The sequence below is a fragment of the Tetrao urogallus genome (genome assembly GCF_951394365.1).
Source record: "Tetrao urogallus genome assembly, chromosome: 3".
In the NCBI taxonomy this organism is placed as follows: domain Eukaryota; kingdom Metazoa; phylum Chordata; class Aves; order Galliformes; family Phasianidae; genus Tetrao; species Tetrao urogallus.
In genome coordinates, this window is record NC_136815.1 from 45,511,166 (window position 1) to 45,583,254 (window position 72,089).

At 38.6% G+C, this 72,089-nt stretch overlaps 1 protein-coding gene across 1 annotated transcript; it reads right to left on the reverse strand.

The window, feature by feature from the left end:
* Window positions 1-4,523: 4,523 nt before the first annotated feature.
* Window positions 4,524-35,771, reverse strand: RBBP8 (RB binding protein 8, endonuclease; the record flags this gene model as incomplete). Its single annotated transcript, XM_079533253.1, has 18 exons — window positions 4,524-4,621; window positions 7,106-7,247; window positions 11,405-11,501; window positions 12,503-12,572; window positions 13,209-13,379; window positions 14,412-14,526; window positions 15,245-15,342; window positions 16,492-16,618; window positions 16,700-17,585; window positions 18,233-18,360; window positions 19,016-19,113; window positions 20,222-20,320; window positions 21,921-22,090; window positions 24,589-24,664; window positions 25,615-25,727; window positions 27,253-27,348; window positions 30,570-30,612; window positions 35,660-35,771. 18 exons carry the CDS (start codon window positions 35,769-35,771, stop codon window positions 4,524-4,526), a joined length of 2,739 nt encoding a protein of 912 aa, XP_079389379.1.
* Between the last annotated feature and the right edge of the window lie 36,318 nt (window positions 35,772-72,089).

Genomic DNA, 72,089 nt, shown 5'->3' on the forward strand with positions numbered 1-72,089 from the left:
ACAGGTTGTGTGTGCATGTAACTGAGGTAAGCTGGGATTAGAAATTGCTATTAGAAAGTACTGCAAATAGCTGAAGCAGCATTTCTAAAATTAGATTTCAGTCAGCTTTTTTTGGTAAACAAGTTGCTCAAGTTTCTGGCATTTAGGAATTCCTCTCTTTGAAAGGGAAAGCATAGTGTATCTCAACTATTGTTTGTATTCTTGTTTCTAGATGCTGAAATATGTGGGTTGTTTTTGTGTGTGTGTGTGTGTGTGTTTTAAGGGCAACTGATGTCTTAAAATACCAGCTAACCAAAGTGGAAATAGTAGTTTTTACATCCTTCTTGAAGTAAACACAGTTCCTTACTGTCCTCTAGTGGAGTAGTACAATCTTCACAAACACCAATGGACTTTCAAAGAAAAAAAGTTGTTAATAAAATATTCATTTGATTGTATGTGGTGCACTCTTCTGTACCCCAAACCTCTGCAAACTTCGTTTTGTACTGAAACGCAAATGCTCTTTGAAGTAAATAAAGCTTATTGAACAGCCATCTAAACATGGGTACACTTCAGCAAGCTTTACTCCTTTATGTCTGCAGACACAGAAAACGTATCGTGCTTTTACTGACACAACTCTTAAGCTATAGCAAGGCTGGCAGATACAGACCGAAAGATAGAGCACACCACATTTTCAAAGGGGACTGGCACCTCAGGTGGTAAGAGGCTCTAGTAAATACACTGGAATTTTAGCAGTATCAACAGTGCAATTTGAACCTAAGTATAGCCATGCTGATGGATACATACCAAGGTAGATACTTCCCCGAGGATACTCTCTTAGTTTCCTGTAACCCAAGCTCAAAGAATGCCTGAGGCAACAGTATTATCTTTAGCGCACACCATCCTTGATGACTCCGTCCCACCTTTCTCTTTTTAACCTGCCCAAACTGTGTGTATCCATAATACACTGCAGCAGTTCCATAGTACCCAACATTCAATTGGCTATGCAGGGAAATGCTCCTTCCCACTTGTAATGAAACCTTTTACCTGATGCCCCTTAAGAACAACCTTCCCTATTACACCTCTTGACTTCGCTGGCATCTATTACATCCCTTTTTTGGTGTCTCCCCTTCAGATACGTTGCAAATTCTATCCTCTCCCTTTCTTTTCTAGTTACACTGTTGTCCCCGACAGCAAATTGTCACCTTTCTACTTGGCCTTCCAGCCCTTCTCAAACACTTACAGTTAGGCTGAGCATAACAGATCCCAGCAGAATTCCATTATAACTTCCTATCGCCGTGGTGACTTCACAGAATCACAGAATTGTAGGGGTTGGAAGGGACCTCCAGAAATCATCGAGTCCAACCCCCCTGCCAAAGCAGGTTCCCTACAGCAGGTCGCACAGGTAGGCATCCAGGCAGGTCTTGAACATCTCCAGAGAAGGAGACTCCACCACCTCCCTGGGCAGCCTGTTCCAGTGCTCCGTCACCTCACTGTAAAGAAGTTCTTGCGCATGTTTGTGCGGAACTTCCTATGCTGCAGTTTCCAGCCGTTTCCCCTTGTCCTGTCTCCACTCACCACTGAAAACAGTCTGGCCTCGCCATTCTGCCCCCCACACCTTAGATATTTATAGACCTGGATCAGGTCCCCTCTCAGTCTTCTTTTCTCAAGGCTGAACAGACCCAGTTCACTCAGCCTTTCTTCATCGGAGAGATGCCCCAGGCCCTTCACCATCTTTGTGGCCCTCCGCTGGACTCTTTCCAAGAGTCCACCAGGACACCCAGGTCACTCTCTGCAGAGCTCCCCTCCAGCAGGTCATCCCCCAACCTGTACTGGTGCATGCAATTATTCCTCCCCAGATGTAAGACTCTACACTTGCTTTTGTTAAACCTCATCCGGGTTTTTTTTTGCCCAGCTCTCCAGCCTGTCCAGGTCTTGCTGAATGGCAGCACAGCCTTCAGGCGTGTCAGCCAAAAGACTTGATATACCTTCAAACAGGGACAATCTATGAGGTAAGTTCCCCTTTTAGATCGTGACAAATTGGATCTGCTAGGAGCTGAACCTTGTTTTGATACTTTCAATGACTCTAAAAGATAAGTAGAATGACTCATCTTTCAAAGACAGTTGACTCTACGTTTATCCCTAGTTCTCATTAGGTTGTGGTGGTTGTTTTTTTTTCCCCTCAAGTTCAGTATTTCCACTAATCCATAAAACTAATCAGGTGGCCGTTCCACTGATCTCCTTGGAGTCTTTTAAAAAATCCAATAGCAGAATTGTCACTGTATACTCCCCAAATAGCAGAATTGCTTACAACTGACAAGTTCCGTGTTACAATTAGGGGGTCAGCAGTTTCCTCTGACTTTCAAGTCTGTGCGAGTACCCCCAGTCCTGGCAGCCTGCTGACACTCACTGCATCGCTCTCTTCTACTCCTCACTTCACCACAGCTCCTCTAACTCTTCCTGCAAAGACATTTCCTTTAGCACTTCCATGAAGAACATTGGTGCAGAAGATTTTTTCCTTGTCAACTCGAGTGTTCATACTGTAGTTTGATCATTTAACAACACACTGAAGGCTTGCTCCTTGACACTCCTTAAAAACAAAATTTATAGTTAAGAAACTACTTTCTCATGCAGCCTACTTTACAATCAATTTTACACTGGCTGTGTTAGTCTCTACGTTTGTTGTTGATATAACTTTTTTGTGAAGGCTTTCTCTAGTTAAAAGCAGCCTCCTACCTTTCTTTGTCAAAGACCTTTTTTTATTCCTTTAAATATAAAAAGACTGATAAACATTTATTCAGAAAACAAAATCATTGTTCTAAAACATTTTTCAAGATATCTGGAAAATTCCTAATTTTGGCTGCACCTACCAATTTTCTTTGGAGCATTCAAATTTTTCAGAATGTTAGATTCACCTTGCATGGATTCTTCAACAACCACTATGTTGTGTAAACCTCTACCGTCATCACACGTTAGGATACATGGGGATAACTACAGATTTTCATTATTATTTGGCTTTCTGCCTTTGCCATGCAGTAAGATCTCCCTTTGTGATGCTAAGGCAAAAGTTAATCAGCTAAGCAGGGTAGGTAATTGGTGACAGTGCCTGGAGACACATTATTCTTCTTGAATATGAAGAGGCTTACAGTGTCAACTTAAAAGATTTTTGTGCTCGTTACTGCAAGAGTTAGTCTAATTTTCTTTTAGTTTTGTTTTTATGCATATGCCATAACCTCCCCACCAGCAGAATTTACAGTCACTCCTGTATAACTACACCTGGAATAACATGGTTCTATCTGCCAAGTACTTAAACATGTATTTTCTTTACATACACACAAACACACACATCTACATAGACAAACTGCACAAATGGAAGATGCACATATTTACACACTGTACTTTATATAATACGTGTCTATACATATATATGTATACACACTTTATATACCTATTAAAAAATCTCCACTTTCTATTCTTTTATTTTGGTTTAAGTCATTTAAGTGATTGCTTATTTTATGATCTCCTCTTAAAGAGATTTCCCATTGGTTAAGCCTGTTGCTGGCTCTAAACTGCTTGAAAGTTTATATTCTATCCTAAAACGCTATGCAATTCTTAAGTATCCCATTCTTAAGTGATCTTTTGCCTGTCCACCTAGGTAAAAGTATTATCTGGCCTCCTTCATTCTGTTCTTACCCTCCAAGCATAAGTATGGAATTAACTATACTCCCCATTACAAAGAATTAATTTAAAATGCCTCTGGAGAATCCTTCATAATCTAGTGGATAGCAGTGATCATTGCCTCGGAGAACTCAATGCATAGCTGTTATACAAATTTAGAAGTATGGATGTTTATCTCCTTATCAACAAATGAGACACTGTAATTAAAAAAAAAAAAAAAAAAAAAAAAAAAAAAAAAGATAACCTGGATATTCTGATTTAAGCAGTAAAGAAATGCAGCACTATATATTTAACACCATCATTTTAAGGAAGAAAAAGATTGCACAGGTTTTTAGAGCTCCAAAACTATTAACAGTAGATACCTCTTCAATTTAATACGCTTTTATTACAAGTAGGTAAAACTTATTTCTAGAAGAAAAAGTTTATATATAAAAATCCAGTGCAAAATGGAAGCACCCTACAAAATCTGCATCTCTGTTCCCACTGACAGGCACTTAGACGCTGCAAGAAGAACTGTGATCTCAGTGACTTCAAAGAAGTTACTCAACAACAAAAAGATTAGATGGGATTTGCTGAAGTTGTAGCAGTTGACTTCAAAGAAAAGAAAAAAAGACTCATTGTTTGACAGGTGCAAAAAAAAAAAAAAATACAAAATGTATTAAACACAATATGAAACAAACATACATTAAATAGTTTGGTTTCCTGGTAGATACTTCAGATTTTCAAATGAATTTTTATAAAATTTACATATTTAACGAAATGATTTATCATTGTGAAAAACAGGTCTCTATTTCAAGTTTATATTAACTATAAATATCTAAGGACAGGAAAGGCGCTCTTCAGGTTGGTATGCTTTACTTCCCCATCATTTATGTCTTCTGCTCTTTGCCTTTTGGAGAGAACATTACAGCATAAGGCTGCCGTCTTTTTGGACGTTGGCAGGGCGCGACATCCTCTTTAATATACCCTTAAAAGAATAAGAACAAGTCTGAAGTGATAAATATAATACAACAACATGCATAGCTTCAGCTTCCGTTTTTGCTTACCCTCAAAAAAAATCCTCTGACTATTTCCCCCCTCCCTCCCCTGTAACAAAAGTTACAGATCCCAAGGTGCTGTACCGATAATGAAAACACTCAATTGCGTTCTGGTGGGTGACCACACAGTAATGCAGGACTGACAGGTAAGGCTGAAGAGAAGAACGAAGGCTATGAACTGTTCATCTAAATACAAAACTGCATTTCTCATCATCTGTTCTGCAGAAGATTTTACAGAGGAGTAACAAAGTACTTGTTAGTACTGCAAGTTCAGTTGTCTGACAAAATTAACTTCTTAAAATGTATTCCGGTCATATACAGGAAAAATTTAGGCACATGTGTTTTGTGAATTTAGAGTACATCCCTCTGTCTTGAGAGCATTCCCTTTTATTAAAGAGCAACTGGAAAAAAGCCAAACCTACAGATCAAACACACTTTGACAGCTTTCTGATAAGGAAAGTGCATAGGAAATTTCTGTAACACGCTCAACTTTGCTAGCAATGACAATAAGCAGGCACTTCATGCAAACCAGTTACAGCATCTGGCTTGTGTCAAACCTTTATTGTTTATCAGCAGTAACATCTGTTGAGGTGAGAGTAGTAGATTCCTACTTCATAGTTGGAAAATGCTTTCTATACAGTCCTCAGTTATTTTAAAAATCCAATTGGTTCAAGATACCAGGAAGAAATAGAAAATACATCCTACACACTTGCACAACTTCTGATAACTACAGTTGTTCATCATCACTGGAACCCTTCCCAGTGTTCCTGCTGCACTGTCACTTTTACAAAGGAAGGACAGATCCGAAGTCTGCCTTTCACATGCTGTTGAGGACCATTAAGAACTGACCAGCTCTTGCTCTAGCAGATTCTAGTAGATTCTAAATGAGTAGTAACAGACAACCTCTGTAACAGGACATCTTGTTATAACACAGGATACCTGTGTTATGAAATGGACATTGCTTAGTCTGGATCAGTTTTCTCCTCAGTTGGAACAGGTAAAAGGCAACCAAGTTTGAAAGAGGAAGGACAATGATTTGTTCATCTTAAGAAGATAATCATCTCAAACCATGTAAGAATTCTCACCACTGTAGAGCCTATCTCATAAACTAAGGTATAGAAGGAATGATTTTAGTCACAGCCAAGCCATAGCTAGCTGGATACAGAAGGGAGGAAAGAGATAACTCACAAAGGAAGTGATGATTCAGCAGTGTTACCGTGGTATAGGCTAGCTGCACTGAAGGATTCACCATCCCATACATAGTAACAGAGACAAATTTATGGGAAAAGGACGGAACATTTTCCTGAAGTCTAATGGCTGGCAAATTTGGTAACTAGCTTAACGTCTCACAGCAGATCTTTAAGAAGGGGGAACCTTCAAAGGAAACTTCAAAGAACTTCAAAGGGAAATCTCACATTTGACACCCATGATGTGCAGGGAAACTTACAGTTCTGAATGTTATGCTTGAAATGCACACATTCCTTACAAATTCAGCTTCAAATTTATATGAACTCAGCTCAGTACATCTTGATTAAGCAGCATGATTTGCACTAATAAAGTTATCTTAAGGATCTGGAAATCAATGCTATTTGTTCTGACAGATTAAGAACGATTTGGTAACCACCACTCAAGAACATGTTCATACCCCTAGCTGTTTTCCTACACCTGCTCTGAAACTGCTGAGAACAGACAAAATCAGTTGAGATTAACATTTTGAGTCACTTAATTCATATTAGTTGCAAAGAGTTCATACAGGACTCCTTATCTCATAGTTTCACCATTGTGAAGAAATATACATACAGTACAGCACAAACTTAGGTTTTAAAGTCCTTTGCAAAAACTAGTTCTTGTTCTCATATCAACATTCAGGATTTACAGAAGTTATTCAGAAAGAACAATCTTCTGTGTGAAGACAAGTCAGAAAAAGAGCTTTTGAGTTTCATCGGTAAACAGGGAATGCGTATTAAGAACTACCTAAACACATCTGACCCTCAACTTCTCCATTTTTGTTTCGTTATAAGGAACTCCCAAGATACAGACAAAGGAGATCAGTGGTGCTGCCTGTCTGTCCTCAGCGAGTACAATCTCTCAGCCTTTGCCTCTGAAAACGCTGAGTTCTTGCTTTGGTTGAAAGACAAGTAGGGTTTCAACCAAATTCTATGACAACACCATTTACTTCAGCCTTCTCTATCTAGTTTATGACAAAGTTTCCCTATATTTAATTCTTCCTAGTAGTATAGCAGCTGTTAAAAAAAGGCAATATTCATTCAAAATAACAATTGCTATTAAGTAAAAGGATCTCAGAAAGGCTAGGTGAAGAAGGCTGCCTAACAGACTAGAAACAAAGCACTTTTTAATGTCCATTTTTTTTCTAAAATAGTTTCCTGGACTTATGAGCCATTTTTTGCACTAACCTCTTTCCATACAAGTTTGAGTGGAAGGAAATCCAACCTCCCAGAAATTTTCAGGTGTATTTGGTGGAATATAACGAAATCTGTGTCTTGAACAGGCAGCTAGCTTCTTTTCTCTCTCCTCTTCTGGAATATCTGCATAATACTGTATGTGAGATAAAAAAAAAAAAATTCTAGTTAACAGATTTATTATGTATAGAGGTACTGCTTTACACAGCGACATTGTCAATGAGTGTTTATTAACACAGTTATCTAGAAGTAATGGTGCGGGTAGCCAAGAGTAAAGATTGGTCATCCAAACGACAAATATCTGGCTGTTATCCTAGAAGTTTACAGAATTTACAGATTAAGCATAGCCTTACAGTGGCACATTTGTTAGCTTTATATCTTTTAGCATACCACAGGTAAAAGGTTTAGCAATGTGTATAATTACTTATGTCAACAGTTTTACTGGCTGATTTTGTGAAACTGGCACAGGTGTCAAGGTAGATATGAGTTTCCTAGTAAACAAAAGTTTCAATTTGCAAATAAAAAAAAGAAGTAAACATTGTGCTACAAAATTCATGCTTCAAAATTATTTCCAGAATCTAAATTTAAAGCTTACAGCAACCTCAAGTCAAAATCCTTCCTGCTTTATTATCTTCAAACTAGGAGCACATAAATAGAGGGCTGGAGCACCTCTCCTATGAGGAAAGGTTGAGAGAGCTGGGCTTGTTTAGCTTGGAGAAGGCTGTGGGGAGACCTCATTGGCCTTCCAATACTTGAAGGGAGCATAGAAACAGGAGAGGGAACGGCTGTTTACGAGGGTGGACAGTGATAGGACAAAGGGGGAATGGTTTTAAATTGAGACAGGGGAGATTTAGGTTAAATAGGAGGAAGTTTTTCCACAGAGAGGGGTGACACACTGGAACAGGTTGCCCAAGGAGGTTGTGGATGCCCCATCCCTGGAGGCATTCAAGGCCAGGCTGGATGTGGCTCTGGGCAGCCTGGTCTGCTGGTTGGTGACCCTGCACATAGCAGGGGGTTGAAACTGGATGATCACTGTGGTCCTTTTCAACCCAGGCCATTCTGTGAAAGAGCTCGTTTAACACACTAATTGACCACTGAGACTCTAGAAACTACTTAACAGTTATACTTTGCTTAAAGTAATTAGTACATTAACTAACTACTTTTTATTTAAATTAATAAATACATCTGTCAACTGTGCTAGGGACTGCACTGTGAAAAGTACACACATCCTCCAAGCTTCTTTGCTGCATGTTCCCTTAAGTATAATGAAAACAAACATTAACTTTCTAGTGCTTTGACTTGTGATTGTAGTTTAACATCTTCTAAAACAGCAACTGGGCACTTAGCTATCACAAGGTACTACAGCATTTCCAAAGCTGAAAGCATTATATGATTTAAGTGGAAACACTAAGTTTGGACTGCGCAAGAAGCCTGCTCCTCATGAAAGTGGTAAAACAATTTCATCAAAATTATAATTCAAAAAATGCAGAATTAAAACCTCACTAAGTCAGCTGGAAAGTAATCTAGAGTGGGAAACGGGAAAAGAACAGAGTATTTCTGTCAATAGAGATTACTTTACTTCCTGTCTTCATCTAATGGCAGCATTTCAAAAAAATCGACTTATTTAGAACAGTAAAGTACACAGATAAATTCCTTTTTTCCTAATAGATAGCAGGCAAAGCATAAAGTACACATAAAAATCTGCCTGTTTCCAAACTGCTAACAGCAGAACTCCTTTCAGTGCCTGAATCTGGAGAAATTTAGTCTGCTGCTGTCTTTTCCACGGTTCCCTTCAAAGCAAAAAGCCTATTGTCAAGGCCAGAACTCGAGTGGGTATCAACAATTCAGGGACTGAGTCAGATCAAGTGGTCTTCAGGGACACAGCTGAGAAAATGTCTCTCGTTGCACTACAGATGTAGAGACTAATGAAAGAAGAGGAACGGCATCTAGTACGTATATCAGTAATCGCTAATAAAAGTTAAGGAATGATGTGGAGTTAGTGTCCACAAAATTAATTATAAAAATTCTAGAGTATCTGTGTGATTATTAGCTGAGTCTTTTTTAAGGAGAAGTGGTACATATTATGTTTGCCCTTTAAACAGTTGGAATTTTAGAAAGTAGCCTACTGAAAATCTGCAATGTACTGCATTTTGGCGGAGGGGCTAAACAGATCATGACTGGTGGGGAGTATTTATGTATCAAACGATGACAAATACCGTGCAGTTCTGGAGGAACAGAGAACTAAAAAAAAACCAAATCAATCAAGCTAATCAATCCAAAGAAATTAAAAGTAACTTCCTTATTTTAGCTTGTTTAGAAATGTTTTGAGTTGGTCAAGACTGAAAAAGTGACACATGGCTGCTATTAAGAAAAAATAACTCAGCTGTCTTCTAGATGGACATATTCACAGCATCCTCAACCCCCACAGAACACTACAGCAAGGTTTTCCTGCGTGGGAAAAGATACACCTGCAGTACATTCATTGTAAAATAACTGTTTACAGAATTTTTATTTGCAGTCTTAAGAGAACAAATCTTTCAAATGCTCTTCCTGTTAGTTCAGCACAGTTGCTTAGTCAGTTCTGTAATCTAAACGTATATAAAAACACCTGACTCTGATTAGTGAAGTGTAGTGAGACTGAATCACACTAACAAGCATTTTATTTTACGAACTCTTTCTCTGATCTCATTGCAAAGTCATCATAACAGAAGACATCTTACCATATTTTACACTGTGAGATGGGTGAGATCCTTGAAAAAGTCCTATGACCAAGTCCTATGACCATAAAGGACTTAAACTTCAGTTTGCCAGAGCACGTGCAGAAGTCAGATCTCTCACATCAGCTTGCAATGAACAGGCAACCCCTCTGACACTGCTTGCAGCACTTAGCCAGAAACTATTTACTGATTTCAATCCACTCCTTAAGCATTTCCTCAGACTTAAGAAATGTTTCAAAATCTTCTGACTAATAAGCCAAGACTTTTAAAGTATTACTTATGCTTTGTCTAATACTCCTTTTTTTTTTTTCATAGGCATTTCATTGAAAGGTAGCTTTATCATGAGTATTGCAATGCTGTAGCCAAGCATTCCACACATTCTAAAATATTCATCTTGAATGGCCTGGACTTTAAAAAGAATATATACATATTTTTAAAAGTTTAATGTGGAGACTTAATACTGTAAAAATCAAAGCTGTTAAGTTTCCAGAATTACCACTCTAATTAAGTTGTCAGGAAGTAACAAGAACTGGATTGACTGATCCATAGCTTATAGATGCAGGAAACTGAAAGTTAGCATGTAGCTCCTGGGCCAAGAAATAGACTGAAGGTTTTGGTTTTTCTTTCCTTCCCCTCAAACTATCTGAATTAAGCACCTTTTTGAAAGTGGTATTTACAGGTGATGTAAAAATTACTTTAATGAGTTTTATGAAGGATATTTTTCAGGAACATGTTTTCGACCAAAATATAGTCCAATAAATTTCTTTAGCTAAGTAGATGCAATTTAGCTACAGAATGCCCAGCAGCAGAATCTATGAACAGCACTGGTTCCATACCAATACATATTTGTGTGGAAATGATGTGAAAAGACTTCTGAGATAATCCATCATCATTCAGCCATTACTCAACACTCCTGGCACATTTACTTATTAGATCATTGCCTAATTAACTCAGCCTACTCAGAATCAAATTAAATATGTCCTTACTATGCATATAACTATGTCAATATTTTATCTTTCTTCAACTTATATGTAAGCAGTTCAGTAATTTTAAAGGAAGGAAAAACTTGTAGCCCAAAATCCCATACTTTTCTCCTGGTCATATAAATTTTTGTGTACATTTACACATACATTTACATTAGTGCATTTGTTGGTGTAACAATCTGAAAATACAGATGCCTCAGAAAAAAAAAAAGAAGACACAGAGGTACAACAGGAAACAAAACACACTTATTCAAGTACCCATGAATAACAGTAGAGTGTAGAACTAAAATTCAGAAGCTTACAATTCTTTCATTAGCTAACACTTCTTTTATTAACAAAAACCATACTGGAATCATACTGCCAGAGGCTTTTACCTTCATACATAGAAGGTAAAGGCATAGAAAAAAGAAAAAAAGTTACATGTGGTTACTATAGATCTAAAAAAAAAAAAAAAGTAACTTGTGAACAGCTTTGGTGAACAACTCTTGGCTCCTGTATATACTGAAGATGATGTGACCAGACTCCATTTCAACAGCACTTCAGAATGTAGATAGTAGAAGAGTCAGAAGACCAAAACTACCAATGCTACTTACGATTTCACATTCCTTACAAGTATGGCCAGGCAATTTTCTTCTTTCTTCTTTCTTTCGAATCACCTCAATATGAGGAAAGTCTAACACAGTATTCTTTCTGAAAAGCAAAAGTGTTTTCATATGATAGAACATTTATTTCCTCTACATGTCTGAGTATTTTCTTTTTTGTAAGGATACAATAATGGATAGCTTCAAAAAAAGAAGTCACAGCATCGACAAAACCCAAACATACTGCATTTCAAATTCAAATATGATTACTGTCGTAATTGAAACAGTTTCAGAGTTTTAAAAATACAATAAAATCCTTTAAAAAAAAAAACCCCACACATATGCATGTCACGTGTTTATGGCTTTTCATCATAGGAAAGTGACTTGATCTGAATTACTCAAAAATATGAGTTCTGAAGAACACATTCTGGGACTCAGAAGTTCCCACACTGATATGTGCAGGAGGAATGTCATGCTGCCATTTAAACACTAAGATTTTTTTCAACTAACATGCTCTTTTTTGAAACCACTAAACAAATTTTCATCTACAAAGCAAACAGGCCAATGTAAAAAAAGACAGTAATTATTTAAGCGAAGAGCTTGATATCATTACGAAAGGAAGACCCAGACTATCAATGATGATCAGGCAGAAAGGCAACAAAGGAAGCCCTAAGGCACACAGTTATTTCGCATTCCTCATTTATTGCCTAGAGGAAGGGAAAAAAACCATGAAAGATAACAACTTTTTTCTTATTTATATAAGCGACCCATCGGCTCTTTGACGATAAACTCATGCATGGCTACATGCCCGTAAGAAACTGCACGGATTACAAAATACTTCATTCAACAGGATTATAAAAAGCAGAAACATTCATTCCTTACTTTGCAACAAATGTGACTGATGTACCTTAATGTGTGTTTTTTTCCTCCCTCGACTTCAGCTTTTATCTAATTCACAGTATCTTTTTACCTGCGCATTTTCAGATGCTAATAAGTTGCAAATGAACAGGTTTGCTTTATGGCAGAACAAGTTCTCTTCAAGGAGGAAATACCCTCAGAATACCCGTGTTAAACAACTACTTTTATTGCTATTTATACTAAGCAAATTACCTTTCATCGCTTTTGAAATATGGCTCCACAAAAGCTTTCTGTTTGGCTTTATCTTGTTTATCCTCATGTTCTGTAAACACACAGAACAAAAAGTCACATGTCACATAAGGTTAAAAGACTGCATGAGAAACGTCTCTAAAATGATTAGTAGGCTATTAGATACAAAAAAGCCACGTTCATGCTGCTCTGAGGTAGAAGATACAAATAGAAAGTAAAAATAATACAGAATTGGTTGATCAGTGATTGCAAAGCATTAGGAGGGAAGAAGAAAAAGAGCAGTGAGATAAGATGAGCAGAATAGGAATGGAAAGGTTACTTAAAATACAAAGTATTGAGAAATCTCAATATAACTGGGGAACACAGAAAGCAAGTAAATCACAGTCCTAACCTATAGCCAAAAACTGGTGTGTTTTCCTTAGGAGTGACTCTGTTGTACAGCTTCTATGTCAACTTCCATTACAGGTCCATATTTGTATGCATGTAATATAAATGAACCAACAGAACAATTTTCATATCTGTTTATATTATGTCATTACAATGAATGAATCATCCCATGAACTTATGAACAATGAACTCACAGTTTATTTGGCATATTTGTTCCTATGGAACAGACCCTGACTCCAACTTTTGCAGTCTGACCAGACTAACAAAGAAAGAAGAGAATAAAATAAATAAAAATATATATATATACATATATATATCTCACTCTTTGGTTTCTTGCTTGCTACTGCTATTCCTTTGTCCTGCTCTTCACCATGTACAGTTTCTTTTTCATCGCATGCAGAAAGACTATCTTCTGGTAGGCATGATTCATATTCTCCATCAGCTGTCCGATCAAACATTTCTGTTATGGTATCATTCATTTTTTTTTCTCTTCCTATTACAGCGAAAACAAACAAACAAACAACAACAACAAACACTCAAGCAATGACCATTCCAAATCTCTCTCAACAATTTAAGTAAAGAAGGCGTGCTTTGACTGAATGTATATTATGAACTGACATCTACTTCCAGCTCCAGTACTGACTAATTCATTAACAGTACGTTTATTCTTTCTGCAACTAATCCAGTGACCTTTAGAATGTGAACAACACTCATATTTTTCATAAAGACATCTTGTTTCTATTTCAAAACTTCAATTAACTCCTGAATCACTTTGATATCCCTTTAAACTTCAACAGTGTGTGCATGAGATTTCGGTTGTTGCAATAATGGACTCTTTCAAGCAGAAGGAAATGCTTTTCTTTGTTTGGGAAACAAACTACAGAAACGTGATCAAGCTGCAAAATCTTGAAACAAAAATAAAGCAACAATAGCAAACATCCCCAAGCAAGCAAAAAAACGAGAACTAAAACAACAACAGAAAATGACCACCACCACGCTCAAAGCAAAAGCCAGAATGCAATCACTGTTAGAAGTCGTGGCCCTGCAACCACAGTTCACCACATATCATATGTTAGATGTGATATAAACACATCTGGATTCATTTTAACTACACTAGTTCTAATTATATGCTATTAAAAATGAGATTGGTCTTCCATAGGAACTCTGATATGATTACCTATCAGCCTTTCAAAGCACCTAGTTGCAAGTGTGCTCATTACAGGCTAGAGCATGGAAAAAAAGTATTCAACTTCTTAAGCACTGTAAAAGCACAGTTCTGGCTTTGTCTTGCAACAAACCTTGTTTAAACCATGTAAGTTTAAATAAAGAAACAACCACCATCCATTGTACTAGTAGACAGGCTGATCTTTATAACCACAAAAAATAAATGTGTTTTTTGCTGCAAGCCAGTTTATGTTATCTAATCACATATGGGAAAAAACTATCCTTTGTTTTCTCCTCCCCCCCAAAAAAAATAAATAATAATAAAAAAAATAAATCCAAAGAGGGTAAAAAGAAGTCTTACTTGGACTGCTTTCCTGGCTTAGCTCTGGATTTTTCATTTTCAGTAGCACACTTTCACTAACGTATGTATAATCCATATCAACAGCTTCCCCTCCAATTCTTGACTGAGAATCATCCTGAATAAAAAAGGAAATTTGACAATCACACTCAGAAACAATTGGTGTAATCAATATTACTATTATCTAAAACCATTTTGTCACTGTTCCTGGAAAATCTCTGGACATTTATCTGGTGAATTACATTATTTGCTAGACAAGAAATTCCTTAAAGTTTTCATGTTAAAATTCCACAAAGAGAAAAAAATTAATCATACAGAAATTCAAAAGCAGTCAGTCTCAATTCAAAACACATTAAGATAGATCTTATTTGAGAGAAAGCCAACAAATTTCAGGAAAATTCTCATAGGCAATTTCTAATTTCTAGTGGGCAACCTGTACTCAAGTGTAAGAGGGATAATTGTCATGATCTGCACATCTTCCATTACTTAAAGAAAGATGTCTTCATGAAGGCTTTCACAGGAAAAAATGAGATTTGAAGCATTTTTGTTTTTAGCAAAATCCCAAGATACCATCAAGTCCATCCGTTTCATCCTGAATACCCACATGGCAAAGTTGATCAAATACAACAAGACAGCTGAAATGTTACAGGATAACTGAACTATGCTGTGAATGAACAAACATTATATAGGAATGGGAAAAAGCATTAAGTGAGTGAAATTGATTTTAGTTAGCAAGTAGGTTTGGTCTGCCTGGAATAAAGTTCATGAGATGACTTCTAAAGGCTTTTTTCCCAACGCTATGGAACACGCCAACCTGTTGTAACGTGATGGCTCACCTTCGTATCAATCACAGTTACGTCCATTTTGTACTGCGCAAGGTCAGCTCCTGGGTCTATGCTCCACTGAAGGTTTTCTAAAGGTTTTTCTTTCAGGTCTGGATACAGAGAATATGGCAAAAAAAAGACAAATTAGAATCAAATTCTGTAAGTAGCATCCGATATATACAATTTAAGTTCAATTTCTGTTCATCTTTGGTTTTAAGGATTGACTTTTCTCAAAAATACAATAAACGTAAATCATGAATTTGTGAATCTGTAAAGAAAACATTTCAAGGTTTGCTATTTTGGTGGGGTTTGTTTTTGTTGTTTTTTTTTGTTTGTTTGTTTGTTTTTTGCTATATTCAGGCAGCACACCATGCCTACACATTTCTACAAGGTATTTAATACATAAATAATCTTGCTGATAAAAATCTCTGTACTATTCAAATCAAGTAATGTTAAAATTGTATAGGAGACATCAGATTAATAAGAATACAGCAGTTAATTCGTCGGACACACGAGTACAGTAGTGTCTGGTCATTGTTCTAGGGATGGCTCCCAATGCAGCTGTGAACTAGAAGTTTAGATTTCAAGCTACATGCAACACCAAACACTTTTTTTTTTTTAAACTTATAATGTAAACTTTTAAGGATTTCTACATCAAGTATGCAGTGCAACAACATAGCTAAGGAATATAGGTAATATTACAATCCCAGTTATAAAAATAAAAAAGAAATTAAGACTGGGATCACCTACAGGAAAGAATATACAACTTCCAAGGAAAGTATTTCATGGAATCTGCTTCTCTAATAGATTGTAAGGCATTAACAAAATGGCTTATTTTTTACACCTGAAAACAGTTTTCAAGCATTTGATGTAGACAGTGAAACAAAATTTTAGGAAGCTTGAGTTTAAACTGTCTGTAATTCATGTGCTGCAGTAAGGCATTGTGCAGAAAAATATCCTAAATAAACGAGATATAAGACCATTCATTATTTATTGAGTTTACAGCTGAATGCCAATGATACATTCATTATATAGAGGCAAAAGAATACAGGGAGATACTACTAAAGGAAAGCCTAATGAAATACAGCAGATTATAACTGAAAATCTAAATGTGATCTAGAGAAGCATAGAACAGAAAGAGACTAAATATAAAGCAGAAAAGCGATAATGTGGGAGAAGACAGGATATAAAGAATTCTACTCATCTGTAGCATAAACTCCGAGGATACAGTACTAAAATGAACAATTTCTTTCAGTTACCTTGCTCATTTGGCAGTACTTTATTTTTTGATAGTCTACAAGGGTTTGGTTGAAGTACAGACGCTGGTTCAGACTCTCCATGCCCTGTCCTTGTTTTCTTTCTGTTTGGTACATGGTCACTGGCAACCTAACAACATATTGCAATTTTATTGTTTCCCACGACTTAAATTTGGCATTTCAAGAGAAGAAAAACTGAGAAAAAACATACCTTCACATCATTAAAAAGTTGCTCTGTGTCTACAGTACTTGGCAATGGTGTTATTTTCAAGGGAGGGACTTCTTCTTTCATTTGGATCTGTTTTTTTGTATCTGCAAATGTTTTTGCCAGCACTGCCTCTTGTACATAGGGCTCCCCTTGCATCTCTCTGCCAAATAAGCTCCTCTCGTTGTTGGCATTCTGAACTGACGATGAACCCTCATGAATGGGCTTCCCTAGTTGCAGAAAAACGTCATACAGAGTCACCTGCTTCAGTTTATTCTTACAGGTCTCCTCACTTCCTTGTTTTTTCTCTTGACAACGAACTCCACAGACGCGGTCAGACAGATCCAAGGGCTTATCACCCGTGTGTTCCCCATTAACGTGCTGAATATCTGATCGAAAGGGTGCAGAGTTCTCTTTGTTGAAGGATGCATTTTCACAGCTAATTACATGCTCATCTTCAGCTATCTTTCTCTTAGCACCCCGTCCCTCTGGCTGCTTCTGGTGTATGAGAAGGAAATCGCTCTTGATCACCTCATTTTTAGCTGCACAGGTGTTTCCAACAGAAGTTACAACCTCATTACTATTCTTTTTCAAAACCATTTGCCTGTTGCTAGAGACCTGGCTGATAACTGAATTGATTTCAGTTCCAAGATTCAGTGGTGCGACAAAAGCAACATCTTCAGATTTTGACCTAATTTTATGAGATCTGGAACCGGAAGGATTGTTAAAGAGGTTGATTTTGACATTAGGCTTCGAATCAGAATCTAAAATACAAGATGCATGACTTGTACTTGAGGTGTTCCGCGTATTGCTAGAAGCTCCAAAAACAGGAGAAACTACTTGAGAATCCCAGTCAACACGTGGTGGAGTGTTTTGAGATGGACCTGAAAGGCTGAATACAGTGAGAGATTAAATCATTTTTTGGTGTCTGGGAAAAGAAAGTGGGAAAAAAACCTAAACAATTCCCATCAATGATCTGCAAGAAGCTGTCAGAATATTAACTAAAATGAACTAAAAACCAGAAAAAAAATAAGATCAGGGAAACTTATGGTCTGGGAAGTAAGGAATCTCTCCTACTGAAGGACTGCCTACCTTTAAGTGCTGTGAAATGGTAGAAAGTGGGAAGGGTTGAGAAAATAATCTATGTAGGCTCTTGAAAAGATTCTATAACCATGACTACAGAATCTCAAAGCTTCTGCAAATGAAGGAAAAGCGTGCAAGTTTTGTTTTCAGTTTCTCATGGGCTTTCTGTTTCTTTTTTTGTTTGTTTTGGTTTTTTTGGAACTGCTCTGGTTTTCACTTGTGATCAATAAAACATATAAAAAGTCATTTAGGAAAGGACTGCATACATCAAAAACTCATGCATCACAACTCTGAAAGGGAAGTAAAAGTCCACAGCTTTGCATTTTATCAGCTCCTTTTCTTCTAGTGGTGACTTACATCAAAGAAAACAATAATATGAAAATAGTTTTATTTCTGTGTCTGTACCTTTAATGGAAGACACTGTTTAAAACATTATTTTAATGAGTGGAAACAAACCCTAAACTGTTGTCTTCATTTCTTGATTCAGAAGCTGAATGTTTTTTCGCATCTTCAGAATGTATGCCCTCTGGAGCCTGGTTCATAGCAGCATGAGTGTGGGAAGAACTCAGTACGCTCTGGGACTCCTTGCAAGTCATGAAGTAAAACAAAGAATGAAAATGTTAAAAGCTGTTAAAGTTTATAAGCATGCTAGAATTACATATAAATACTCCAAAGCCCCATTCAAATATGACCATTCACTCTGAAAAGTAACAAACTAGAAGAAAGATGAACTTTTCACCAGCAGCTTTTAAAAAAAATCTTACAGAAACTTCCTTCAGAAGTCTTCCTCCTTACAGAAAATTCCTTCAAGACACATGCATATAAACACAGGTACTATTTCTATTTAAAGGAAAAAAATACTATCAACTGTACTTACAAAGCAAAAACATCAAATGCATCAAGAACCTCATCACCAAGTAAGCTTTTTCAGTGTGTTACGACACGATTACTGCACAAGCAGATCCTGAGGTTTATGCCACTACCTTAGTCAAACTAGAAATACGTGTTCATAGCAAGAACTATGGCCCTCCTGCCTCCACTGTGTGCAGACAAGTCAGCTCAGTTATCTCCCCTCTTGCTATAGAAATCCTTTTTTACATCAGAAAAAGTAAGCTAGAGTGAGCTTACTGTAACTTTAAATAAGTTCTGAGGAATTTTAATGCCAAATTAAAAAACACTGCTTTCCAAAACATTTGGCAAAAAAGTTGATCATGTGAGAAATCTGTGAGTAACACTTACGGATTCATCCTGAACAGCAAGTCCAATTGTTTCTGCAACAACCGCAGCCAAGTTAAAAGATGGCTTTGGAACAGGATAACCTCCCATCCTTGGTTTATCTTTATGAATATAAAGAAATTCACTTACTAAATTATATATATAAATATAGTATCTTAGTCTACTTATACAAGGGATACAAACTCCAAACTACAACAAAATAATACCACAAACTGAAATCTACTTATTATGGAAATAGTATCAGATCAGATCAGACCTGTATCAGATAGAATCACATATGGAAGCAATGAGTGGAGCGAAGGGAAAGAAGAACTTCTGATGAGAGGAAACTGCTGTACTATCACAGACACATATGATTCCTGTGTAAAATTCCCCAGAATTAAAATACAAATCTATGCAGAAGTTATATTTCAAACTCCCAATCCATGGCATGAGCAACCTGAGAACAACACACAGAACAGGAAGAGTGAATATTTGCAGAAAAATGATTGTGTTGTTTATTTCCTAGGTGACACTTCTATTATTCTTGTATTCTTATTATGAAAGCCAAGAAGTGAGTTTCCCCTCTTTCAGGGGCATAATGTTATTCCATTTACTAAACTGAGACAAAGTGATACTATGATGGGAAAGTAAAAGAACCACAATCCATAATCCTGACCTGCAACGAGTAATTCCAACACTGACTCTCACAATCATTTATATTTAAATACTTTAGAGGAAAAAAATCAGGGGCACAAAATTCTTGTCAAAGAATTGTTTAGGGAGAAAGATTTAAGATTTAAAGACTTATAATCAATGCACAAGTACAAAAGGATAATTAATAGAAGCACTTATAAATGTTACATACTCACTTCAGAATAAATACAGTGCTTTGAGTCTTTTATTTCATGTTACAGTTGAAAAAACAGACGTAACTCAATTAAGCAAGTTGACCAAAACAAATCAGCAGTAAGAGCTGGACTGAGGTTCTTTTCATTTCTTGACTCAAAGCCCTTCTGCTATGCTACCAGATCACATTATTCACTGGCATCGAGGTAGGCACTTCAGAAGTAGTTCCGTGATTAAATGTGGTTTCCTTTTTCTGGATCCTTTGTTTAAAGAGAAGGATCACAAACTGAACCTTGGTTGTTTCTAACTCCTCAGCTGTAGTAAGATTTCCCTTGTTTCAATTAGAATTGGAATTAGAACTAAAACTATTAATGCACTTACTTGGTACAGGGGACAGTTGTGGATCACAGGTGTCTGCCACTAGTATCTCCTCTTCATGATGACTGCTTGCTTGTGTGGAATACAGAGGAATTTGAAACTCTAGGAAAAGTTGTATAAACATCATCATGTGACGAAACTACATAGCCTAGTGTCACAGACATGTGCAGACAGAACCAATGTCCTAGTCCTAACACCTAATATGAATTTTGGTGTGTTAGTAGATCCATTCACCTAAGGGCATCTGATTATTTTTAATATTTCATGTTAATTCTCTGTCTCTCAGATATACCTCCTGCTAGTCAGCCATAAAATAATGCTGACACAAAACTATATCACTTTCTACACTGATTGCATAAGCAGTAGGCATCCAATCAATATTTCATTTCTTCATGCAGCACTGAAAGTATTAAAGAGTAAATTGTCAAAGAGAATTAATTTCTGCACCAGCTAAGTTAATGAAAAAGCAAAAAAAAACCTGTGATTTGAATAATGGCCAACCTTCTGTGTGCCATGTAGCCCTGGACACCAATTGCTTTTCTTAACTATTAACCAAGACAGGCATTTACATAATTTCTTTTACATATATATAGATAGATAAGAATCTTATATATATATATATAGATAGATAAGAATCTTATATATATCTATAGATAGATAAGAATCTTTTATATATATATAGATAGATAGATAAGATAGATATATATAAATATATAAAACTTTGCTTTAATCTGATAGCTCAAGTTTTTTATTCAGAAAATTGAGAGAAGCATGTTTAGAAAAGGTTAGCTGCTCACAACACCAAAATCAGATGCTTAAAATAAAGGGCATGAATAACCAACTCACCCTATTCCCCCATATTTGTTCTGCTTTTATTCTTAGAAAGCTTTTAGGCAAGACTTATATTTAGATCCAATCACACATGTTTTTAAAATACTTTCAAAAATTATTATTATTTCAGAAGATAAATTAATGCATTAAAAGCACCTGGATTGTTTATTATATTTCCTGCGTATCATTAGAATACTAACCAAAAGTTCCTTACCACAAAAACATCTATTATGGTTAAAACACATTAGAGCTATCTGTGTGATATTACAGAAGCAACTCTGGAAGCCAAATTTGCAAAGCATCTCCAGACTTTGACACACACATGCAAAAAAGCAAAGATTGTATTGGGGCTTAAAAAAAAAAAAAAAAAAAAAAAAAAAAAAAAAAAAAGACTGTATAGCTACTAGAATTAAGATATCTATGGGGTTTAGAAATACTACTTTAAGCGCAGAACAATTGCAGAAAGTGGCTAAATAATTGTTTCACTCTCCACTAGATGGTGATAGAGCTGTACACACAAGTCAAACTCTTTTGGTCAGCCTGGAGTTACAGCAGATTTTTGGGTCAGGAACCTGTTGCATTATTAGGAGGTTAAGACAATCTTTGAGCTGTGATACAGCAGTTGCTGCTAAAGCTATTTTTCCACTCAACATATTCATATATATATACACATTCATATATTATTGAATAGATTGGAAAAAAAAAAACTACAAACCAAAAAAAAAGGCAGAAGAACAGCTGAGACTTTTTTGTTGTTGCTTTTGTTTTCACTCTTTGCAATCAAACTTACGTTTTTTAGTCTTCAATCCTTTAAATTTTTGAAACATAGTTTAAAAAAAAAAAAACCCAACCAAACAATACCATCTCTTACCACTGCTGCTCTTTGTCAGTTCCAAATCTGGCTGCGTATGCTCTGTGTATCGGATATGCCTATTCTCTTTTTTCCTCCTCATACGATTTACCATAGAAAATGAAGAAGTAACAACTGGAGAATCTGGAATGACGCCTTCTTCTACATCCATTGCTTGTTGCTTTTGCTCCCTGGAGACCAAATTAGGTGGTCAAATAAATCTTTGAGTTCACAAAATGCAGAGTTTTAGCATGCAGGACAATCACGTGGTTTAAGAAAACAAGAATTTAGCAGATACAGACATCTCAATAATACCACTGTAAAATAAATACACATATACTACTACTACCACCAAGCTTTTTAATAACAAATTCATAATTGCCCCAAGAAGTTGCCCATAATAAATCCAAGAAGAGCTTACAACCCCAGCTCTTCACATCAGAAGTGAGCATCCTACTATTGTACCACAGAAGATGTTTTCCTTGGGAGGGGAGGAAGGGGGCAGAAAACACCAGCCAACAAAAAACACCAAACAAGAATTGTGTCATTTGTGACCCATCCTCTGAAGTATATTCTTTAATGAAACATGCTTGAATGGATGGACTAACGCACTCTTCCTGGGTGGAATTTCATGCATACTCTTAAAGAGAGCACTTCCAACGTAGAATGAAGCTTTCAGACAACTTCAAACTGTAATGAACAGTGTTATACCAAAAGCAACCCCTCTCCAGACCATTTGATGTTACCTCTTATTCACCTCACAGAAGCTTTCACAGAGTAGCACAAAAAGCAATGCAAATCACTCATAAAGAGCAGTGTAAACAATACGAAACATGAGTTACCTAACATTATTTTCTCTCACAGTCATCTCTAACAATATATTTTAGAGTCAGTATACAAAAATTTGCTTAACAAATAACTAGAACTTTCTTTCCAAGAACTCTTATCTAGCCATGTAAAGAAAGCAAAAACAAAGTTTATTCCAATTCCTTTAACTTTAATTGAGTTTGTTTAGTAGCTAATGAGGGCACTGCTCCCCGTAATACAGTGGTGGTAGTAGAAAATGGAAGAAGCAGTGAAAGATAAACATAAGGAAATCTAACCCTGCCCGCTTGGTCATCTTTAGTAGCACTCTTCCTTATGACTCTCAGGGGAAAACATGGGCAAAAAGATAATTTCTAAACTATAAAGAGGAAAACGTAAGGTTTTGATCTAGAGGAGGAAGAGGAAATAGACAGATATTTCTGTTTGCATCAAAATGAATCGTGGTAGCTCACATAAAATAAGTTTATAATATGAGGGAAAACTATCGGAATCTGTCTGGCTTCAGAGGAGAATTTTTTCCAAAGCTTTGCTTTTTACCATGACTAACTGTGAACATTTAACAACAAACATCGATTCATCCATTCTCTTCTTTGACATCTCAATGAATACTATTGTATGATTCTGTAATTCTTCTTTTCTAGCACATTCACTGAGAAAAATCCTGTAACTGGAATGCTGTGCCATCTACTAGGAATATCTTAAATCAGAACATACAGAAAAACAATGTACTCATCTAGTCACATCACAAATTTATGTCAGCTGATGGAGCACTCATTACATTTACTGGCACAGCCCTGTATTAACAATTGGCCTACTATAAATATTTTCCCCATATCTTAGCTCTGTGCAAGTCAAAATGTAGTTCCTAAATGCCATCACAAAAAAAAAGCTGCTGCAAGAGACATCAAACATTCTCGAAAATGAATTATACAGTAGAAAACAAACAGAAATGTGCTACTAGTAGGTCTTGAAAATGGATACTTCTAAGTGTGATGAATTAAGTTATTCTGAAGAGATGAAATAAACAAGGTGCAGAGATGGGAGACAAACTGAAAAATACAAAAGGAATAGAACCACAGGCCTTTTGATATGAGCTCTGAGTTGTTTGAGTCCTATAACAAAATTACTTTGAGATGAAGATAAGAAAAAAAAATTAGGTGCAGAAAATGCCTTACACATCAAGCCTACACAACCCATCCCATTCCCATCAGCCAACACGGCTTCTTCACAGACAGCAAAAATTGAGCTAAATTTTGGATGATGTCAGACAGTGGCTATACAAGAAAGGAATTACTACCTCTGCCTTGCACAGTGTACCATATTGCTTCATCATATGGTACTTTCTTGGTATCATACCAGACTGCAGATTAACAGTTAATTTATAGCTCTTTTTTTAATCAGCAGCTTCCTTTTTAAAATTGTAAGGTTATCAGAAGTTTGTTTCAAAACTTTACTGAAATATTCTAGAACTCTGACTATTAGAAAAAAGATGTTTCCGTAAGGTGTTTCCTAGGAGGAAACTATATAGAATTTATACAGGAATAAATGTACAAGAGGCAAGACTTCACAATGCATAGTGCATGGAATTATGCAATCATGAAGTCAAACTGAATTTCTACAGCATTTACCCACCTTTTCCATTCAAAAGCCCTGGAGTACAGAGTATATACATGTATGTATGTATATGTAAGCTCTGTAATACGAAGATGTCTGTTTTATGTTGTTCATGTAAAATGGCATTTTCTACTGCCTTTTCACAGTCTATTAAGAACACCCTCAAGTTTAAAAGACTTACAAGTCAGCATTTATATTCCCAGACACTACTATCAAGATTCAGTAAAGACTAGAGACTCTCAAAACTTACTTCAATTCCTTCTGCAGTTGCTGGAACTGTTCAGATATCTTTTTATTTTCATCCTGCAAGCTGTTTTTCTCGTTCACTGCAATTAATAGAGAACAACAAAATCAACTCACACCCGCTATCGTTGTGTTATATGTGATTTTGACAGGTCTTCTAAGGAAACCGAATCAATTCTTAAATCTTAATACCACACACCCTCTATGCCTTACCAAAATGAATTTTCAAGCTAGCCATTAGAAGTGTTATAAAGTGATTGTTAGAAAAGGCAAAGGTGCCGCAATTACTACATCACCACATTACAGAATCACAGAATGGCCAGGGTTGGAAGGGACCTCAAGGCTCATGAATCTCCAGCCCCTCTGCCACATGCAGGACCACCAACTTCCCCATTTAATACTAGACCAGGCTGCCCGGGGTCCCACGCAATCTGGCCTTGAACACCTCCAGGGACGGGGCATCCACAACCTCTCTGGGCAGCCTGTTCCAGCACCTCACCACTCTCATAGTAAAGAGCTTAAAGAACACATTAGTTCCACAGAATCATTAATTACTCTCATCTGTGTGCACACAAGTGAGCCAGTGTTGTAAAGACGAATTAACTGCTCTCTCAGATCCATGGACAAAAATGCCACAGGACACAAGCTTGGCTCAGGCAACTTTTGAACTTGCTACTTTCTGATCACTAGTTACTTCTGAAGTCAAGGCTGCCTTTGGAAACCATGTTATCTGTCATTTTATGCTTTGACTCCAGGAACAAACAAAAGCAGTCAGGTTAGCTCCACTACCTCATGCTGTAAGATTTTCTACATCAATACAATTGCAGCATTAGCACTTCAATCTACGTGAAGGTGATTCAAATGACAAGTAATTGCCATGTGTTCATATTTTCAGACTGCTGAATCTCCTGACAGAACTCCTTGAACTTACAAATACACACCACAAGTACATTCTACAAAGTTACAGGAATTCACGTAGTACCAGTTTATAAAACACATCGCTTTTGTTTGCAGACATGTGGATAAAACTCACTAAGCTCGGTGATGAGTTTAAGATTCTGCTGTCGGATGTTCTCAAACTCCAGCTGTTTCTTTCTCATATGTTCTTCAGTTACAGCGCAACGATCACATAATCCTGCTCTTAGCCTTCAGTAAAATTAAGAGAATAAAACTTTATGAAAATAATGCCACACATAAAGCAGCTATCCACACTTAACTGAATGAACAGCAAAACTACCAAACTGGTAAAATAAAAAGGTCAAATACACAGCTCCACCTGTAACAAAAATAAATATGAAAACCTTTAACTTGACACCAAATACTTAGAAGTGGAACTAAAAAGGTTCCGTGAGGCATTGCCTCCATGTTCTCTGATTGTCTAGATTAGTTGTTTGAAGCTCATCTATGATCAGAAAAAGACACAATTTTTAATACACTTTATCTGACATATTCATTTATGCTGGGAAACGTGTGCTCGGTTTACAGATGATAACTACAAGTATTTTATTTCTGGTATACAACAACAATCTAAGCAAAAGACAGATTATTTTGATTGCTAAATAAGATACCAGTTGGTTAAGAGTTGTGCTTTGCTGCTGTTAGCAGATGAAAAAAAAAAAAAAAGAAGTTAAATTTCCAATTCTGCAGTTTAATATTGGAAGTAAAAGCTTGATTTATAAGTATTTCCAATATTCCACAATATTAAAAAAGTAAAATACTGAAGATGCCTCTTCATACTAGCTTTTGTCATCTTCCTGAATTAAACTATTTTAAATATTATTTATTTTTTTGTTTGTTTTCCAGTATATATTTCATCTCCAAGGGATTAGAGAACTCTGCTCTCCACACAAATCTCTCTCTACTTAGGTGTCGTGAAGGTTTAATACCTGCCTGGCTACAAGTTTATGCCTAATGCATTTTACAGAGAATCAGAGTTGAAAGCAAGTTTTGAGTACTGCAGCTCTAAGATTTGATGTAACATGGGAATGTGAGAAAATAATTTCATATGAAATGATCTGTTCACAGAAAACTTCTGAGAGTCTTTTAGCAACAAATTTAAACACACACTCACCAGAACAGATACATACATATATATACATATACATACATACATACATACATATATATATATATATTTTTTTTTTAAGAGGATGAAAAAAGCACTGTAATCTCACATCTATTGGTTTTGGTTTGCTGTAACAACAAACTGTTGCTGCAGCAACAGAAGCGGAAAAGCGAAAGACAAAACAGATCAAAAGGTGATCAGAGTGGCTGAATCAGAGTGGCAAGAGACAGAACAACTGATGAAGTTTACACAGAACAGGCCTGCAAAACTGAAAGATTTCTTAATGAATCAGTCCATTTGTTTCAAAATACATTACAGAGCTTACCCTAGGGTTTTGTATTTGTATTATTCTATGACTGACAGAAAATTTAACTCAAAAAATGTTTAACTCAAAAACTTGTTAAACTTCAATTTGCCTTTACCAAGCTAAGCATGTAGAAAATAATCTGATTCGCTCATAAGAATTTGAATTCTATGCTTCTTTAAAACACACTACCAGGCCTGCATTAGAAAAGGACTGGCTTACAAACAAGCAACACCGCAAAATAAACAGAGCTACTCTGAAACAAACCCCCGAACTATAACTAAAAAAATACACTAGTTCACCTGTCTTCTAGAACCTTGATTGTGTCATGAAGTGCCTTTTGCTGCTCTCTGAGCTGTTGGTTCTTGGTGTAAAACTCTTCAAGCCTCTCCGCATCCCTAAAATCAAAAGAAAATAGGAAGTTACTTCCAACTTTAAGTTACAGCTTTTACTTTTTCAATAGAGAATTACCTCTGGTATATTTTTCATATTATTGGGTAAGGCAATAAATGCCCAGTAAGAAAAACTAAGCTGAAGATAAACAAAGTGTTTCCAATGAATGGTAATTTAGTTTAGCCTGAGTTTGAAGAGGAGTCAGCTAGTTTCTAATCCTATCACTGCAGTTGAACTTCTGTTGTTATACCTGTTTTTGGCACAAGACAGAATTCAATTAACAACAGTGAAGACACAAAATCTAATAGCATTCAAGTAATGAGGTCAAGGAACGAAAGCTTGAGCACTTCCTACATCAGTGTCTTGTTGAGAAGCTAAATGGGGACTTTCACAACCAGGTCATTTTGCTTTCTGTTTGTTTTTGTTGTTGCTGTTGTTTTGGTTTTTTTTTGTTTTTTTTTTTTTTTTTTAAGCAGTTCAAACTTGTAGCACAGCAAGCCACATTAGGTTAGTAAATCTTCAAATCTGTTAAAGGTTGAATTCCTAAGGCAGCAAATCCAGTCTGTACAACATCGATCTCCAGAACACAAATGGGAAATGAACTCTCTTCCCAAACACTTCAGAAACGGAAGAGCTTGGGGAAAAAAAAAGATTCTCTCTCTACAGAACAGAACTGTTAAAATAAGAAAGAATACTTCCTCCTCAAAAGAGCTAAGGAAAACCAGTAAATTCCCAACTTTAGCTCCCCTTGACTTTTATTATCCGACCATAGCATCTCCAGGATTCAAACGAAGTATGAGCACTTGGCATAATTTTTCTATAAGCTTTCAGGAGAAGTGAAGCAGGTAAATGTATGCAACATGACAATTTCTAACTTCTGAGAACTCATTCCTAGCTCTTCTTTTTAACACTGAATCTTCTGAGTATTGCAAGAAAACAGGTGTTTGTTCTCAGCACCTCGAGATGAATTATTTAAGAAAGCCATGAAATGGGCTGAGCCAAAAAGATGACAAGAACAAACACAACAGGTAAAGAAAATATATTTACTGACTTGTTCATACAATTCTTTTACACAGATACACTTTTAAATCAGCACTTCCTTTAGGATACATTAATCAAACACATTAGCATACTGCTGGTCACATGATTACTACAGAAATAAAAGAAATTAACCATAATGAGTCATAAAGTGAATGGGACAGCAGGAGCCTCTGAAGCATATAGTCCAGACATATGTTATTAAGTCTGAAACTTTTAAAGGAGCTCTTTTATGTGTGCACTACTATACAGACTTTATTGTCCTTTTCAACTGCATATACCATAAAATGGTTAAATGATAACAGTAAGATGGACTCCTGGACTTGTACTTTGATATAGAGAAGGCAAAGGTCTGTTACTTCAGTTCATTAACCAAGCTGGGCCATGGAAAATGAAACATCTGCAGAAAGCAGACTATTCTTCTGATGCCTGTGACAAAAAATACCCGATATTTTTCAGTTTATGAAACTTACAGAAATCTGTAAAAATACTCAGTAATAACTAATACTCAACCTCTTCCACTGAAATCCTACAAGATGTCACAGTAAGATATTGAAACGACAGGAGGAACAAGGCTTTTTGTCTTTCATTCCAGTCCAGTCGATAAACTTAACAGACATTTTTGGCTATGAGGCACTCATAATGAATGGCCCCTCACCCAGCATTTACGAGTCAGCAGACCAACACTGAGGTGGGGTGCAATATAAGGCACTCATTGTCAGCCGATTACGAAGTCTGAAACTTTAAACCACAGGTATTCAGATGCATCAAGGAGAACAAGATCTCCTACATAAGAGTATTGTATCTACAATGCGGCAATCGGATTCCAACAAACAATAATTAAAGCATTCGATGCACGTTCAGTCATACTGCTGATAACAGTCAGCATCTTGAGAAGTAATTGATCAATTTCAGATTTTCAGGATGTGGAAGCAACTGATGATATACCAGATCAAATTAACAATAACAACAAGAGACCATTTCAGCCTTTCAGATTAGAAACAAAACAATGACTTCAACTTGTGAACTGGGACATAATAACAAGTTATTAAGCTCTTCTCCCTTTAGGAAAGCACACATAGCCTGTAAGCATAAAACATAACAGCAAATACGTGCTAACTGAAAGGAATCTAATAACTGCAAGAGCTCATCCATATGTAGTAACATAAATAGATTTATTGTGATACTGCAGAAAAGTTGACCAACCTTGATCCTGAGGAGCAGGTGCACATGTGGGGGAACTGGCAGTTAGCAATGTGAGTATTCTTGGGAAGGTAAGCACTGCTGTGGGTTTGGGATATTGCTGTGCAAATGCAGGAGATGTCTCATAGTGCTGGAATAGGATGAATGCTGTTCTGGGAGTGCTTGTTAACCCTTCCTTTTGTGATCCTGTCCTGCACTGTTCTTTCAGCTGCCACCTCTATCTCCTAGCAGCTTCTCTGCAGCATTTATAAGCCCACTCACTGGTCAAACATCACAGATTTTTGTCTAGCTATCTACTGGAAGTTATCTAGGGAAGGGAACAACACAGGCATAACACAACCAAGGCCAATTTCTTCCAAAAGCTAAATGAGAGGAAGCAAGAACACTTTTTCTGGAAGTAAGGCATAGATATAATTACTGAAGAACAGTAATAATGGCAGACAACAAACTGAATGTGTCCAGTAGCAGAATAAACAAGCATGGAAAAGGTAGCATTATTTCACATTGCCATAATTTTGCTTCAAAAAACAGCCAGGAAAATATAAATATGTATTAATATATATTAAATATTAACATATATTAAATAGATATCTAGTTTAAAAAAAGTCTAAAACAAAAAAACAAAAAAAAACAACATTTCTTGTCTTGCCACTTCTCTTTCACAGATCCTACCTAAATTTTCAAATATCTTCCTAATTAGAAATGTTAATAAACTCAGTGGGCACTCTAGAAACAGGAAAATTTTAGCAGTCTCTGTTCAAGGAAAACAAATGCAGTTTTCAGGTGCTATAAAGGTTCTGTTGAGGTCCTATAAAGAGTAACATACATTTTTATACGACTTTAACTGAATTATTAAAGTGAGCAGAATTTTCTGTGTCTGAAAGAAGCCTCCCCAATACCTTAATTGAACCTTACAGGAATAACAGGTCATTATTTGTACTTAGACCCTCCTTTAACAAGTTCGATCATCAGTATGACTACTTACAAACATCTTTCCTTTTTCAGCTTGGATATTTTCAGTTGTAAGCCTGAAAAGTGGAAAGAAAAAAAATATTACACATTATACAACACTCTCAGAGGGTAAGTCTTGTTTTGCCAATGACATATGTACAAGAGAGAAAGTAGTGACTAATTTGGAGAGAAAAGGGGCAATTCTTGGCTATGTTCTGCAATATGCTGGAAACAAATAAAGCTATTACAATTTCCAGGCAATGGGGACTTCTTAAACACTCAGGTTTGCACATAACAGCACCCTTTTGGAAAAAGAAGGGAAAAAAAAAACCTAAAACAACAAACCACAAAACCACATACGTGTGAATACCAACTACAGTCAATGTATTTTCAACGCCTCTGCACACATGACACAAAATACATGCTGTGCATATATATATATATATATATATATATATATGCATGATACCACACTTGAAATCTAGCCTGCAATCAATGACTCAAAGAATGTACTACACTAGATATACGTAAGGGAAGCTTACTAAAAATATGTTTCAGAGCTTTAAAGTACCAAAGGACAGTGCACTCTATTAGAGGTATTGCCCAGCTTAAGAGAGATGCAGTGACATTTGTGATACTATCCATACGCAAGCTGGCCATTCCCGTTTTGAATAAATAGCTATTAGCAATCAGACCCTAGCTATTTAACATTTTCTTAATTATATATGCCATAGTAAATTTAGGAAAACATCAGAAGGCTATGAACAATTTGAGTTTGAGCACCAGGTTTCTTGTGAACTTTCTTGCAAACGCATTAGTCTTCTGGGAAGATGTAATGGCACCAGAATACTTCTAGAACCTCTGGCAATTTTAAATTTAAATCAAGTAACATATCCAATGCGTTCTTACCGTAGGAAAAGCAGGTTAAAGCTGCTAGTAGACTTCTTTTTTCTCCCTTTCACCTTACCACACTTGACTGGGATCAACTCAAAGAGAAAACTACTTGCTTGAGAATGTTCACTTTTCAGGACACTTAAAACACAATGGCCAGGCCAGCCAAAAGCTTGATGAACCCACAATGACACTACTGAGACATGGAGATCAAGAAATACTTACTGCTTAAAACAAACAAAAAAGTATTAAGAAATATGGCAAGATCTCTTTTATTTCTAGGTGGCCAACACCTGTGAGATGTTAGGTTCTGTCAAGCATATCAGCGCAGAAAGAGGGTTTGGGTGTTTTTTTTTGTTTTTTTTTTAAAAAAAAAAAGTAGTTGCTCTTCATTAAGTCAATTAGGCATCTGCAATTAGAACCCCTATAAAGGGTGCTTTAATGCTGCTCCACACCCATCGGAAGGAATGAAGCTGCACAACAATGCATCTCCTGTATGAACAGGTAGTGCGTTCAGCAAGTATTCAGGATTGTAACACTGGCAATCTGAGCCACAAATTGAAGAGGCAGCACTCAAAAGGCTCAGTACTGTGCTGCAGGTAACACAATCTCACCTCTCACCTGAATGCAAGAGGAACTAAAGTAGCTCCTTCGAGGTTGTGTTCTTTCTTAATTCAAATGATTGCAATGAGAAGGCAGGAAACCAGCTTGTTACATTACTCCGAGAACAGAGAATTACTACATTTGTTGTAATCTCTTAATTTTGCTTTTCCAGAGTGTTGGACACTTTAACCAAGATAATTAAGACAGCTTTCCTTTATCTGTTAAGCAACACAAACAAACTTTCACATTTCCTTATTTAATCATCCACTAAGCATATAGTAGATGTAGTAGTAAAAGCATATAGTAGATAGTAGTAAAAAAACCACGCTATCTACATTCCAAATTCAATTTTCTCTTACACAACGCTCCCATGAAAGACAAGCTACAGACTATAGGAAGTTCACGTTACCTAAAGCTCATTAGTGCTTTAGCAAATGACACTCTTTCTACTAAGATGATGGGAGACTTTCTTTAAACTGTTATTAAAAAGATTAAATACACAACACTGTCTTTAAAAAAGTTGCAGGTTGACTAAATGATGTACCTGCAAGGTTTCAATTAGCAGACATGACAAATACTGTTCTAGAGAATTTTCAAATGCAATAATTCTATCTTCTTAAAATTACAGTGCTTTGGAAGCCTCCAGAATCTGACTTCTAGGAATGGGTTGGACAAGCTTCTGTCAGCATGGACACAGATAAAATCCTACCTTCAGGGTATAGAAATTGACTGGATGACCTCCTGTATTCCCTTCTGGCTCTGTTTTCTATGATTATTTACTTTTGAAGAGCCTTTAGCCATCTCCTTACCGATGGCAATCAATTAGATTGCTTTCCTCATAGTTCTCCCACCTTCAAGGACTACAGTTTTTCCCCCCTATACCTCCATTAGGAGTTTCAGATAAGGAAAAATTGAAAAGAATTAAGCTACATCTTGTACGCATAACTCCTCACATTTGTATGAGAAAAGAGAAAAGATAAAGCTTATACTACAAAGAACAATATCTGAATTCATCCACAGGAACCATGCTGATAAGACATGAGCAGAAAGCATCCATATGATTATTCTGAGCTAGATTTAAGTGTTAGACATCTGCAAAACTTAATCACCATAGGCACTGGAATGGGCTGCCCAGGGAGGTGGTGGAGTCACCGACCCTGGAGGCGTTCAAGGAACATTTGGATTTTGTGTTGAGGGACATGGTTTAGTGAGAGCTATTGTGATGGGTGGATGCTTGGACTGGGTGATCCTGTGGGTCTTTTCCAACCTTGGTGATTCTATGATAACACACCATTACCACGCTGCTTTCTAATTTGCATGAGCTATGCTAGTGTTTCACAGGTTCTACAGGTAGGAATAAAAGCAAGCACAGCTTTAATAACCATTATTCCAAGATGCTGAGCCTGCTCGAAGTCCACGGAAGTCAATCAACTCTGACCATGCCGGGTATCTTCAGGAACTGGGTTGTAGGAGTTCTACTGTTGGCCATGATGATTTGGAGAGAAAATGCTAGATATTTTGTCTGGAGAGCCAAAGTTTGGATTTTTTTTTTTTTTTTTTATAATAAAAATCCACTTTCTAAGGAAAAGGTTGCAATACAAGGTCTGTTTAGCTAGCATGGTAGAAAAGAGAAACATACACTCTTTACAACACAGCAACACAAAGACTCAGCACAACCCATTTAAGAATGTATGAGTTTGAAGTATTCTATTTGTATACTGCTAAATATTCTCTGTATAATATACCTCATCCCTTCAGGCTCTTATGTACAAAAATTCTGCATTCCATGGATTTGTAACAATAAAAAAAACTACTACACAATAGTATCCTGCGCTCTGTGCACACAACACACTTCTTCTCCAACTTTCATTTAATCCAACATCTACCATCTTTAAAAGAAATTTTTGCTGACATTCAGATTGGAAACTCATGAGTCAATTTTAATTCTTATTTATAGACTTCAGAAACAAGCAAAGTCCAGGCAAGCCTGTGTTTGATGTTTCTAAAATATCTTCCAGTAACATTTTCTATAAGAGGATCCCCACCTTTTGAAAAAATTAACTCTCCTTAAGGCATGTCTTTGATGTTATCATGGAAGACCTAATTTTACCTAACACAGTGCGGGACACACTGACAAAGGGCTGGGCATGAAAAAGTCTGCCTAGTGGCAAAATTATCTGGCCCCACCCAACATACATTCTAAAGAGCATCTTTATATGCATAAAGAAAACCAAAATGCTAAATCACGTGCTGCACATCCCAAGAAACTAGAGAAGGGGTCACTCAACATCACCCTCCACATTAGAGCTTTTCGGTTTTCTAGTTTTTGTTGTTCAGACATGCCATAGATTGCCAGATCCCATTCTGTCAGTAATTCTGCTTTTATCTGTAGCTTACATCACACCCACTCCAAAAAGATTTTTTTTTTTAAAGTAAAATCTCAAGAACATAGTAATTTTTTTTTTGTGATTCAGGATACAGTATAAAATTATATTTAATATGGCTATTTTTTAATGGAACAAAAAGCTACTAGCTGGCATCTCTCTCCTTTAGGTTACCAAGTTGTTAGATTTCTTCTTTCCTGCAATTACTAACACAAAGTATGAAGGACCAGCCTTACACATCGTTGAGTTCTGAGGTATGAAACATCTCAAAGTTATAGAGCAATCCTCACAGTTTTTAAAATTCACAAGAAATTATTTGACTGGACCAAAACAGTCAGACCTACATCAGGTCTGAGGCTTGGGAAAATGACTGAGGCTACTGAAATGGTCTGACTATAAAGATCCACTTGTACAACTAAAGCTCATAATTCACAAAAAAGCTCAACTGCTATTATTCCAGCCTAATGAAAACACTATTTTATGCATAGCAATGTTCTCGTTGAATATGCAAGTACTGTTCTAATTCCATTCAGAAAAATGGATTGTGTGACTTCAGATAACCAGATTCAACTTCCAACAAAGTATTTTTAGCACGTTATGAATACTACTTGTGAAACAATATTACAATTATAAATATACAGTGCGATAATTCATCTTTGAGCGTTGCTAATTTTCCATACCACTGAAGGATGGAAAGGCACTAACAGTCAAACCATAGTAAAATTAGTATCACACAGGTCACAAAACACATTATTTATAAAAATGTTGCCTGCTCTTACATTGAGAAATTGCAGGACACTGAAAATTTAATACTTTCCACTTCACTAATTGTAATCTGCAGTGGGATTTGGCACACGTCAGATGAAATTATGCAGATATTTGTTCAGTTATCATTTTGATGTACTTGACATGATTAAAAAAAAAACAAAAACAAAAACAATAACTTGATTTGGTAACTTTAAATCATAACATTAAAGCTAAGCCTCCACTTGAGTATTTCTTAAGCAAAAAGAGATCCCACATAACATTGCATCTTATCTGATCTACCAAATCATTTATAGCTGTTGGCAGTTTAAATGTGATTCTTTTAAATCAGGCTTAGGTGGTCAGTCTGTAGCGATCATTTGTAATCACCCAGTCCATCATCTTACATAACAAGACGTTAAGAATGCACTGAGTTCCACACACGTTCAAACCTCCCCAGTGGTACCAGATAAAAATCTGCTTTCACAGCAAGCTGTTTTACCTTGCACTTCTTTATCATGACATTCTTTCAGTTTGGACCACAGTTCCTTGAAGAAATCTCCAGCAGGTTCTGCAGAACTGGGGCTCCCACAAGTTCCCCCAGACGCATTCATCTTGTTTTTTCTGCTCTCAACTTCTTGATTTGTTTGCAGAACTGGCGCACTCTCACACTAAGTTTTAAACAGCATAGTTATGGAGCTGTTTCTGAAGACAGGTGTATGCCTGTAATGACAGATCGACAACACTTATGTTTGCATTTATCAGAGCATAACATACAGCCATGGATGAAAGACAAAGCTCACACATATTCTTGTCAAGTTGCACTTATTCATTGACAGTCACACTCTAAGCATGGAAGATGCAAATACTGTGCTGCAGCTAATTATAAAATTGTTCCTTCTACCCCCCCGCCCCTTAAACAGTTATCAAATTAAAAATAGATTAAGATGTTTGTGTGTTTTTATTCCTCCTCTGCATAAAACTACAGCTGTCTTCTAAAAGCAATCCACACTTCTAAAGTTTTGCTGTCAGTAAAACTGTTTGTCAGACATTTTATCAGACATACATTTGTGTACATGCATTCTTTACATACGTAGGATTCAAATGACACTCTTCTGCAAAAAGAAGCCTGGATCTCCTTGAAATCTTCCTGATTCTACTATGAAAGTATTCCTATGCCATGATACAAAGGTACTAGATCAATCTCAGAATTCATGAATCCCCCAAACACCCGTAGTTCAGGATAACCATCAGACTGCTTTGTCTTAAAAAAACAGGCTGCCTATACAGATAGAATTTTACTTGTAATTCTTCTTCTTTCTTAGCAGAGATAATTCCCTCAGGTGATCTACAGAGGAAGCATGGTACACAGATCTAATCAGTGCACTGGGTGTCCAATACAGACACACTCATGTAATCACTCTCCTTCAGTTCCCCATGAATATGTCTTCTGGCTTAACTGCTCACTGTGATAACCTGGTGGTCAGCAATCCAGCCTAGGAGCTGGAAGCCTTGGATGCTGTTTCTTTTCTCAAAGCTCTGTGTATAGGGTTAAGTAAGTCACTTTCGTTTCCGTTTGCACATCCTTAACTTGGAATAATGTAATAAATGGAGCACAGCAATTCTCAAACCATATGTTTTCTACAGTGCACTGACACAGAGATGCAGTAACAGCAGGTAACAGAACATTCAGCAATGGTTAGACATTGCCAGATTTGCTTCAATACGCCACATCTTAAAAAGTGCAGTAGCCCATTTCGGTGCATGATTTCAAACCGGCTCACGTTCTCATGCTGAGAATAGAACATAAGATTACCTTTCCAAGTCAGCAATGCCTACAGCTCTTCAGCTCAAGTTGGACGGCACTCTGCTCGCATCTCCGTGGCTGAAACGCTCTGCTTTGCGTGCTGCCATCGTACAGTGCTTCCCTATGGAACCGATGGCCTAGTGACATTGGGAATGGCTCGTACACTCTTATTTCCCTACCTCCAGCCGCACATACTTCAGGAAACATTCCCTTCCGGACCGCGCTCCCCTCCTCCTGTTGCCCCTCACAGGTACCGGGCTGACGGAACGTGCACCTCTCCCGGAGCTCTTCCTCACCCCCTGACCCAGCAGTACGGCACCAGCGCTGCGCCCTCACCCCACGAGCGGAGCTCCCCGCTCCTCCCGGCCATGACCATCGCCTGACAACCGGCCAGCGTCCCACCGCGAGCGCGGTCTCTTAGCAAGGCCAAGCCCCGGCGGCGGGGGGCTTCCCACTGCCGGCCGCGCTGCAGCGCAGCGCCCGGTACCAGAGGGCGGTGAGGCGGAGGGCGCGCGCCGTTACCTGGTTGGCTCCCGGCTGCTCCGCAAGAAACGGCGGGAAAAGCGAAAGCTCAGAGCGAGTGCCTTTCCCTGCGTTTGGGGAGGGGCCGGGGGCAGGTCTCGCGATGGTTCCGCGCCGCTCTCGCGAGAGCGGAGCTGCGAGGGGCCGGGGGCACTGTCGGGAGTCTGAGGGGGTGGGTTGTTGGTGAGGGGCGCGGTTAGGCGTAGCCGGCAGGGAACGTTATAGGAAGCCGAGGGAGTGTCGGGATTTGTCGTCTGTTGGCTGTTGGGATTTGCGCATCGAGCGTATTTGCAGTGCTTTTTATCCCGTTCTTGATCTCGGCAGATTGCTGTGTTTGCTGCCTTGGCATGTGGCAGAGCAGTCCAAGGCATGCTTTAATGCATCATGTGGCTGTGAAAACCTGTAGGCTCATGTAATTGTCATGGCTTTAGGCAGCAGAGGCTGGCTGATCTATGTGATACATTGCGTGTCACTTGAGATTTTTACCAATTTTATTTATTTATTTATTTTACTCAAATTGCAGGTGAATGTTCTGTGGTTCTTCAGAACCAACTCTGCCCTCTGCCATGAAGTAATCCCCTCGATCTTTGATTCATAATTCTTAGTCATGAAATAGAAAACAAAACACTGATTTTCTGTACTATTATTGTGCCTTTATGTGATTCCACATCGCCATTTTGGTGTATATAGAAACGCTTACATACACAGATTAGTGACATCCTTACCCTGGTGATCTGTTTGGAAGGGCCAGTGCTGCAAGCACATGCTTCCCAGTCTATTAATTCGTAGAATCATAGAGGATCCCATGTTGGAAGGGACCCACAAGAGTCATGGAGTCCAACTCCTGACTCCACAGACCACCCAAAAATCAGAGCCTGTATCTAAGAGCATTTCCAGTTGTTTCTTGAACTCCAGCAGACTGAGGCTATGACTGCTGCCCTGGGGAGCTTGTTCCATGCCCATTGCCCTCTCATGAAAAACCTTGCCCTAATATCCAACCTTACATCTAACCTAGTTACAGTATTAGTTGTTCAGGTGTTCAGTAGATGTTAGTAGCAGTTTCACCTTACTCTTGTTACATTACTCAGACCACTCAAATCTCCAGGAAGTATCATATCCAGAAAGAGCTACAGCGTAAGTAAAATAGAATCTGAGATACCATTTTAACATTTCTGAGATATCTTGAAATACTGTCAGACAGGAGTTCTAGGTGATTACATAGACTCAAATCTGTTTTCATCTCTTGAGAATATTCTGTTTCCCAACAACTGTATACCTTGAGTTTTGAAGTATTTCAAAAATCTTATTATTAACTCTTCCACTAATTCCTCAGCATTGTTTAACCACTTATTTTCCACGCAACTTAAAATAAATCTAGTGTTCAGTAACTCAGCAGCACATTATCAATTTGGTATATTGTAATTTCAGTACATTCATCTTACGGAAGAAACTACCATCATAGGTTGCCTTAGATGCTCTGGTATTCTTAAATAATCACTGTAAATACTGTCTTAGTAGCAGCTTTGTATTCTGCTTTTGAAGCTTCTCTAATCTGAAAGTTAGTGATGTAGGAAAGTAATCTTTTCCTTACAGTTAAAAGAAACAGGTGTCTTAGATACATATGAAGACCTGATAAGTAGCAATAAAATTGTCCTCTTCCTTATTCGTTGGGTGCTTTACCATAAATCTTTCTTTCTGTTTATAGAAAGCACTCCAGAAAATAGTGTCATCAATTTTATTTCCCAATAAACTCTTTGAGCAGCTTATTTTCATATTTGTTCATGCTGAATGAACTTTACAGCAATACAATTCCATTGACTTCTACAGTGCTATCCTTATCTGCATAACAATAAGCGATAATGGATTAAGACCAGCAATTGAACTTTACATTTATCTCCCTTCCAGATTTATTTGATTTTATGTATTTCATAATCATGTATTTGATCATGAATTACTGCACAGATCCCTGGCTCATTAAACATACTAGAAAACTACTGAAGAGTCATATATTGCATTTATACTGGATGTCTTAAGCTAGTTAGTCTGACTGGAACTCATCTCATTCATCTCCTAAGAGTAAACACCACACCTAGACAATAAAACTGTTGAGAAAAGACTTCAGTGTTCTGCTTGATCAGTGGCAAAACTTTTTGTAGTGTTTTGGCTCATGTTCAGATTTCAAAATAATATGGCACAATAAACTAGGTGACAGAATACTTATCCATGAGCAATTCTGAAGAAGAGAACCTAATTTAATCCCTGCACATCAACCAGTGATGGAAATTCTATTGTAAGAGTACTGCAATGTTGTAGCACAGATAAAATAACAATCAAGAAAAGCCTTTATGACCCCTCTCTTTTTTGATGAGGCTGTGTCAGTGTCTCTAACCATTCAGATAACGCTGCATTCAGATAAGACCTAGCCCACTGCATATGCATACAAAATAGGGTTAAAAGAGATTAGCTGATAACTTACATTTTTCTGTTTCTATAAATTTAGATGCAAAGATTAAAACCAGCTTTGAATTGTAATGGGAACTCTAATTGAGATATTTAATTGCTTTGAATACAACAATAAATATATCACTCTTTTCCTGTATGTATAGATATACATGCACACTGGTGAAGTCCTTATTTATTTACATAAGATTTAGCAGATTGCACATATACATCCATGGCCAGTGTACTCCCAACCTCCATGACTTGCAGATCTGCACAGAGGGATAAATATGTTGCTAAACATCCAGGCATGTTCATTTCATGAACTTTATGTTGCAGTTGCCAATACAGACATCAAAGGAGCCTAGCTGCATATGCAGTGAATAGGAGCATGTGGCAGTTCAGCTGTTACCTAAACCCCCAAACAGGGTTTGTCTAGGAGTGCAGGGACTGGCGGTCCTCTGAGTGGTATGATTTCTTACATCTGGGAATGCACACAGTGCATACCATTACTGTCTGGCACTGGTATTATTTGCTTTTTCTGCCACTCCATCACCCCCCACTAGTTGAATGTGATTCTTCTCAAGCTGCTTGCGTAGCCACTTTTGAAATGGAGCCAAGATCAAATTCCCTGATGCCAGTAACAATGTTCACTTTAAGGGACTCTTCTTTGAAGTGCTTTCACTGCTCATCTGCAGTCAGAAACAGCCTGAATTTGTTCAGCTGAAACTCTCAGGTCTTTTAAAGAGTTTTGATGGAGAAAAAAGCCACACCAGGACCTGAGGGGTTCTGTTTCAGGATCACAGTGCAGTGTTCCTGGCCTGTACTCAGACTCTAAAGAGAGCACCTGTTTGAGTGAGTTGCATGCAGAAATGTTTTGCTCTTACTGATGTTTGTCAGGTTGTCATGAGTAGTCTTGGATAGTTTTGCATATATATTTCAGCCCTGGAGAACTATTTCAGCTTGGAAGGCTGAAGTAAAAATGTACAGGTCCGTGTACAGAATCATGCCATCTATCTTCTGCTGTAGTGAATGACAAGAATTCAGGACAGGAAAGCAATCAAAAAAGAAACAACAAATCGGAAACTTTTTACTTACCTTTTGGGGGAAAAAAATTCCAAACAGTAGGCCCTGCCTTCCTTGCCCCTCTTCTGCCCCTTTGTCCCCCCCCAAAACAAAGCAACTAAGGAAAACCCAAATGAAGCAGAACACAGACTGCAGAGAGACAAGATGGCAAGCCATATTTTGTAAAGCTGATTGATTGGGTCTGAATTTTAAAAAATGTACTGTGTTCCAACACTCTAACTTTAGAAATCAAACCTTTCTTGTAGCATTTTATAGGTTCTACAGAGAGTCTCTGCTCAAACCATGCAGTTCAGCCAGTTCCATTTTTTTCCATTGGAGAACAGTTTATTCCTTAGAAAATTTCCTTCTGCATTTAATAAGAAAATCAACAATGATGATAAAATTTAAACTTTTTTTTTTAAATGTTTTTATGTTTTGTTGGAGTGCAAAATTTTAGGGAATTTCTGTGTCCTTTTCTGTACGTATACCCACACTTTGAAGAATAATTTTAACACAGATACAATGTGACTAATGAGAAGACCATTTAATCTGCTATTCATTGGGATTTTTTAGCTGCTTAGGAGCTTTTTTTAATAGTATTTTACGGAAGGATAATAATGTTCATTTTTTTCATCAACCTGGAAATAGCAGGCAGTAAATACCTCCATAACTGAAGCTTCCTGTTGTGTGACTGCTATAACTTCTTTCTTAGTCCTGTACAGATCTTTTGGGATCTAGTGGCTTATGTCCACTGGATTTATTTTCATTTTTAACATCATGAAAGAAAACTTGTAATAATTTCATTTGAAGACACACTAAATTAAGAATCCCAAGGAGACGGAAGCAACTATGTAAGGGTTTTCAAAAATGCAATTACATGGATGGTGAGAATATTCACATTTACTTAAGGTAAAGAGTTATTTTGTCCTAACAGGCATGACAAAACCTGTCTTCATTCCTTTCTGTTCAGCTCAGCAAGTACTTTTGTGCTCCAGTAGTTAATCAGTTACCAGATTCCACAGCTTTTGTTTTCACACTGTTTAATTTCTCTTATTTGACACCATACTTGTGAATGGACTCACTTGCTGATACAGGTACAACCTTCAGGTCTGCCTACTCTTTATGCCTAGGACTACTTTTTGTTACTGTTGCCACCACCGTTACCCGGTAAGTTCTAAACAGGAAAGCTTCTGATAAGCATGCAGAAAGGAAGCGGTAAGAATGACAAGTACATTTCCTATTTTACCAGGAAGCCAATTTCTGAACATGTAAATCTAATTTTAATTAACTCACCTCATAAAACTGAACAATTAAAAAAAAAAAAAAATCCCAACAAGAACCAGTAGCAGCACATCTTGCTATCAGCTATGCCTCATCACGACAAGAGTTAGTATGAGAAAGGGATTACAAAAACACTGTATTAAAGAAGAGACCAAGAGGCAACACTCAAATGACATGCTCAATGTACTAAGTCACTGGCAGTGAAGTTTCTCTCTCAATCCATGCTTAGTTCCTTAAACTGTCTCCAGTAAATACTCCTGCAGACAGATGTTGAGCTACGCACAAGAAGGGTCAAAAAGCTGCTCTCCCCAAAATCCTGTCACCAAGCACCACAGAGGCTGGCAGTACCAGACACATTAAGGAGATAGCCATTAGACCATTTCAAGCATCAGATAATTTTTTTCTTAAGGTTATCTTAAATTAATTTTAAATAAAGGCTTTCAAAACTCACCCTTCTCTTTGAATTGTGCAAAGTTCTGCTCTTGATCAGGGTGATAAATGTTTACTATTGACTTCCCCTCCAGCTATAAACCTCAAGCGTAAGTAAGATGAGGAAGCCACCGTGGACCACACTAGAGAGTGCCGAGAGGAGATCTGCTGCTCCTAGGATATATACAATGTGCAATGGATAACCTAATATGCCTTTCATTTAACTGGCTGGGCAGGTTTCTGCATTCTGGAGAGTGTGGAATCATACCAGAATTTGTTGGCATAACAGGCCCGTCGGACCGGTTCTCGGGGCGCCAGGAACCAGCACAACCAGTTCACATCAAAGGCCGCCCAACATGCTGCAGCTCAGCACTGGGGAGGCTTCGTGCCTCACGCCTCCGTCAGCTCCCGGCGTGCTGCTCAGAGGGAATGATGTAGCCTCCAGCAAAATAATTTACAGAGGGGTGAGGGAGTGATACATTCATGATAAGTGTAGCAAGATTGTGGTGTTATACATTTTCTTTTGTTTTATGTGCTGATGCACTGGGCTAGAGGTCTTGCTCAGCATAACTGCAAAAGGAAATGGGACAGAAAATACCTTTTTTATAGTACTGACACCAAATCTCAAGTGTGAAAAGACAGAAATTAGGCTCCAATTCAGCCATGCTTTATAGAATCACGGAGTTGTTTGAATTGGAAGGGACCTTTAAAGGTCATCTAGTCCCCTGCAGTGAACAAGGACACCTACAGCTGAATCAGGTTGCTCAGAGCCCCTCCAACCTGACCTTGAATGTCTCCAGGGATGGGGCAACCACCACCTCTCTGGGCAACCTGTTCCATTGCTTCACTATCCTTATTGTGAAAAACTTTTCCCTTGCATCCAGTCTAAATCTTCCCTGTTCTAGTTTGAAACCATTTCCCCTTATCCTACCACCACAGACCTTGCTGAAGGGTTTGTCCCCTTCTTTGTTCTAGCCCCCCTTAGAGTACTGCTCTGAGTGCTTAAGCATACCTACAGATATGTGTAGAACTCTGCATAGCTTTGCTATATGTGAGAGACAGGAGCCTAGGAGCCTGCTTGTGAAATGTGCACCTCATGCCTTCTATGGAACACTGGGTTGGTATAAGCTGCTCTGAATTACCACAGATGATATTTCAAGGTGAAACAGATTGTAGAATGCCAAGGGACATGCTTCCATAACCATGAGGAACTACAGGTGAGGCAACACCCTTCTCTGAAGGATACAGAAGCTGCCCTACTACAACTGCACACAGGCTGTAAGCAGCAGCTGTGCTGCTTCATATTCATGGCTGGGAGGCAAGAATACTTCATATTAGTCCTGCGTACTGCATATTTATTCAAGCTGTAGGCAGAGAGCAGGATATGCCCCAACAGAATCCTGCATCTGTGTCAACTTATTACATTCTTTCAACTACAAATATAGACCGTAATTTTCAGATCTACTTCTATGATTGTCTGAGATCTTGACTAAGTAGGAGTTCAGCACTTCTGGAAATGTGATCATGGATGCCTATGATCAGCCTCCTAAATTCAGCTTAGGCAGATTCCTTTATCTTTTATTTAAGTACTTAAATTTAAACACTCGATCTTGAAAAAAATTGTCTCTATTTAATGTTGTTGAAGACTCTAAGTCCTGAAACCTGTGTTTGTTCATAAAATTATCCCGCAGTGGCATCAGTTATCCTTTTTTAGGTCATCATTTCTAAACTTTAATAATAGATAACTAGTAAGTAGTCAGAATAGGAAATTACCATCAACATCTACCACAGTTGTGCACCATGTTTTTTCATCACTGATCAGAATAGGTAAAAGAAATAATGCTGATATTTGCATATACGCTATTCAGACTATTGCACTACTGTTTCACTACAGTTACCTTTCTTATAAGACCACATTTTCTGAGAGAAAGGCTTAATGCTGCAGAAAGCAACTGGATTACTAACTGAGCTGAAATGACAGATGTACACTGTTTGTGCTTGCAGTTTGCACCACCTTAGGGTATGATTTCATACGGCTAAGCAAGGCTGGGCTTGGTCAGTATTTGAGAGGTGATTTACAGGAAAGTCCATGGCAGGAAGTGGTTTTGGTGATTCAGAGGGCTGTACTGAGTAATTGGGCATCATTGCCAAACATGATGGATATACAGGTTCTGTATATGCAATAGTTTTGGTGTCACATGAAAACGAAGTTTTATAGACTCCAAGCCCTTTTCATAGCCACTACATTTGGAACTGTAATTTCCCATCTAGTGTGAAAATACCATGTGTGGAAACAGTGCCTTCAATTTGTTTTAGTGTGCGTCACATAATTGGATAAACTGCCTAAGTGATTAACATAGGTAAATTACAACCCAAAATAGCTGTTAGACTATACAGGATAGAGAAGGCTCTGCTTGTAGAGAAGACTGAAGAAAAGCTTCAAAGTTGGCCTGCTCCTTCCAGCTATGTCAGCTGATCTCATAAATGATGCCATCTGACGTTTTCCATGTAGCGTCCTGAGTTCATCATGGCAACAACAGAACTGAGGAAACAACATTCTGACCATTCTTAGATGGGTACAATGAACACCAGCTTTCTTGGTACCTTTTCTCCATCTTAAACCTGGATCTGTTATCTGTAGTCGATCTCTTATTCAGCCTTTAAAGCACATTGGGCTTGCTATTTAACTGCTCACTGGAGTCTGAAGATAGAGGGACAAAAGAGATCTTTATTATCTACTCTTTGATGCCTTGAACAAGAGTTAGACACCTTTTTACCTCTCCAGCCCCTTGCTCACCTGAAATGAAGCTACCATATACACACTTTACACACTCAGTAGGATCTTCTCATCTAAGGTTGCTGGCAGGGGTGAGGCCTTAAATTAGACTTTCACATACTTTTCCACAAGTTGTAAAAATTTAATTGTTCAGAATTAAAAAAAACCAGAAAGTTACTGGAGACAAAGATTATTGCATATCTCAATACAGTTTTGGGTAAGCATAACTTGACTGTTCTCAACATTCTAACTCCTGTACTAAAAATACATATACCACAGAAATAGTTACCATGCTATCAGACTTGCTTAGAGCTGTTTGAGAGATTTCTGTTCTTCCTGAAGAAGTCACTATGTTTATCTGAAGTACTGATATTCAAATACTTTCTCATTTCTAATACATTTTGCAACGAGTCCTTAAAAATCAGTGCTTTCAAATCAAACCTATTATTAAATGCTTTTCCAATGAAGAACAAATTTATATATCTTGAACATCTTCAGCTTCAACTAAGAAAAGTCACATAATGCTTATTTGTAAATAGTTCCACTTACACAACGATCACATGAAGTCTTCTTCAAGAGAAGAGTCTCAGAGAGGTGCAATTCTGAAAAGTAGGCAATCTAAATGGTGCAGGCTTGAACTTGTTCTTATAGTAAAGGTATGCACAAACATTCATGTCTACAAGTATTCATTACAGAAAGTTTACAACATACCTCCCGGTAGCTATCAAAAGCTGCTCAGGGCTTTCACAAACAAATTCAGATAACACATATGCCCCCACACCCTATTAGAGTTAGGTAATATTTCTCTTCTTGGCTGTAAGGACAGCAAGACTTCTGGTACCTGAGGAGCAACCTGAAAGAAACACCAAGACCTCTCTTGGATGGGGCAGGCAGGCAGAAGGTAACTTCTGACCTGGGAGTTAGCCAGAGCGAACGTCTCTGAGTGAGCCAAAGGATGAAACCAAAAGTGGATTTAGATGCCTTTCTGAGCAAGAAGAGTTTTGGAATTTGTTAGTACTGATTTGCTAACGAGAACAATTTCTCACCTCAGTTGAGGCAGCAGAGCTGTACGCTGGCAGTATGTAAAAAAATTACAAGAGAACTTTCACTGTTCTCCATAGAGGAATATAATGATACAAGAGAGGAAAAAGACTCAAAATGTTACTCTTCTACTTGTCAGTTTGCATCTTTCTCCCCGATTCTGAAGATTGTCATTAACAAATGATCTATTTCAGTAATTCAGTAAACTATCTCAGTAATTTGAAAAACTTTGGATGCATAGAGAGCTTCCTACAGACTACAGTGCTACAGGAATGTTTTGAGGGGAATGTTGTAAGAGCAGGATTAGTTCTTAGGAAATTCCAGCATTCCCTTCTGCTCTCAGAGGGGAAGAGAGAACACAAGTAGCAGAAGCACCTCAGACCATTAGGCTGGATTTGCTGCTCTGGAATGAGATCACACAAATGGCTGGAAGAGGTCATCCATCCCGACATTGTCCTTTCCACATGTTGTCCTTTCCAGCACTCAGAGGGATTGGTTATTGTATCTTTTGGGGAAAAAAAGAAAAAAAAAAGACACCCCCCCCCCCCCCCCCCAAAAAAAAAAAAAAAAAAAAAAAAAAGACTTTTACAGACTAAGGACTAAGGTATTAGTGTCACACATAATTGTTTTTTCATTTTGTTTATTGTCTTAAATATTATTACTAAGCATTGTAGCTTATCCTTTTATAGGATACTTTTAGGAATACTTTGTCCTTTTTTTTTGCTTTTTTTGTTAGGAAAAGAATCTTTACAGAAGAGTTAATATTTGCTATAAATATGATCAATGTCCAGACAGCAGGACACAAAAGTGGCATTGCTGGTATTTCTGTTTATGTTTTTAATCTGATGAATGAATATTTTTTTGTTGATATTTTTCTACTTTTTCAGACTGCATTGCATTAAGTTATAGCCCTCCTATGGGTGATGTGAAAGCATGGGATAACAAGGACCTCTGAGTTAGCTTCTCCCCTGCTGAAAGTTGATATTTTATTTTTGCATTTCATTTTCTACATCTTTACTTTTTTGAGTACAAGAACTGCCTTCCTGCCTTAAAGTGATTGAGCTTGTGCTTACAGCCTCTTCTGCAGTCCTTTGTCAGACCTTGGGAAGTCCAATTCCCAGCTACTCATTTATCTGCTCTTTTACTAACGCACCACATACTTTGAACAAGGAGCTACAGTTTTCTATTGCAGGAATCTTGTTGAAATGTCCTTACTATATTAGGTTTCTCTTTGTGTTTCATATTGCCAAATGTAATTACAGTTAAAATTAAGTTGTTCCTGAAGAAGAATTCACTACATTTACCTAAGATTATTCACTAGGTCTGTTTTAAAAGAAGAATGTATACTTGCTGCTTTTCAGTTCTTTGAGTGAGATATATATTTTTGGTTTAAAACCTGACATTTGTGACATTTTTGTTAGAAACTTTAAAAGCCCCTTTGTTACTAAACTTCCTCAAAATCCAGAACAACGAGATAAAGCCAACAGCTCTTACACACTGTTACTTCATTCAGCAGTTTGTTGTAGCATTTTCTCTTCCAATGCCTAAAGCCTCTCCAGTCTCTCATGTTTCTTGTATCTAGACAAGATCAGGAGAGCGGGGAAACGATAGGTGAAAGTAAATGTAGGCCCCAATTTTATAACTGAAAAACAAAAAGAACCTTTGCAATTAATACCTTTCAGGTAAATTTCTGAATTTCTTAAGTTAAAGGGAGTTTTGCTAATGACTTTAGCAAAGACAGATTTTGAATTTTCTTTTCCTGCCCTCTTACTCTGTCCAGAATATTTTTCTGGATTGAGACTTTAAGTTTTTTTTTTCTTCTTTGAGGCAATGGGGAAAAATAAACTTTAGCTAGTTAGTACACATAATATGGGGCCATGAGAATGTCTTCCAGGCCCTGCATGATAAAAGCAGCAAAGGAAGACACAGACCCTTCAAGCCTCCAGCTTTGACCCTCAGCCTGTGATTTGCACCATAAATACCCTTACATCAACAGTTCAGTGCATCACTAGCAGATTACTAATCAGCTGTCATCCAGTGACCATCTACCTCTGGTAAACTGGATTCTGTGGGAGAGGTGCAGCAGCATCTGTTGCAGTAAGCAGGAAAGCATACTGCTTAGTAATTTGCTCAGAGAAGCCCATTAGTGGCAGACTCCCCAGCAGCACAATAGTGTTTTCCCATCATGATTCTTGCTCCTAGGGAGCACCACATGTCAAATGCATCCTTTTGCCTTGAAATGCGTTTAAGTACTTTGTTGTGTGTTAGAAAAGAGGTATCACAGGAATATTTTTAATGAAATGCGCTTCATCGTATTTAGTGTTTTTGCTTCCTGAGTGACTGCTGCTCTAAGTTAAATGATGGCAATTTGACAGGAGCTACTTAAATGTACATGTAGAATATACAGAATAAGGCCAATCTTCATTCATCGGACTATCTCCAAAGTAGCTAATCTGCTTTTTCACCCACTTCACAAGCTGCAACTTACTTTAATTAAAAGGCACTATGAGATGGGATTCTGAATCTGAAGTTAACTGCTCTTGTTTCAAAAGCAGTCACTCAGAACAAATGAGTAACCTATAGAAAACCTGGAAACTAGTGTTTATACAGATCATGTCTGATTCTTTAACAATGTCCCGTGTTTCCTATAGATACTCAAAATTAAAAAGAAATGTGCTCTGCTTTCATATTCATTTTATTTGCTCATTACAAGAAGAAAATGATCTGACTCTTTACAGCTGCTTTTGGGGGTCCTATTTGTCACTATTCCCTTTATTAAATTCAGTATTGTCACATCTAACAGGTATCCACTGTTCCCACTTAAGTGTCTGAGCAGTTACTTAAGTCTTGACTTAATCACATTCAACTAAATTAATTTCTATTAAAGGTAATGGAATCAACAGGGAGGTGAATTGGACCTACTTGTTTCATCCAGTTTCCTCTGTTGCCTCTGTCAGTTCCTCAGCTTCTATCATTGGTTGTTTACATTCAGCAGCTCCGAGAGAGTCGTAATCACAGAATCAGAGGATAGCTGAAATACTGGCAAACATTGACAGGGCAGGCAAAAGTGATGGGCCCATAGACAAATAAAGTCTGCACTTAATTTTAAAGCAAAGCCATCAGTACTTGCCTGTCTGAGGTGGCATGTGCTCAGCCTTTTCCAATATCTGAAAAGGATCAAACTTCTGGGAACATGCACAATAATTCAATTGTCATTTAATAAGATATGAATATTGTTCAGCTCTTAATTTTGTGATGGAATACCTTACAGCTACCATGCAGATACATTACTGGGTTAATTCTGGAAACTGCACACTTTCTTCATTCCCTACTTGTTTATAGCTGAATAGATGGGATCAACTGAAAAACAAAACAAAATCATAGAGAAGGTAATTGGGATTTAACAGTGTCTGCCAAATTCAGTTAGATTTTCCTCCCATAGGCCAGCTGTATGGCTAAAACATAATAAACTCTTCACCTGCACAGGAAAGATTTATACTTTGAAGTGATCCTTCGTTACATGGTGCTTCTCAGGTTTCTTTTTGAGCTGTGGTTACTGTGCTGTGCATAACACCACCATAAAAAAAAAAAAAAAGTTATAACACAGACACAATGCAAGTATTGTTGTTTCCTTAAGTATTTTGAGCTTCTGAGAATTCTGAAGGAAATGGGAGTTTGTCTTAAGGAAAGCATATGTTTTTTTTCTGGTACTTCCGTAAGCTCCCAAGGAAAGACTGTGGTGTCAGAACTGACTGTTCAGATAGGCTCCATCTGAAGCACGATCAGAATCTGACTCAGAGTTCTTTAGGATGCTGAATTGTGCTATCTGAGAAAATAGACACCACAGTATTTCAGTGTAGAAGGGCTTTTGAATCATTCTGTTAAAATAAACTAAATTCCTCTGCAGCCGCTTGTATCCTAGTTAGCTCAGCTAAGCTAAGAAGACAAATCTGGATACAAACTTCAGTGATCAGTCAATTTGTTGGATTTTCTAACTGTGATCAGTTTAAATCTCGTCTTCATCAGCTGACAGGAAAGTTGGAGGAAAGTAAGCTAAGGTGTTAATTCACAGCTCTCTAGCTGCTGTGTCTTTGTCTTCTTCATTAACACTCCATGACTCTGACGGCATTCCCTATTCCACTCTGCAGGAATTATCTTGTATAGCTGAGTTCTAATTTACCAACTGAAACTTGCTCGTATTCTGCAGGTGAGATTCATTTCTATTCTCCCATTAGCAATAAGTGGGCAGAAAAGTCATCAAGGTTTACATGGAGCATCTTTACAGTGCTGGTGCTAACAAAGCTGAAGTGTCTGAGTTGGGTGCTGTATAATTCTGTGATCTTAAAAGGGCTTTTCTACCATGCTTTATGCAAGTTCTCTCACTATTTTCATGTTAGGGAACTAAATTTTGTTTTAACGAATGATTTTTTATAAGTAAAATAATAGAAATTTTTCCAAGTGTTATAGAAACGGATCTACCTGTGAAGTTCAGGGGCCTTGAGTATTTCTGTTTGCAATCAACAACATGTTTTCTTCTTATATTAGCATCTAGAAGTGCAAACTCTGAGCACACTGGTGAAGCCATTCTTTGTTTGGCCCAGCACTGAGAAAAATAACTTTGATGCACCCGCTGGAATTAACACAACCACAGTTATGAGGGAAAAAATGAAAGACTCCGACAGTCTATTTCTAGCCAACACTAGCTGGGTAACCATCCCTCTCCCAGCTGGCCCAAACATAGGCTCTCCACCTCCCTTCTTGTAAGTGGGCTGACTCATACACAGGCAGGAGTAGACAGTATGTTCTATAAAATGGTGGCAAGTAACTATCTAAAAGACAGCAAAGAATTTTGGCTAATAACCTCCTTTCAAATTAAGTAAGTGAAAATGCATATGCTGAACAAAAATCTTAAAGAATTTTTCCCCACCGTGGGCAATTCAGAGTAGACGTGGCATAGCAAACAATGCATGTGTATTGCCAGTCATAATTTTTTTCTGTCATGTCTGTAGTTCACTACTGGCTCATATTCAAGCAAGTACAGAAATATGATTAATTCTAAGAGGAAATATCAGGGGCTTCATATTTCAGTTGTGTTTTAAGTGACAACTGAAAAAGAAAAAGAAAAAAAAGCATTAGGTGTTAAACCACACCTGAGGTAGAATACAGGCTCTGCTACCTTTTAAGCAGACTTTCCTGATATGTCTTTAAGTATGAAATACTGAGCTACTGATGTGCATAAATTTATTTTTCCAGCCTGAGATGGATAATTTTCAGTGTAGGTGAGGGAAGAATTTGTCCTGTTCTGCTTTCTCCTTTCACTGACCTGTTGCTCTTCGGGTTTCATGTTTTAGGATTTCTCAGAGAATTGTATGCCAGTACAGAAAAAAGGAATGGAATGGGTTGCTTTCTTTTATAAATTGGGTTGGCAGTGGATCTGCTGCTTAAATTCCTGTACTGGAAGAAAAAGGCAGTGCTTATTGCCCAAGAAGAAAATTGCTACATCTTCACACAGCCAAATACCTAGCTGCTCCCCAGCAAATGCCAAGGAAATAGCTGCTGGTCTGGGAAGCTAGTATGGTAGCTAGTCTGGGAAGAGAGATTCTCTCCTCACAGAGGCAATCACGACGTCCACTTTCTTCACTGCAGCAGCAAGGGTTAAACCCTCAGCTGCCGAGTTCTGCCAGCACAGGTGAGATGCTTTGTTCTCTTTCTTAGGGTGGTAGGGTCCAATCTTTCCTACGTGCTGGGAAGCACTGGGACAGTCCATTGTCAGCAATGCAGGTTTCTAAGAATTCAGCACGCTTATATGCATACTGTTCAGATGATATCTTCATTGTTTTTCCAGTTGTGTCTGCTTCTTGTATTTTAAACCCAAAGCGGTGTGAGGATTAATGTAAGTGGAATGTGCGTACTGGAACACGGCCTATTTGTTACAGGAAACTATTGTCACGCATTGCTGACGAGCTGACATAGACTCAATTGTCTGAATTGCAGTGTAAAAAGAAAAACTTACATTTGAAGAAATATAAACCATTTATCAATTGCTAATCTTCAGGTTGTTTTCTTAATGTCAGCGAGAAACAATAATTCGGTGACAGAGGAGCTGCTTTTTATCATAGGTACACTACGTGAGTCACCACTAATACCAGGTGGGTTTTGTTCAGAAAATAACTTTTTCCTTGGCCATAGCCATTTACAATGCTAAATAAGAGGAGAAGCACCAACAAAAGGCATTCTGGTCTCAGTGAATTTTGTGGCACAATGGTGTAGACTTCAGCTGGTACTGGAATTGGTTTAAAAAACAAAACTGCTCACTTCTGTTCTCCTTGTCTCCCATTTTTGGGAGTTTCTAGATCCCATTTATGTGCTGGAAAGAAAGCAAAAGTTGTGACCTGGCTCCCTACCACTGGTACCAGTAAAATGGTAGGGAGCCAGGTCACAACTTTTGCTTAAAAACAAGGCAGGATCTGGCTCATTCTCTCATTCAGACTGAGATGCCCTTTTAAACAAAAATATAAGTTTATTAGTAGGGCAGAAGTTACCACATTGAATTACTTCACACATTTTCTTTTAGGGGATACCAGAATTACTGAGAATTCAATTCATATTTAGATTCACTAAAGCTAAGAGAATTTGTCTGCCGTTGGCACGACTGATCCCTGAGTGTCCAGGATGTGAATAGGAGAGAGGCTATGGGAACATCAGGGGTGACAGTGAAAGAGCACCTTCTACTAAGCATGTTGCAGTCCTTGGATAAACCAGACAATTCCAGCATCCGAAAAATAGTTGTGTGAATGTTTCCAATCACTTCCAGCATTTTTGGCAGTATCAGTCAAGCAGCATGCTTAAGAAATCAAGAAAACATCTTTATCCAAGCAAGTTTTTCCCATTTCAGTTTTGGTTCAGATCTTCCTCAGATTCAGCAGTGGGATAATAACCTTATGTCAATTGTTAGGAAAGTTGGAAAAGTTAAACCAGGGTGAATATGGCCTTTTTGTTTGTTCTATCTGTACTTTTTGTACTCTAAAGCCCAGGGTGACACTTGATATTGTATTTAGTCAAAGCCTTTCAAGCAGTGCTCTCTGTATCAGATTAATGATGCTCTGAGCAACATCGGCAGCAAATCAACCAAATCAATACACATACAATAGTTCAGGTGGCTTTTTGTCAAAAGAATGAAGGACTTGCTGTGACAACAACACCAGAGAGATAGAAATATGTGGGCAGATGGCAGGAGGGCCTCATTAGGACAAGTGAACAGACTGAACCGGTGTCATCTCACATGGCATGTGACCTGAGTTTGGCTCTGAGTTCTTTCCTTCCTTTTGCATGGCTCTTTGTTCATTGTCTTCCAGCAGTGATTGATGTTTGAAATCCATATGTTGCTGCTGCTTACAGACCCTTAGCACCAGAGGAAAGCAACCTGAGCTCTAGATACACTTCAAAAGCAGAAAGACATAATATCTATCTTGGGACAGCCATTTAGGCTCATTTTTTTAATGAAATAAAGCTCCTGAGAACATGACAGTTGCCTAACTTTGAGCAGCCATAGCATTCCCTTCCTTCTGATGGCTCACCTGGCTCATCTGGGTCCTTTGCAGGACCTTCCATCGAGCAGGCTGCCCATCTCAGTATCTTGGTAAGTATAAACTGAGGTGTTGAAAGACTAAAAAAAAGTATTGAAACAGGGAGGAAAATAGGAAGAAATAAACCTGCCCGTTTTTTCTTAAATGTTTGAGTCAGAAGAGAAGGCAGGACTATCTCCAGTGATGAAGTTGGCAGGATCACAGGCCTTTCAGAGACACTGTGGGGAGGTAGTTGTTACACATGCTCAACTGTCTTTTGTGTTCCATTTCTTGATTAGTTTATCTGGTTTTATAATGCAGGAAGATCAAAAGGCACATAGACCTTTTGATGAAAGACAGCCAGGAGAAAGTGCAATTGCAGAGATACCTGTTAACGTCTACCAGGTGACTGAACTCTGTGAGGCTGGGCTGGCTTCTAACTGGGCTGGAGCCCAGCTACACTGAGTCCTTGAACACCAGGAAAGGCCAGATAGAATCACAGAATCACAGAATCACCCGGGTTGGAAGGGACCTCAAGGATCATGTAGTTCCAACCCCCCTGCCTAGCAGGGCCACCAAACATACACATTTAGATCAGGTTGCCCAGGTCCAACCTGGCCTTGAACACGTCCAAGGACGGGGCATCCACAACCTCCCTGGGCAGCCCGTTCCAGGGCCTAACCACTCTCCTTGTAAAGAACTTCCCCCTAACATCCAACCTAAATCTTCCCTCCTTCAACTTGGATCCATTTCCCCTAGTCCTGCTATTGTCAACCCTTTTGAAGAGTTTACTCCCCTCCTGGGTGTAGGTTCCCTTCAGGTATTGATAGGCTGCAATGAGGTCGCCCCGCAGCCTTCTCTTCTCCAGGCTGAACAAGCCCAACTCCCTCAGCCTGTCCTCATAGGGGAGGTGCTCTAGCCCCCTGATCATCTTAGTCGCCCTCCTCTGGACCCTTTCCAAAATCTCCATGTCTTTCTTGTACTGAGGGCTCCACACCTGGACACAGTACTCCAGATGGGGCCTCACAAGAGCCGAGTAGAGAGGGACAATCACCTCCCTATCCCTGCTGACCACCCCTCTCCTGATGGAGCCCAGGATCCCATTTGCCTTTTGAGCTGCCACAGCGCACTGCTGGCTCATGTTAAGTCTCTCGTCCATCAGGACGATATACAGACGATATCAGGACAGATATACAGAAAGTGGAATTTCTTTTCTATGCTTCTTGTCCCAGGGTAGCTGAGAGACAGCTGAAAGCATGCATGCTGTTTCCTCAGAGCCTGCAGGAGGAGCTGATTGCTTAAGATGCAGCATGGATGAGGAAAGGACTTGCCTTCCTGTTCTGCAGTACTTTTCCTGACATATAGAGCGACGCTTCCATAATGTTCTTATGTTTTATAACACATATTAACACTAGAATAGAAGCCAAGTGCCCAGACAATTAATTCCTGAATTGCCCATAAGTTTTAAGTTATGTATGCCAATCATTAAATATGTTAGGAGTAGAGAAAGTGGTTTTTGCCTGGTGTCTCTCTACCTCGCCTACTCTGTTCAGTGGAGAGGAAGAACACACCTTTCTGTGTGTGTCTGTGTGAGCACAGACCCTGCTGCTGGCATTGCCACCAGGCCGTGCCATGCTGTCGGCCTTGCTGTGCTGGGCAGTCTGCATGGTGAGCTGCTGGTAACTGCTCCCTGCAAAGCTCCAGTTCTGAGAGAGGAGGTGCATGGAACTGAACCCCCCATTTAACCAATATTTCTATTCCAGGACTTACCCATAGAACTCTGTTAAATCACACAAACCTTGTGGTGGGTCCAGACTTCTTTTACAATCTAATTTCCTCATGCTGTTAAGACAATGCCAGTCCCTGGCCACGCTTGCTTTACGTAACTTCAAGGGCTCCAGCAGCTTAAGCAAACAAGGAAAACCGCAATCAAAGGGTAAAACATGCTACTCCTTGCTTGGGCTTCTCTCTCCAATTTTTTTTTTCTTCTTTCTGGTGAAGGTGCCCAGTTGCTTTTTAATTATCTCACTGTGATTAGCCTTTGCTGGGCCTGATGTACGATAATGAACTGGAACTTAAACCTAACAGCCTGAGGCTGCTGCGTGACTGTGTAGAGTGGTAGCACCTCCCAGTCTGCTTGCAGGGCACACGAGAGAACCTCTGTACCAAAGCCAGTGGGCTTAAACGATTCTTGGTGTTTCCTGTCAACAAATACCAGATGTCCTGCAGTGTGTTTCATGGCCCTGACAGCCATGTGTGCTGGCTTCACCATGTGAGGCCACTGTGCTTGTGAGACTCCTTTGGGCTGTGATTTGGTTCAGTGGTTAATTCCACCCTGGGCTCCCTGACAGACTTCAAGATACAGCTCTCTATCAGCTTACAAGATAAACATGCTGTACAGGAGCCATCTGTAATACCTAGACCACCATCCATCCATCCCAGCAATTCATAGTGAGTAGGAAAAACCAGAGGACAGTATATATGCAGGTAATGAATTTGAGCTCCTTCAGGAGCCAGGCAGGGGGGAGTGGGTATTCTCCCAGAATAACAGAAGGGTTGAGGTTGGCAGGGACCTCTCAAGACACGTGGTCCAACCCCTTACTCAGGCAAGGCTGCCCAGAGCAGGTTGCCCAGGACCGTATGCAAACAGCTTTTGAAGTTCTCCAAGTAGGGAGACTCCAAATTCTCCAGACCACATCTTTTCCTGCTGGTCTGGAGGATTTTTACACAGCAAAGTGGGGTGGTAACAATCCAGCTCAAAGCTTGTAAAGCTTGTGTCCCTGGAGAGAGTTGTCGCTATTAAAATGCACACTCATAGCCCAGTAGGAAACTAAAATAGTTAATGGTGAAAAATTAGGGTGTTTTTAAAATTTCATTTAAAACTCTAGGGGAGCCTATAATGGTCTAAATGGACTGTTTAAGAGAAAAGCCTCATGCTTTCCTCTTTTTTTGTGTGTGCTTTCATTTACTGTGTGTAGCTGCCATTATCCATAAACCAAAACTTACAACTCTGTTACAACAGGAGAAAAGAACACTTTATTGTCTGCTGTTGGCAGATCACCCAAGGTCCCCTCCCAGCTTAACAAGCTTTAAGCTTCAATAAGACACAAGACACTTCAGAAAAAAACATCGCCACAAGGCTAATGATGACAACAGCTGCCAGCAAACTTTCCATTGCAAGCAAGTAAAGACTTGAAACAAATTTTAGCTCAAGTTTTTGTTTTAGTAGCATCAGTGACATGTCTGTGCCGGCAAAAGCTCAGATTGCATTCCTTAACACTAGGACTGTAGACCTATCTCCTGGAGTCATTGCGTTGCAGCAACCTGGTAGTCATGGGCAGAGTTGTGAAGCTTTTAATAAATCTGACCTTTTTCTTCTTTTAAAGAAAGGTATTTACACTCCTAAAGGACAGTGAGGCAAGTCACTGGAGGATATAAACGAGAATTTCTGCATGCCAGAGAAAGTTAAGGTGTCTTCTGTGTTTGGAGGTGAACAAGAGGAAGAGAGCGTGGGTCTCATCAAAGCCAGAGAGCCAATAACTTTGTAATTCTATTTACTTTTCTGATAGTGATTTTCTTTTAAGCAAGTAATTTAAAGCCCAGTCTACACTGGTGTCCTTACATATGTGAGTAAGAACACCATACAGTAGTTGACATCTCACCTCGAGCCTTTCTTCTTCATTTTTTCTTATCTATGATGCAGTGCCAATTTTTCTTGTACATCTCTTTCAACTAGAAGGATCATTAGGTTTCTCTATGCAGAAAGCCTTGAATGTAACTGGATGAAAATAACATCCAAACCTTGGTAAACATAAAATGCTTGAACAGCATAACTGCAAGATAGTACAACAGGGATAGTGAATACTATTTGGTAGGAAGAAGTGTTCACACTTTTCATCACTCTCAGTGCTATCATTTTGCTCGGCATCTTCAAGAACTGCGAAGAAATTATGAACTAAAGTAGTACAGAAAGCCCATTTGTCATCCTATCTTTTCCATCTTATGAAAAGTATGACCTTTAAATGGGAAGTACAAAGGTGTAATTAACCACTGGGCAAAAATGACACTAGAAAATAGCACTAGTTTAAGCAAATCTACTTCCCATGCCACAGACATGAACTTTTACATATTGCCTTTCTGACTGAAGTGTATCAGTGCTGAATGCAACCTAACACAGAGGTAGAGATTGCATTTGGTCTAAGAAGAATCAGGAATTTCTGGGCCAAGTAGGTGCTTCTCCCTTCTCTGGTGGAGCACAAGCCAGAAAACTGCCTGAAAATAAATGTACTTTATCTGTATGTCTGCAGTTCTGGCCCTGAAATATAGTTCAGCAACCTGCTTAACTTAAAGTGTCTTGCTGCGGACACCAACCTTCTTAGAAGGCTTTTGGGCTGCGTTGCTTATGTCAAAAATGTAATGTTGCTACATGGTGATAAGAGGCTGGGTTTACACAGCCTATGGGTTGGCATGCGCTTGAATCTGGGCTAAGGGATAGTGTGGCTTCAAATCTCTGCTTGTCTGAAACTCCTGTATTTTGGGTTTTAATGTTCAGGTTGTGTGGACATGAAAAGAATTGGAGATCAAGCTTGTGCTGGAACCCAAGCTTGAAATGCAGTCTAGAAGTAATTGTGGTTGTCTCCATAGCCATGCAGATGATAGTGCAAACTTCTGTTACTGAAGCTGCACTGGAGCATTGCGATTTGATCTTCTGCTTTTTCTTCATTTATGGTGTATTTGCTTATTTACTACGTATTTATTACTAGGATAATATAGCTTGGCCTTTGTATCCTGTACTGAATTTATATTGTATGAGGTTAGGAAAGCAGGTTTTAAAGAAAACTTAAACCAAGAATGTTGAGTCACAAAGTGATCATAAACACCAAACCTCATGTTGCTATTTTTAGAGTGAATTTTCAGACCATAAATGTACCATAAAGATACAGTTTGCAGCTGGCCAATAAACAGAACAGAACAGAACAAGTAAAACACTCTACAAAAATATAGACCTTCTAAGGGGCTTCTGCAACGATGATTTATATTAGTGGCCCTATCAGCAGCATGCAAAGAATGGTGCAGAAAAAAAAATGAAGTGTTGTAAAGGAGTTTGAAGTGACTGAAGCAAAAAAAATGCAGGCTGTAGAAAGTAAAGAATGTCAGATTTGAGAATTTCTTCTGAATACATTGTATAGAAATCTGCATATTAAATTGGCACAGAATCCTCATCTGTATTTCAGAGATGTAGTCCTGGCTACTTATATACAAAACATTTGTTTGCCTTGATAATTTAGGGTATATTTCTTAATTTCTTTTAGAATAGAACAAGAGCAAATTTCTATGCTTTTTCTTCAAGATAGAACACCCACTTTTGGCCTAAATTAAATGAACTTGCCTTGATTTATCGTTTATTTATTTTCTATGGGACGTGTTGTGGTATTAATTTAGGCAGGGCTCTCTTCATTGTTTTCACTGGGGAGTTCTGCTTAAAATACGGCTCCAGCTACAACACCATCCCAATGATGGTCTTGGAGGGAGTAATCAGATCTGAAGGAAGAGACTACCTGATTTTGGAAATCTGTTACTTTTTATGCACGCTCAACTTAAAACATCAAAAAGAACAAAGAGAGAGATTTTGGTTTGAATTCTGCCACACAAAAGCAGAATTCCTTTTTTTTTTTTTTTGTTGTTTAGAAGGGAGATTCATGTGGAAGAAAAAAAAAAAAAAAAAAAGGAGGAGGCAAAAAAAAAAGAAAAAAAGAAAAAAGCCCCTGGATTGCATCCTCCCACGAGGATATTTAATTTAATAAAGGAGCCTCCTCGGGATTGCTCCACTCTTGCTCAGGCGCCTCGGGGGGAGGATTCTTCCTCGTGAGGGGGAGGATCTTGGCCAGGCATGAGGGAGACGCTGAGGCTGGGTGTTAGGGAGTGGATTTGTCCCTGAGGGCAACGTTCCCCTTTCCAAACAGCTGTATGGATCTCTGATGCAAATTCTGTGTTCATTATGAGTGCGACAGGATTTGTTTTTAGGTAGATCAACAGTTTTGCAGTTATTTCTGATTTTTTTTTTATTGTGAGCTTGGTCTGCTTTCTTCTCCTTTCTGCTTGGTCTGGTACCTTGCACAGCTGCCCGCGTTCTGTCCTGGTGTTCACCTGCAAGCCCTCCATCTTTGCCCCCAGCAGTAGCATGCCTGATGGTGATAGTGTGAATGAATTGTTGGCAAGTTTCCCAAGGGTCGTCTAAACTTTGACTTCAGTGAACCACTGCTGGTGATCCCAGGAAGGACAGTGGAGACCACAACACTCCTTTCAGCATGGATCAGAAGTCTCTGCCCATAGATGGGATGGGGGAGTGGTTTTGCTGGAGGCTTCCCCAGCACCAGTCCTGGGCCAAAAGGGTCTCTCCCTTGTCACATTACTGGCCTGACCCTGTTGCAGCATCAGTTTACATGCTCAGAAGCAAAAGTAACCCCTAAAAAGTTAAAGTTGTTGGAGGTTGACACTTTTGATGCCAGCCTCAACATGAGTAAGACTGAGATGAATCCCTCAGTCTTTCCTGCAGCATGAAATTCTTACAAATGTAAAATGGATGCCTGCTTTTGAAAAACTCAGTGTTTACCTGTTTTACAGTGCCTCCAGCCTGGGAATGGCAGCTGTCCAGGAAATGGCAAGGAGTCATCTATAGTTTTACGTACACAGACAATGCCCTTTTCTATGGAGGAATACTCTATAGAATTAAAATCAGAGATTATTTGTTTAAAGAACATTTCAGGTCAAACAAGCTAAGAACGGGGTCTGGAATGAGCAGGTCTGCAGCTTGGAAGAAAAACCTTGCTAGCCAGCCTGTGTGCTCATGCAACATGAGATACCATCCTGACCTTTGGTGAGGTGGGAGAATACATGGATGTACTATATGGGTCTTTCGATCATTGTAGCTCCCATCGCAGTTCCTCTGGTTTGTCCTGCTTAGATCACTCTTCTTGAGGAAGAGCAAATGCTGTCTCGAAAACAAAGCACCACCAGATGGCGCTGGAAGCATTGAGTAACCGCGGTGCCCCCCAAAACGCAGTGCCTCCAGTGCCACCTAGTGCCCCCTGCGGGCTCCTGCCTCAGGCCAGGGGGGGACCCGCTCTGAGATGGGGGCTGAGTCTGCAGGAAGGATTCCAGCGTGGCGATATTTTGCTCTATTACATGTAGCATGTATGTATATTTATGTAGCATGTATGCATATATGTATTATATGTATGTATTATATGTGTTGTTATAGCTGTAGCCATCGCACTCTCTGATCGCCCTTCAACCTGTGACAGTGAAGCTAGGGAATGACTGTAGATGATACTTATCAAGGATTCATTTTGAGTAACAAATCCCCAGTTCTTTCTGTTTTGCTGCTGAGCTTGCAAATACTCCCTGGCAATCTCTGCTGTTCATCACAGGAGAAAAAAATTAAAGCAAATGAACATCAAAGTAGTAGTGAGAGCAGAAGGACTGGCAGTTTCCACATTAGACTATCCCATGTAAAATAATAATAATAATTAAAAAAAAAAACAAAAAAAAAAAAACAAAAAAAAAAAAACAAAACCAGCTTCGTTTTATCTCAGAATGGATGAGACTTACTCATCCCTCCCCACCTGCCTGCTTTACACAGTCCTTCAGCTTGCCTGAGCACGCACGTTCTCTGAGTGGGAACATCCCATCCTGCCAGTTCTTTTTCTTCCAAATAAGAAGAGCTAACACCAACACTCTTCTCTTTCAGATCTATGATTTTCTACGCTATGATTTTCTACATTTGGTGGCTTTATTGCACACCAAATACTTGCTCTTTCTAACAGAGTGAAAACCTTCCTAATAGTTGAAGCAGGTTAATTGTAATTAATTAATACAACAAATGCTTACAGGCACTACCTATTAAGTCATTATTTTGCGTAGCAACATATTGGTCTTATGATGTTGTTCTCCTGCCCATGCCAGCTCTCTACTCCTACCATGGATCACAATCATTTACCCACAAGCAATACGCAAATATGGGCGTTGGTTGCATTTTCAGGCATTTTTTTCACCTCGGAGTGGTTGTGTTCTGTTTTCTCTGCAAAGGACACCTGAGCCACCTAGAGGGCCAAGGGCAAGGAGAGGAACAGGTTTTCATGACCAACCAAAGTGCCTAAGGGGACTGTTAGCACAGATGGAGCCAGAGCATGCGTTAGACCCAGCAAGAGTCTCTGGAGACAGCTTGGCTATCTCTTACACTGAATTTTGAGAGCTTAACAGAGCGAGGAATGCAATTCCTAATTAAATAATCTTGAAAAAGATTGAGAGAAGTAAGTCTTGCCACCATACTTTTTCTCTTTGCTCTATAATTAATACACCTTTTTTGGCCACTGATGTCAAAGGCAAGTGCTACATGCAGGTCTCAGGCCTGGATTAGGTCAAGACAGTGACAACCACCGCAGTTCCTCTAGCTTGAGTGGAACTTGAGTGGAACAAGTTCTCAAAATTAAATGTGTACGTGAGAGTTAGGCACTTCTGTACAGAGAGGTCTCCTGCATTTTGCTGAGTGGAGGCCTGGGACACATGTGGGCCTGGACTCGCCTGTAACATAAGGACACCCAGTAGAACACAAACATGACTAAGAATGTATTCCCTTGAAGACACTTGGAACGGCTACTTGTGCCTGCAGTAAGATTGTCTGATGCTTCCCAGTGAGAAAATGGGGGCAGAGTAAGTAGGAACAGATGTGGGGATGGCTAGAGAAGCCAGGGAGAACAAGACCAGCAGAGTTTCCAGCAAGAAAATACATTTTTCTTCTGTGATGGAATTGTGCTTTCCAACTTTCATCTTTCATTTGCTGTCTAACAAATAACTTTGAAATGTACTCAGTGAAGATCTCTCTCATATCCCTTCCATAGCTGGGCATAGACAATAGTCTTCCACTGTATCACCAAGTGCTAAAGTAGATTAGGGCAGTAGTAGGCTGTGCTGTGAATCTAAGTTTTTGTGACTTGTTGACTACCCATGAAGCCATGAAGCCTTACAGTTCTGCCTCAATCTTTTTTTTTTTTTTTTTTTTTTAAGGGAATTAACAGCTCCATTATTTTTCATGCAAGTCCAGCGCTACGAAGTTACAAAATATTTGAAATAAGTTGTCTGCGTTACATTAATTTTTCTCTTTTTCTCTGTGTCCGTGACATTTACATGATTTTTGTCCACAGGGTCCTTAGCTATACAGAATGGGTTTTATTCTCAGAACAAATTGACCTTATATCCAACTGATCTCTGGGAAAGTGCGGGGGATGGACCCAAAGTTGCAGTCTGAACTACCAAAAAGCTGCAGTTTGCCAGAGTAGTTCTGTTCAAATATTGCTACAAATTTTTAATGCATGCTGCAAGCAAAAGCAATCAAATTCTTACTGGTTTTCATCTCTCTTCTCTTCTGAAACATATAAAACAATGTGGTTTTGCTTATACTTTTTGAACCAGGCAGGTGGTGAATTCCTGAGCAGATTGGATGTTGCCTGAGCCCTCTGCTGTTTGATTTGGCTGATAATTAAAATCTCGGTTAAATTACATGGAAATGTTGTGCTGACTCATTCTTGTCAAGGCCTGTGTAGTCCAGATGGATCAAGCAGCGGAAAGGAGACAGGGGCTTCCCGCCAGATGGGATGTAGTATGTCCTGTGGAGTATGGCTCGTTCTTTGCAGAAAAACGCACGAAGAACAGAGGTGTCCATTTCCAATGACTGGTTTCAAAACCTCAACGTAACATTATGAATTGCTTTTAATTTTTCTTCAGGACCCTTCTGGGGCAGTGGGGCCAACTAGATATTAAGCAGGTGATACTTAATAGATCCCATTTTGTCTTCTTTGTTTTACATTCTTTGCAGACACCAGTTGTGGTTATCTCAGAAAGCATCTTTTGACGCTTCTACACGGAAAGTTGAGTGCCGTCTGAGACTCCCTGGAGAGAGGATAGGATGGGATATCTAAGTTCAGCTGCTTCTCCTAGTCAGGAAAAGAGTCTGTCTTTGAGACCTTGGACTTCAAATTTGCCAAGAGCAGACTTTCCTTAACTCTTTTGAAACCTCTTCCTAAAGAAAGATAGCTGGAAAAGTGCTGATTTGAGCTGATGACTGGAGCTTTTTGTTTCTTCTGAGCTACCTCTGCATCCTCGGGTAAGCTAATTCTGACTTAAAGTTTCCAAAAATATCCCTAGTTCTGATGAAGTTTCATCTTAAGAGCCTGCAAATATATTCCTAACTCTCAGCCAGATGCCATGAGCCAAAGGTTCAAGAAGTGGCCTCCCTATGAAAAAAAATGAAGCAAAGGTTATGGAAGATAATTGGTGTTACTGACTGAGGTAAACTGTAGTTGCAATATATTTGAACTCTAGTACTTTTTTTTTTTTCCCTGAGGAACATAGCCAAAATTTGTTAATCTCATTTAGTTGTGGAATCTCCTGTGGCAAAGAGGAATTCTTACAAGTCTGGTAATCCTTCCCCATTGTAGAAGTTTGTCTCACCAGATAAAATACATTTTTGAATTCATTAGATAACTTTAATTTTTAAAGCATACACTAAATTATTGTCAGTGTAGGAAAATAGGAGTTGGCATTGCCTTATCTTGTCCTGGAAGTTCTTAGAGGCCTCATTTACACTCAACACAAACAGCAAATTTTGGCTGTACAGCCTTTACCACTGCTGTGTGGATGTTTTATAAAGCACTTTTTGAAAGTAATATGGCTGTTCGTCTCACTTCAGTAGTGGATGAAACTGCATTTCAGGCAAAGGCTGAGCGAGGAGACATTTTTTTCTAAGACAGAAATGCTGAAGTACTGTCAGTCTTCTAGAATACAGGCATAAGGGAAAACTGAAGCAGAAGATGCGTCCTCCTGTATCCTTTTAGACATTGTCACTTCTCTTGCTCTTTTCTTAAAGAAAGAAAATTCACATAAAACATGAGAGACTCCCTGAAGACGCTACAATTGAAATCTATTTATTGTAGCACTTATTTTCTGCTTCAGCTATGTCTGCTTAAAGTAGCTTGTCTACTGTGAGCTCCTCTTTTGGCATGACTGTGCTGGGTTTCTATTCCCCACAGTCGTTCTTACTTATAAAAAGAACATGCACCTTGATGATACACGTAGCATCTCATATACAAATCTGCAGATGAGGGAAAACTTAGAGACAGGAGCAAATGCACACAAGATCCTTGGACTTCTAATGTGCTTTCCTTCAGAAGTGTGTATTATTATGGTGCTTTCACTCCTCCAAAACTTTTGAATTTTCAGACTAATCTCGATCTATTTAGTGAAAAAATCCCAACACATTACCTTATTTCTTGCTTGGTGAAAAGTAGTATCTGAAAAGAGCGGAGAGGCCTGCTTTATTTTTCAGCTGAGTGAAAAAAATTGTTAGGAACAAAACATGACTACTGCCATCAGAGAATCCACATCTGAGGGAATAAGAGCTGATAGTGGCCTCAACCACAGGAAGAATTTCAATCAGAGTTTAAATCCTATTAGGTTTAGGATAGTTCAACCACAAGGTAGAAAGCTGCAGGAAACTGGACTTTATTTTCTGCAGTAACTTGTTTTCTTAAATCAGATTGTTTGGGGTTTTCCTCTTTTTTCACTTCCAGAGAGCTTTTGCTGAACTGTGATCCCAAGCTTTGAACTTCCATCATCTTAATTTTTAACTCCAGCTCCCTTTCTAATAATTTTGTAATACATTGTGAGTGTAAAACCTAATTGCATAAAAAGTGGATAGTGAGCCTGATGGGGTCTGTCTGCTGATGAACTGTAGAGTGTGCAGTAAGTACAAGTACTTTTCCAACAACTGATTCCATTTTCCAAACAGCAATGCACGTGCAACTTGTCTAGAGTAAATGGTACGGTTATGACCCCCTTCAGATTTTACTGTAGCTCGCAGAAAAGGATCACACTTGTGAGTTCAATTTATATATTTGTTTAAAGCTTTGAGGATTAACTTTATTTGTGAGCGCTGTTATTGTTTATTAAATTATTTATTTGGTTACTATGCAATTTATTTAGCAGCATCTGTTCTCACTGTTGGATTATAAAACGGAGGAGTATCATTTTGCAAACAGAAACAAATGAAGTTAAAGATTCTTTAGATGTATTTCTTCATTTTGTTGTCTGTGCCATTTCCTAGCAGAGAAAAGTAAGAAGACGGTAAGATTTTTTTCCAGGCTACCACCTGTGGGAATTGCTTGATTTGCTCTCTCTTTCTCTCGTCTTTTTTTTTTTAATTCTTTGTAGCCAGTGGATCGGTGTGCTGCTTAGCATGGTAAATCCAGTGCAGACCAGTTCAAATCACTACCCAGCTCAGTGCTGCCATTTAACACTCAAGAAACAAGTTCCTAGCCATCCCCAGAGGAAGCCATGTAGTGAAATTAAGCTGTCCCCAGCCTGAAGAGTTTCTGTAAAATAATGGATATTCCATAATCAGGAAATGGCTGAGCGAAGCAGGCAAATATTTGAAGCCTTGTGAAATTTTGGAGTTAACATGTATATAAAAATCTAATTAATGCTTCCTTTCTAAATTAATTTTCCATCTAATTGGCCAAGCTTTGATTGGGAACTGGAAATGTCATCTGAAATATTTCCTCTCACAAGACTACTCTAAACAGTGCGCTCGTAGCCTCTGATTGTGTTCTTTAGTCTTAGATTTCTTCCTCCAAGGATTTTCAGCCATTATCACTGTTTTGAAACATACCTACCTGGGCACATATTCACTGGAAGTTCAATGGAAATGGGCTTCATTTTGGGTCAACAAGACAAAACAAATCCCTCCTGGTGCTGGCTACCAATGTGGTGTGCTCTGGTGAAGGATTCAGACAGAGGAATACAAAGCCACAGTTCAGCTCCCAGACTCTGTGAACCATAAACCAGGGACAACCTTGTTTAACGTATCACTGAATCTGATTGATATGTTAATATCATCCGAGTTCAAAGCAACATGTCCTGGCAAGATAAATACTATTTTTTTTTTCTTGTAATTTACCATTTCCTTCTTCCGTAAATCCCGCAGATGAAGTAACAATGGAGAGGGGGAAGGGGGCTAGGTCGCCCCGATCATTTTAAAAACTAAGAATGCTTTGGCAAAGTCCCTCTAACCTGTTACTGTAAACATCAGCAGTCCTGTCACTGTCCCAGCCCGTACAAATATGCTGGCGGTGCCCCACCTAGACCAGTGAAATATGTACACAGTTCAGACATACAAGCTAAATCCCCGGTAGCAACAATAAGGAGTAGGAACCCGAGGTCTTTTCCCAGGTTTTATCTTTTGCAGGCATCAGTGCTGAGAGCGTAGTAATGCGGTTACTAAATCCTTCTCGGCCCGAATTCTGCTTCCTCTGTTTGTGTGGCACTTCCTCACAGTGTTGTGGCTGGGGCAGCGGGGCTGGGCCCAACACAATGGTCCTGTGCTCAGATTGTGTCACCTGTGCCTTTTGGTCTCTTGATTTTCGACCTACTACACCTACTTTTGAATAGAAAACTCTGTGGGCAACGGCTTATAAATTGCATTTACTTGACATTAAAAAAAAAATAAAAATAAAGCCCTTTGCTGTGTGGTCAGCCACAAGCTCTTTCTCCCATTCAAACCTTTGGCAAAATTCTTCTTCTTCTTTTTTTTTTTTTTTTTTTCCATTGAGACAGGACCAGTGTGCACTCTGCTGCTTGAGAAGCCCCATAGTCATTTGTTGCTTGCTGTGTTAGTTAGTATTTTAGAACTGTGGGAGAGAAGCATTTAGCATAAAGTCCTCCGTGACTGCAAAGACACTGCTGGCACGATTAAGGGCTAGCACACATCTAAAGCCTCCTCCTTGAGCTGGATGTGCAGTTTGAGTGAGGAGAACTGGGATGAGAAGCCAGGCCATGGCTCAGTTCTCCTAGGCTGCTCAGAAAGCTGGAAACAGCTCTTACTCAGCCAGAAGATATTTTACACTGATAGATTTCCAGCTGATTGGGAGACAGGAAAGTTAAATCAGTGCTTTCTGGAGCGCCCACTTAGGTTGTATTGCGAGGTGTTGTGAATAACTGGGGGCTCCACAGCACTGCTCAGGTTTCTCGCTGTCCAGATTTCAGCTGCATTTTGGAATGTATGGAAAGAGTATTAGGTGGTCGGGACAAGGCACTGAGAGGCTTGAGGAAGTTGTAAAGCAGCATGAGGTGCCAAAGGGGTACTTGGGCCAATAGTAAGGGCTGGACTTAATCACACACCCATCTGTTCCTAAGTCCCATCTCTGGGCACTTCTCCAGCTGCATGGAGTGCTGTGTGTGAGCTGCACCTAGGCAGGGCTTAGAATCACAGAATCATGGAACTGTTTGAGCTGGAAGATGACCTTAAAGGTCATCTAGTCCAACCACCCTGCAATGAACAGAGACACCAACAGCTACAGCAGGTTGCTCTGCCCTTTACCCAACGGTGTGCTTCCCAGTCAGTGATGGAATATATCCAGAACTTCTATGGTGTCTTCACCCGGACAGGGAAATGGCCAGGAGGTGGGATTTTCCAGCTGTGCCCTGAGCTGAGTGCACACAGAGTGATGGGCCTTGCACCATCTGCCTGCTCAGGAACAAGAGGCTCAGCGTGGAGAGCAGCTGGTATCTCTGCTGAGCGGGGCTTCTCCTTAATGCTTGAAGGGTTGTTGAGTTGCTTGCAGCAGGAGGGGCACCGTCCCTTCTTGGAGAGAACTGCAGGCACTTGGTTCTGCCTGGGGAAAATGTAAATAATGACAAATTTCCATTCCACCATCCAAGAAAGACAGCATCTTTTTATACATTTGGTTTAGTGCATTGCAATATAAATGCTGCTTGGGACCGTTATTGGAAAAGTTATTGTTCTTTCTAAAATGTTAAGTCAGTTTAATGACTAAAAAGTTAATAAGGGTCTTGTTGTTCTTGTTATTCATTTATTATCCAATTACTTCATAAAATTGGATCAAAAATTTTAAATGTATTTTTATGGAATAACAAACACTACAATTAAGTTTTAAAGAGTAGATTGTTTTTAAATTCCTGTGGAGGATATTAAAACTGAATTAAAAATATTAAAAATGGAATCTGAAAATGAACAACAGCATTAGAAGGGAATGAAAACAAGAAAGAAATGAAAACAAGTTAATGACACTGTTGATAGTACACAGGCATGGAAATCTTAACCCTTCTGCCACTGTGGTGGAAAACGTTCCCTCTTCCCACCTTGCCAAGGACGTGGCTTGGCCCTCAAGGACATCCAACCCATTTCATGAGTGCAGGACAAGGCAGAATTACAGCAGGATTCATCAGTCTAGGTCTGCAAACATGAAACAACCATATCAGCCATCATGGGTTTAGTGTATGCAATCATTACTTAGAAATTTAATGCACTTTACAGTTATTTACTTTTCTTTGATGCATACAATAAATCTCTAGTTTAATGGATACAATTCTATACACAGACAATACTTTGTTGAAAAGCTAGTCTGTAAGAAATGATATAAAATAAACATACAGACATTTCTATGATGAAGTGGAGTCTTCTGAAGTTACTAGGAACCAAAGTCAGAATCCTGCTGTAAGAAGGTTGGTGCCTTCTTGTTGGAGTCTTCTGGTCTTCTTGTTGCCTTCTTCTGGTGGCGGCCTGCTGGTCTCACTCAGCTAATGCATCTTGTTTTGGTTGAGACCTCTGTACTCATCTTGAGTACAGAGGCAGAAAACCTCGTATGGAAATCATACTGCTTGGTTTTCATAATCTGAAAACACCTCAATGTATCTGAGGAAATTATTTGAGATAATGCATTTGATAAGACTGATATTCCCTGCTGTGAAATGTTTGTGAAAAGAGAGAGGTGGTTTTTTTCCCAATATTGAGGGTTGTTGAGTTTGTTTGTGGAACTCTTTGATAATAAGTCATTCGCAAACAACGAGCGGTCTGTGATCGATGGTGGAAATTTGCATTCAGTCGGCATCAGACGATTATATATTTTATGCTGGTCAAAGGGGTACAGACATATAACCATAATGAAGGATGGTTTTTTTACCATGAATTTTAGCTGAGAGTCCATGCCTATTTTTCAGCAGCGCTTTCATTTCTCATTATATTAAAAAAAAAAAAAAAAAAAAGAGGGTAGTGTCATCAGAAATGTAAAGCAACACATAGCTGTGAAAATATTTGACATGAAATTTGGCTTTGGATTAAAATACGAGCACTTTTCTGGGCCCATCCTCCTAACCAGATTTTTGAGGCTTCACCAAGCACTTCCAATGGAGGGAGTTAGACTTGCTCATGAGCCTGCTCATGGCTTCACATTCCTTAAATATTCACATTGGAGAGCAAGGTGATATCTTTCTGCATATGGTTATGCTTATTAAATCTTTTAATAATATTGGAAATCCATAGTGAAAAAGAAGAGTACCTAGATTTGTGTGTGTTAAAGGTGTGCTCCAAATGCATTGCCTTTACAGTTAATGTGCTTATTAATAACAGAAGTTTTTCTACCACTTTGCCGAGCACATCTCTATTTTTCCCCCAAGTATTACTGGCACAGGAATGTATGCACATGAAACTTTTGTTTAATAAACTTGAGTTTAATAATAGTTTAACACGAACTGTGCCAGTAATATTTGAGAATAAACTGAAGTCACATGTGATTAGGCCTTTGTCTGGAAACAGTCTAAAAGCTTCTTTGCCCTACCTAATATATAATAATTCTCTATTGTTTCATGCTCTGATGGCAGATGAGTAATTGTTTGTCAAAATATGTGCCCTTATCTTCTGTGGAGGCCATCAGCACTGTAATACTGTCTACATGAACACAAACTTTCCACTGGCATGCTGCTGTTTTATTCTCTCAGCATGTGGGCACATAAACATTGACATTTCTAATAGGACAGGAGGTGAAGTATCCCAAGGAAAAAGGGACAAGGAACGCAAGGGATGATCTTGTCTTATGTCTCATTATGACTTCTCTATTAAGAGGATGACTTTCACACTGATTAATCAAAACCATTGTCAGCTAATAAATGGCAGTAGCATACAGTATGGTTGTGACAAAATCAGCTATAAATAGGGAAGGTAGATTTTCTTGTTGAAAATTCTGAGCTCAGTCTGAAGTTAAAACATGATTTATCCATTCTCTACAGTTGTTTTCACATATTTCTACTAAACTACACAAAAAATGTGCCATTTTGTGACCTTTAACTGCTTTTCCTTGGTATTTCCTCTTGTCTCTTGTTGAAAAAGGAGGCTAATATTTTGCAGTCCGTGTTCAGAAGGACAACTGGCTACTAATTTCTCTTACTCCGCCCTCTAAGTTCTCTTCTTCCCTTTGTGAAAGAATGATCCTAATGAGCCTGTACATGGAGAGGATGGGGACAGCAAGAAGGAATTAATGAAGGATTTGAAACCACTTTACGCAACCTGACTGAATTCAGAAATGTCACCGTACTACCAATTAAGCAGTAACATTAGTTTCCAGTAATGCTAAGAAGAGGTTTTTCAACTTATGGGACTTTAGCTATGCCATGACCAGGACATGATACCCATTTTCAGTTTTTTTATGGTGAGTTTCTCATATGTTTTTGCTGAGCAGCTGCCCAGCATTTTCCTAGGAAATAGATTGGACAGCAGTCAGGTCTGGTGAACCCAAATAAATTCTCAGGCGCTCTGGGATCACCTCAAGAACACAGACCTCTGTCTTGGACTTCCTCCAACCCTTGCTAATGCAGTTTTCCACCTTCATTCAGGACAGAAAGTTGCAGTATTCAGAGTATGCAAACCTCTCTGAGTTACCACAGGTGAAATAGTTACCTTATCAAACTCTTTTTCCTTGGTGCTTAAAACATATATATATATATATATATCACAAAAATTTGGTATATTAAAACTTTTCTTTAGCTTGGTGTCTACCTTATTGTTATCCTCAGCTTGACTGCTCACTTCATCTGCCAGACAATCCTGAGCAACCTCTTGGTCTGTTCTGTTCTCACAGAAGTTTAAAGGACAAAGGAAAGA